Source organism: Capsicum annuum, chromosome 4 (assembly GCF_002878395.1).
Source record: "Capsicum annuum cultivar UCD-10X-F1 chromosome 4, UCD10Xv1.1, whole genome shotgun sequence".
Classification (NCBI taxonomy): domain Eukaryota; kingdom Viridiplantae; phylum Streptophyta; class Magnoliopsida; order Solanales; family Solanaceae; genus Capsicum; species Capsicum annuum.
In genome coordinates, this window is record NC_061114.1 from 226,667,891 (window position 1) to 226,739,979 (window position 72,089).

Here is a 72,089-nt window from a genome sequence, read left to right on the forward strand (position 1 = left end):
GCTGATCTAAAACCAACTCTTGATTTTGTAGTTGCACAACCGGCGAAAAAAAGTTGGTTTTATTACATGGCACAATCAAGTAATTGTTGGAATTATGAGGTATGCCTCAAAGCACAACCTGATTTTATAATAGTGATGGGTATCAAATGTATCACTGTGATACATATGCTGTCTAACTTAAATTTAATTTTAAAATTTAATAAGGAAGCATGGGTTAGTGTCATCATTTGAACAACTAGTTATTATATTTTTTGATGATTGAAGTAATTGAATGTTGATTATTTTTACTAGCCAACTATTTGAATCTACACTTATATGAATCAACAATTATATGAATCACCTGTTTTTACAAATCATAGTTTTTTATTACAGCATATCGATATGGTATTCTACTATCTTAGAAAGAAAGCAAAAATGGATACAACTAGTGAATATAAATATACCATTGTGAATTGCGTTTTCATTAACTATATCCATGATACATACACTCATTATCACCGAAGTAATTCTGAGATTGATCTTAGCTCGCATGTCGAAAACATTCGCTCAATGAAACTGGCTTCGGTGGAGAGATCAATTTGTGAGATTATGCAAGGACTATGCATATTAGCTGGTATTCCATGGCATTTGATTGACGAGGTTTATGCGCCAGTAAATTGTAAAGGTTCATTTCACTGGGTGTTGGCAGTCATAGTACTCAAGGAAAGATGCATTCGTGTTTACGACTCGATGAAAGATCATAGAGGTCATGCTGATGAGATAAAGGAGCTTGCTGAAATGTTGTCAACTTATTGACAATATCTAATTTTTTGAGAAAAAAAATCACACAGACTGGTCACTTCTAGACGCATACAAGGAAAAGACGGACCAGCATGCATTCGATGTTCACATTGTTGATGGAATTGTGCAACAATCAAGCGGCACGTTGTAAGTATTATTTATTCTTTTGAATATATTATTTTAAGTAAGAGCTCTCGGCAACACATAAAATACCTACTTTACTGTTTTTCAGGGATAGCTTGTTTGTTGAAGCATATGCTGAATTTTCAAGTGACCGACATCAAATACCATCTTCAGAGTTTGATTCGAAAAAGCATCGTACAAGATATGCATCCTTGTTATGGGACTATGGTGTGAACAAGGCGTGCCCTGGATATGTTAGTGACAACCAAGATCCGCCTAACGCACCTTCATTCGATCTGAGGATACAGAGATGATTGATGTTGAACCGTAGTTCTCTAGCATTTATTGTGTGACAAAAGAAAATTGGTTTCTTATGTTTGTGGAATTCTTGTTTTTCAGTTTTTTTTATGTTTGGGGATTTCTGGATATATCATGAACTATGGTTTTTTTGTATGAAATGTCATGACATTTTAACTTAGAAGCATATATGATATTAGTACTTCTGTGGGTAGTTTAACTTACATAATCTATCACAAATTTTTAGTTTTATCTATTGATATGTATCATCAATATTTTGTTAACAAACAGAAGTGATATAATATGTATCACTAAATACCATATGAATCACCATTTATATTACTGGCCAGTTTTTAAATGAATCACCAAATGCAACTTTATAGTTGTATTTTGTTATCACCATTTATAATATGTAATCATATGAATCTCCCCTTTCATGAATAATCAGTTAAATAAGTAACTGATTATGTGAATCACCATTTTTCAAATGGTTAAAATGAATCACCAGTTAGAAATTATTAGACCTGAATAAACTGTAACCAATTATATTATTAAAATGAATCACCAGTTAAAATGAATCTCCAGTTTCAGGAATAACCATTTATATTATTAAAATGAATCACCAGTTAAAAGTCATTAGAAATGAATAAAATTTAACTAATATGTTGAAAATTTATCACCAATTAACATGTCAATGTTAATTTCTAATATGAAACAACTAATTTTCCACGAATGGTTTATATGAATCACATAACAATATTAAGTTTTTTAATATATATCAATTGAAAACAATATGATTGACACTTAACAATAATTAACCTGTTGAGATTAAATTGTAGTATTTATCACTTTATAATTTCATTTACGAAATGCATCACTAGCTTTCCTCAGTACCTCTTAACATATCTACATAAGATAATAGTAATAATGAATTATAAATGATAATCTTACAAACACATATCTTTTTCAATTATAAACGAAATATATCAAGCAACGAATTTTTGAATAATTAACTTAAATTACTGAATTCAAAACTTTGAACTAAGTAAACATGTCTGATTAAACTTTAAAGACAAAATGTCACATCTCTTTTGAAAAATAGTTACAACTACGTCTGTTGTGGCCTTCATACCCACACTTGCCATAATGATTTGATGTTGATGAAAACTTTTCACTACTTTTCTTTTTTCTACCTTTCTTGGGTCTTCCTGGTGGGCATTTATATTTTGGAGGCAAAACCATATCTTCTAACACCTCCAGTGGTACATGTTAGTCTCGTTTATCGGACATTAGACAAAGCGGCATTTCATAAGTCTTCACCAATGCCTCCTTCTTGTAGTAATCTGAGCAGTATGACTTCATTTCCTTTACATGTTTGCTTTTCAAAACAGCAATAGCGTGCGTGCATGGTATCTCATCAAGCTGAAATCTACCATAGTTGCAAGTTCTAATATCCAACCGAACAATGTATTTTCTTCCTTCTTCATACACACCGTATATGTAGTTAGTTGATTCCCTAATCTGAAAATATAATTCCATAAAATTTTATGTAAGTCAACATAATATATGAACCATAAAAGATGCAGATTAATTAAATATAAAGAACAAAATTTCAAGTGGAAGCATATTTCATCATATGTATCAAAATGATACATATGACTCCCAGATGTATCACTTTGATACATCTGTTATCAGAATGTTAAAAAAAATATGCAAACTACCTTAGTTAAAGTATACAGATTGTTATTTTAACTTACCATCATACGTGATGACTTTGCCTCGTTCAATTGAAGAATTTGTTGAAACCGACCTCCCAATGAATTTTTAGAAAGAAAGCTAGATCGGTCTCTATTTTTTCGGTTTCATACACCAAATAAGATTCTGACCTGTTCAAAAAAATCTAAAATTGACAGTTCACGAGCCTCAACAAGACGAGAGTATATACAATCTGCAATGTTGGAAGTCATTATCCTCCCCCTATTTATTGGAGCATGAACTCGTGACCACTTTTCAAATCCTAACATTTTTCAAATATACCTTAAATCTATTGTCAATCTTTCCCACTTTACACATAAGCTCATAAAACACATCCAAGTTGTATGCTTTAGCCATGGCAAAAAACTCGTCGGTCAGTTTGTCCTTACTCTTTCTATAATTCGTGCAGACATTATTCCAAAGATGCCAAATACAAGCAAAATGTGGTATACATGGATAGACCACACTAACCGCCTTGATTATGCTTTCATGTCTATCATAGACTACGCACATATTACCACGCTCACCGCAAGCACACTTGAATTGCTGAAAAAACCACGTCTAGGATGAATCATTCTCAGAATCTACAACCTCATACGCAAGAGACAATATATGTCCTGATACATAAAATTACACAATGATTATGTCTAACTTATATAATAATTACCATCATTTGTAAGAAGAAAAAAATCACTACATGCAATACTTGCTCCATCAAGAGTGCTAGCTGAAACGAATGTTCCTTGATATGGTCCTTTCATGTGACTACCGTCTACTACCACAACAGGCCTACAATACCCAAATCCCCTAATGAAAGGTTGTAGTGCTACGAATAGATATATGAACTGATTATTAGGAGACTTATGCATCCTTATATGTGAATTGGGATAAATCGAATTCAACATGTATATGTAGGTAGGCATTTTCTTATATCCGTCAGTTGGTCGCCCTCTCAACAATTTTAAAGCACATTCTTTAGCACGCCACGCCTTCATGTAATTTATGTCCAAACCAAGTTTCCTCTTTATATCTTCAATAATATCGATTGGGGTGATTATTCTTTTGTAGTTCACTAACTTTTGAGCTGTTATTCTAGCTACAAAGGCAATGGTTGCATACTGTTTCTCAAACACTCTGTCCATTATTGAGCAGGTGTGTTCATCGTTGAAGGTACGTACTATAAATGTATAGTACCATGCTTACAGGACGCCTTGAATACCCAACTACATTCCGGCGATTTGCACAGCAAGACATAACTGAAATATACATCAAAAAAAATGTCGCAAATATGAAGTTACGTTAATTTGTTTATATATGAATCACCATATACCATATGAATCACTAATTCAATCAAAAAATGAGCCAATTAACCAATGAATAAACAGTTAACACATATCGCCAATATGAACTTAATCTGTTATTCTTTTGTATTAAATAATTCAACAGTTATATGAATCACCATTTATATGAATAACCTATTTTTCCAACCTGTTTATACGATTCACCAACAAAAATCACCAATTATATGAATATTCAATTATATTAATCACAAATATGAATCACTATATACATAACTATCCACTTACAATACAAATTAGGTATTTGTGTCACCTATATGAATCATTAATTATGTGAATCACTTGAATCACCAGAGTTATTCAAAACTTATATGAATCACCAGAGTTATTCAAAACATATATGAATCACCAGTTATATGAATCACTGGTTATTTGAAACTTATGTTACATTTATCACCAACATAAAAAACCACGTATATGAATCACCATTAGTTATGTTACATTTATATGAATCACCAGAGTTATTCAAAACTAATTAATTATATGAATCACTTGAATCACCAGAGTTATTCAAAACTTATATGAATCACTGGTTATTTGAAACTTACGTTACATTTAGCACCAACATAAAAAAACCAGGTATATGAATCACCATTTACATAAATCAACAAAATTAAAACTCAGTTACATGCATCATCAGTTATATGAATCACCAGTAATACGAATAACATGTATTTCTAATTAGTTTATATGAATCATCAAGATGAATCGCCATTCATATGAATATCCATTAATATGATTAAATAATCAATTATATTAATGACCAATAGGAATCACCATATGTATAAATATCAACTTACAATAACAATTAGTTATTTGTTTCACTTATATGAATAACTAGTTATATGAATCACTTGTTATTTGCAACAACATTTACATAAACTAATATACAAATGTATCACTACATCTTCCAGATATAATTGTCATTAAATTGCGAAATAAATCAATAATTGTCATTAAAAAATGGAAATGAATCAAATTTGTTTCACTTATATGAATAATTACAGCTTCCAGATATACAAATGTATCATTACAGCTTCCAGATATTCATTTGTTTCACTTATATGAATAACTAGTTATATGAATCAAATTGCAAAATAAATCAATAATTGTCATTAAAAAATAAAAAACGCACCTCTGCTTGTCAGATCTCGCAGCTCTGCAATTGAACCTATGCTTGATTGAATAGTTACGCATTACCGAGACAAGTGTATCTTTGTTTATATACTTTTGCTTCACCTTAACAACACTATTATACCAATCACTTATCAGTTCTTCACCACCCACATTAACAATTGCTAGAGATTCAACGTTACGAACTACACCAAGTGCAAGATCAAACGGCTCAACAAAATCATAACACTCACTCATCATATTATCTGCGTCAACACCATCACTGTCAATTACAATATCACTCGGTGTAATACACAGTGGATACTTCCCGAATATAGATTCAGCTTTCAAAATCTGAAGAAAAAGTTTCACAGCCATATCATTATGAATCTCCAACGCTAATGAATTACCTTGAACAACGTATTTGGCATTAATTCTTTTCAGAGATACGTCAATTTTCAATTGAGTTGATATGACGTCCATTAAATCGTGGTACGACGTTTTTTCATGAATTACAATCCCGTCAACCAGATAGTTATCGTATCTTATTTCAGAAATCCATTCCCCAGAATGACGCAATAACACAGTGACGAGATCCATTGAAGAAATTCAGAAAAAAAATTGAATATCGATTTTTTTGCTCCAAATTTTGAAAAACTTTGAGATTCTAATGTGGTTTGCTTCAATGTAGAACAGTTAACAAAAGGAATTGTGTTTTCACCGCTTGTAACAGTTTAGGTGAGATTTACGTTATTAAAATTTCAGAAAATTTGGTGCTTCCTAAAATAATTACCTGATCTATTACATATGTATCACTTTTAGATATGTATCACTGCTTAACATATGTATCACCAATTCAAAATTCTGGGATCAGATATAATTAGCAAAATAAACGGAATTTTATGTAATATTGCTGAAACTATCAGAGATTTATGTAAGTTACTCTAAAAATTATAGGTATTTGTGGTCCCTTACATTGACAGTGAGGGTAAATTTAGTATAAAAAAAATAAAAGTAAATGTGAGCTATTTTGAATACTTGGGATAGTTGGCCCTTTTCTATTATAACAATAATGTGAGCAAAATTGGAATTTTATAAATATGATTTGACATGTAGGAATATGATTCTTCTCTTTTTTCATCTATATAGGTCTTTTTTATATTTTTTAAGATGATCTTTTTGAAAATTATAATCTTATTTGCAATGTAACATTTATGATAATTGTTTTCTAGTGTTTGTGCAAACCTCGTGCAGGGGCGGAGCAAGGAATGGCCCAAGAGTTCATTTGAACGTTCTTTACTGGAAAATTATAATTTATATATATTAAAATTATTTTTATGTTTATATAATAGGTATTGAATCATGTGTAATTTTTTTGACATGAATAAATCTTCATATTTTAAACTTCCTTAATGGAAATTTCAAATTCATAGAACTAGAGTCAATATCTCTACCAAATCCGCCTTGGATTCTACTTTCTTCATCGAAAAACACATCTACATGAACATCGAAGGAAGCTGAGGAGAATACTTATTAAATGGAGAAAAAGGTAAAACACAACCTTTGTGAGCTAAAAATAACACCCTTATCATCAGATTCACCTTCAAAAAGATTAATGATCCGCATAACAAGCAACAGAACATCCGATTGAAGATTCCTCTCAATGTCGATATAGAAAGATGAAAAGAAAGAGAACTCAGATTAGGAAGCCCTATAGTTTATTTCGACCTGATCTGATTATGGATCGAGTCTTTGCTTTTTTCATCTCAATTATGGGCTCTGAGCCTATGTTGTATGGACTTTTCTTATTTTCTTAATAAAAAGGCCAAAAGCCCAAATTTTATTTTTTATTTTTTAAAAACGAAAAATAGAGGATTAGGAGGACGAGGTGCGGATAGAGACGACAACAACAATGATTAAATCGAAATAGAAGAAGGATGATGAAATGATAGTCCTTTCCCAAAAAGCAATCTACTCAATTAGGATAAGAGTAGATCTCTACTAAAAGAATGCTCGACTAAAACATACACTACTTTACATCGATCAGCGCATAAAGCCGATATAAAAAGAAAAAAGAAGAAGAAGGTGGTGGCGTTGACTGAATCTAATAAAGATGGGGGTTATGGCCGAATCTAAAGAAGAAGGAGGTAGTGATGGCGGTGGCAGCTACAAAAACAACTACTAAGGTTCAGTTAGAAGAGTAGAAAAAGGTGGTGGTCAATGATAATCGAATCTGAAAAAGAAGAAGGTTGTTTAATCTCAAGAAGAAGGAAGTGGTGGTGGCATCGATGATGAGGATGATTCAATTAGAAATGATGAAGGTAGAGGCAGCAGTGGTGGCGATACGAAAAAGGTAACGACTATTAGTGATGATCTGAAAAATGAGGAGGCGATCGGAGGAGGTGGAGTTGAGGTAGCTAGCGAACAAAAACAAAAAAAAAAAAAAAAAATATCAAAAATATAGGAGGTTGTACACCTAATTTTAAAATATATCGAGGTAATTATCCAGATACACAATATAAATTTTGGTTGTATCTAAGATACACAAATACACCCGAAATTTTTATTGTATATCTCTGGTTGATGGTACTCGTCGGAGCAGTGGCACCGTGAAATTGGAGGTTGATAAAGTTGTGGATCTCATCTGAGCTTGGAGCTCGTAGTAGTGGTGGTATGGATCGGAGAAGATAAAAGATTTCAACAGTTCATCATCGGTGCGTGAAGATCGAAGATAGATCTGACATATACGTGGAGATTGGGCGTGGTTGCTCGCTGAAGTAGAGTTGGTGCTTGGATGACGGAGAGGTAGATTCAGTCGATGCTTGGAGAAAAAAGGTGGAGAGTGGTGAAGTGGTTATCTAAATTCACCAAGAAAAAAAAATGGAAAAAGTATGGTTGCCGAAAAAAATAGGGAAAGTGGTGGTTGCCAAATAACACAAATTTGAACTCTCCAAAAAAGGAGGAATGATGGCTACTGTTGGTTTCATGTATCTTTATAATTTATGCATTGAAGATGAGGGGTAAAAATTAAAGGTATTTGTGGTCCCTTGCATTGACAGTGAGGGTAAATTTAGTATAAAAACAAATAATGGTAAATGTAAGCTATTTTGAATAGTTGGGATAGTTGGCCCTTTTCTATATAACAATAATGTGAGAAAAATTAGAATTTTATAAATATGATTCCACATATAGGAATATCATTCTTCTCTTTTTTTTCTTCTATATACGGTCTTTTTTAGATTTTTTAAGATGATCTTCTCGAAAATCATAATCTTTTTTGCAATGTAACATTTATGATAATTATTTTCTAGTGTTTGTGCTAGCCACGTGCGGGGGCGGGAATGTCCCAAGAGTTCATTTGAACGTTCTTCGCTGGAAAATTATAATTTATATATGATTAAAATTATTTTTATGTATATATAATAGGTATTGAATCATCTATGATTTTTTTCGATATGTGTAATTCTTCATATTTTGAACTTCCTTAATGGAACTTCCAGATTTAGTGAACAAGACTCAACATCTCTACCAAACCCCAGTGGAGGAGCCAGAATTTTCATTGAGGGAGTTCAGAAGTAAATATACGGAATAGTAGAAGGGGGTTCAACATCTACATATATACATAAAAATATTTTTAATCATGTTAAAATAATATAATTTTTCAACGAACGGGGTGAACCCTTTAATTCAATGTGATTCCGCGACTGCCAAACCCGCCTTGGATTTTACTTTCTCCAATGAAAAACACATCAACATGAACATTGAAGGAAGGTGAGGAGAATAGTTATTAATTGGAGAAAGAGGAAAAAGGTAAAGAAAAACCTTTGCGAGCTAAAAATAACACCCTTATCATCAAATTCACCTCCAGAAAGATTAATGATCCACATAACACGCAACAGAACACTCGATTGAAGATTGCACTCAACGGCGATATTAAAAGATGAACAGAAAGAGAACTTAGATTAGGAAGCCCTATAGTGTGCTTAGGTTTTTATTTCAGTCTGATCTGATTATGCTTTGAATCTTTGCTTTTTTCATTTCAATTATGGGCTCTGAGTCTATGTTGTACAGACTCTACTTATTTTCTTAATAAAAAGGCCAAAAGCCCAAATTTTATTTTATTTTTATAAAAACAAAAAATAGAGGATTAGGAGGACTAGGTGTTGATAGAGACGACAACAACGATGATTAAATCAAACTAGAAGAAGGATGATGAAGTAATAGACCTATCCAAAAAAGCAATCTACTTAATTAGGATAAGAGTAGATCTCCACTAATAAAATTCTCGATTAAAACCTACACTACTTTGCATCGATCGGTGCATAAAGCCGATCTAAAAGGAAAAAAGAAGAAGAAGGTGGTGTCTTTCACTGAATCTAATAAAGATGGGGGTTATGGCCAAATCTGTAGAAGGAGGAGGTAGTGATTGTGGTGGCAGCGACAACGACAACTACTATGGTTCAGTTAGAAGAGTAAAAGAAGGAGGTGGCCGATGATAATCGAATCTGAAAAAGAAGATGGTTGTTTAATCTCAAGAAAAAGAAAGTGGTGGTGGCACCGGTGGCGGCGTTGATTCAATTAGAAAAATGATGAAGGAAGAGGTAGTAGTGGTGGCGATATAAAAGAAGTAACGATTATTAGTGATGATTTGAAAAATGAGGAGGCAATTGGAGGAGGTGGAGCTGAGGCAGCTAGAGAACAAAACAAAAAAAAGGAAAAATGTCGAAAATATAGAAGGTTGTGCACCTAATTATGAAATATACCGAGGTAATTGCCCAGACACACAATACAAATTTTGACTGTATCTGAGAGACACAGATACACCCAAAATTTATATTGTGTATCTCTAGTTGATGGTACTTGACTACTCATCGGAGCAGTGGTGCCGTGAGATTGGAGGTTGATAAAATTGTGGATTTCGTCTGAGCTTGGAGCTCGTAATAGTGGTGGTATGGATTGGAAGAAGATAATAGATTTCAATAGTTCACCATCGGTGCATGAAGATTGAAGGTATATCTGACATATGTGTGGAGATTGGGCGTGATTGCTGGCCGAAGTAGAGAAGAGAAGAGAAGAGGAGAAGCAAATGTTTGGGTGTTGTTGATAGCAGTGGTGGATCTACCCTTAAAATTATTTTTTATGTAGATATATTAGATATTGAACCCCCTTCGGTTAGTTCGTACGCTCACTTGTGAATCCCCTTGGTGAAAATCCTGGCTCCGCCACTGGCTGATGGGGGTGTTCATGGATCGGTTATTGGTCAAAACCATAACCAAATCAACTTAGTCGGTTTTTAAATTTTTAAAATCAAACCAAACCAATACAAAAAAAATAACCGTCGGTTGGGTTCTTATCGGTTTAGTTCGGTTCAGTTTTTCGATTTATAACGTTAGTTAATGATAAAAGATGAATTTTTTCTTGAAAAAATCCAATCCAACATATGAGATGGCAACCAAGTGTTGTTCCTCAACCTTGAAACTAAGATGTCAATTTAGTGTTATACTTAACAAAATCAATGAACAACACCATACAAACGCTCCTACAAAAATATTTAGAAACTACATATAAGAGAATGATATGATAAATCCCCCAAAAGGTAAACACATAAATTTTTTGCTCAATAGGGACCAAAGAGAAAGTTCAAAACTAGTGATTAACTGTAGTCTTATAAAACTCACTTATAAAATCCCATAGATAACAAGATGATTTTCACAATTAGTATCATTTGTCATTCAAAGTGCAAAAATCATATAGAATCTCATAACGTACTATCAACTAGATAGAGACATATGACTAAAAGTGCTATGACTAAAGTTAAATTCATGATTAAAATTTAAAATATAAAAAATATTTATATTTTATTTAAATAATTTATATATGCATATGTATGTGTGTGTATACATATATATATATATATATATATAATTTTTATCGGTTCGGTTTGGTTATTTTGTTTGTTATTTTAGAGTAAAACCAAAACCAAACCACATAAGTATCGATTTTAAAAATTTAAAACCAAACCTAATCAAATATCGGTTTTTTTAATCGATTTGATTTGATTCGCGGTTCGGGTTGATTTTTAACCAAACCATGAACACCCCTAGTTGCTGAGGGAGGGAGAGTTTATAGATGCTGTTGAAGTAGGAATTTGGCTTATTAATTGTGGGAGTAGATGTCAAGTGCAATATTAGTGCAATATTTGTCAATATTTCAATCTTTTTTTCTTTTGTCTTTTTTAGATTTTCGTTTAGATGATATCTTTGAAAATCATATGAAAGATTCTCAACGTTACATTATAATAACTGATGTGTAATTTACTTGCAAGTTATGTGCTTAATGATGAATCATAATTCATTTCTGCGTGACTCGATTTTGAGAATAATATTTTTGACACCTCATTTTTGTGAAAAATATATTGAATATTACGTTGTGTAACAATTATAAACACAGTGGTTCTTTTTCTTTTCTCATATTGTGGCTTTTAAACACAAGTAGAGACGTGTGAAAGTACTTAATTTTTACTTCTTTTCATCTCGTAAAGAGTACAGAATTTATAAACGTACTTCAAATTTAAAACAATCAATCCAGCATGACATTCTTTCGCATGCAGAGTTTAAAGTGAATTTATTGAGCATTCTGACATTGCTTCAAAAATCAAAGGAAGAAAGCTTTTTTCAAGAAATGGTCAAAGAAAAATTTGAAATTAGGCTTCAATAAAGAAGAACAAAACATCAATTTAAAGGGAGAGAAGTTCTTTCATATTGGATTGCTTAGATGGACTGCCATGTAACTAGTTATTTAATCTAATTGGATTGTCAAATCAGCTCCAGAGACGGGTAAAAATTAAAGGCATTTGTGGTCCCTTGCATTGACAGTGAGGGTAAATTTAGTATAAAAACAAATAAAAGTAAATGCGGGCTATTTTGAATAGTTGGGATAGTTGACCCTTTTCTGTATGACAATAATGTGAGCAAAATTAGAATTTTATAAATATGATTCCACATAAAGGAATATCATTCTTCTCTTTTTTTTTTCTTTTATATAGGTCTTTTTTTAGATTTTTTAAGATGATCTTTTCGAAAATCATAATCTTTTTTGCAATGTTACATTTATGATAATTATTTTCTAGTGTTTGTGCAAGCCACGTGATTTGAACGTTCTTCACTGGATAATTATAATTTATATATGATTAAATTATTTTTATATATATATAATAGGTATTGAATCATGTGCAATTTTTTCGTTATGTGTAATCTTCATATTTTGAACTTTCTTAACGGAACTTTCAGATTTAGTGAACAAGACTCAACATATCTACCAAACTTGCCTTGAATTCTACTTTCTCCATTGGACAACACATCTACGTTAACATTGAAGGAAGGTGAGGAGAATAGTTATTAATAATAGAAAGACGAAAAAGGTAGAGCAAAACGTTTGCGAGCTAAAAATAATTAACACCCTTATCATCAAATTCACCTACAGAAAGATTAACGATCCGCATAACAAGCAACAGAACACTCGATTGAAGATTGCTCTCAATGACGATATTGAAAGATGAAAAGAAAGAGAACTCAGATTAGGAAACCCTATAGTGTGCTTAGGTTTTTATTTCGGCCTGATCTAATTATGGACTGAATCGTTTCTTTTTTCATCTCAATTATGGACTCTGAACCTATGTTGCACGGATTTTTCTTGTTTTCTTAATAAAAAGGTCAAAAGCTCAAATTTATATTTTTTTTTTTAAAGAAAAATAGAGGATTAGGAGGACGAGGTGCTCATAGCGACGACAACAACGACGATTAAATTGAAATAGAAAAAGGATGATGAAGTGATAAACCTATCCAAAAAAGCAATCTACTTGATTAAGATAAGAGTATATCTCCACTAAAAAAGTTTTCGATTAAAACATACACTACTTTGCATCGATTGACGCATAAAGCCGATCTAAAAAGGAAAAAGAAGAAGAAGGTGGTGGCTTTGACTGAATCTAATAAAGAAGAGGGTTATGGCCGAATCTCAAGTAGAAGGAAGTGGTGGTGGCAACGATGACGACGATGATTCAGTTAGAAAAGATGAAGGAAGAGGTGGTAGAGGTGGAAATACAAAAGAGGTAACGACTATTAGTGATGATCTGAAAAATAAGGAGGCGATTGGAGGAGAAGGAGCTGAGGTAGCTAGCGAACAAAAATTAAAAAAAAAAAAATGTCAAAAATATAGGAGCTTGTACAGTTGATTCTAAAATATACCGAGGTAATTGCCCACAATTAATAAGCCAAATTCTTAAGTGATGCAATATAGGAGGTCAAGTGCAATATTTGTCAATATTTCAATCTTTTTTAGTTTTGTCTTTTTAAGAATTTCTTTTAGAAGATATCTTTGAAAACCATAAGAAAGTTTTTCAATGTTATATTATAATAACTGTTGTGTAATTTACGTGCAAGTTATGTGCTTCATGATGAATCATAATTTATTTCTGTGTGACTCAATTTTGAGAATAATATTCTTGACACCTTATTTTTATGAAAAATATATTGAATATTACGTTGTGTAACAATTATAAATACAAGTAGTTCTTTTTTTTTTTTCCCTCACATTGTGATTTTTAAACACAAGTAGTGACGAGTGAAAGTACTTGATTTTTACTTTTTTTTCATCTCGTAAAGACTAAAGAATTTATAAATATACTTCAAATTAAATGCAATCAATCCAGCACAACATTCTTTCGCATGCAGAGGTTCAAGTGAATTTATTGAGCCTTTCGACATTGCTTCAAAAATTAGAGGAGGAAAGCTATTTTCAAAAAATGGTCAAAGAAGAATTTGAAATTAGGCTTTAATAAAGAAGAACAAAACATCTACGGGAGAGAAGTTCTTTGATATTGAATTGCTTAGATGGACTGCCATGTAACTGGTTATTTAATCTAATTGGATTGTCAAATCAGCATTAGAGGCAGGGGTAAAAATTAAAGGTATTTGTTGTCCCTTACACTGACAGTGAGGGTAAATTTAATATAAAAACAAATGAAGATAAATGTGAGCTATTTTGAATAGTTCGGATAGTTGACCCTTTTCTGTTATAACAATAACGTGAGCAAAATTAGAGGAATATAAAACAACTGTTATAAAGCAAGAAAGAATAAAGAATAAGAGTAGAGAAAATAGAGAGAGTGATTCTTATTTCTTCTCTTGATGGATGAGAGATCATATGATTGTGAATACAATGAACAAAACCCCTCTATTTATAGGGAAAATTTACTCCTAGTCTGAGTAAAAGACAGATGCTTCAAATCCTAATAGATATTAGAGTAAATCTTGATAGATCTTGATAGACATTCACTATAATGTAAATACATTTATAACACTATGTCTAATTGGTAGATAATGTGCCTCGTTAAAACCTTACTAGAAAAAAATCCAGTAGGAAAAAAATCTAGTGAAGAAAAAAGAGTACATATCTCTAATAATACGCATTTTGGCTGCCTCATTAAAAACCTTACAAGGAAAACCCAGTGGGACAAAACCTCGCAAGGAAAAAAGAGTACAACGCGTATTAACTCCCACTAATGAGAACATCCTTGAACTTTTGCATCCCGATCTTGTGCAGTATCTTCTTGAAAGTTACAATTGGAGAAGATTTGGTGAATAAATCAGTCACATTGTCAGTTGAACAGATCTGTTGCACATTAATATCATCATTCTTTTGTAGCTCATGTATGTAGAAAAGTTTTGGCAAAATGTGCTTCATTCTATCTCCATTTTTGAATCCTCCCTTAAGATGTGCTATGTATGATGAATTATCTCTTATAAAATTGTGGGTAGATTGTCATATTTCACACCACATTTTTCTCGAATGAGATGTATCATGGACCTCAACCATACACATTCTCGGCTTGCTTCATGAATAGCTATTATCTCAGCATGATTCGATGAAGTGGCTACGATAGACTACTTTGTATATCTCCAAGATATGGCAGTACCACCACATATGAACACATACCCTATTTGCGACCGAGCTTTATGCAGGTCAGATAAGTTCCCAACATCAACATGACCAATAAAATCGGGACTGCAATCTTTAGAATAAAACAAGCTCATGTATTTTATCTCATTTTGATGTCTCATAGTATGAGCAGAAATATACCTTTCTAACAAATTGACTGAAAAAAGCTATAGGCCTTGTAGTATTTACAAGGTACATGAGTGCATCAATTGCACTAAGATATGATACTTCATAACCAATCCAATTCGATATATTTCGAATTTCAGCAAATAATCTATTGCTTTGAAAACTCTCCAAGAGTTCCAATGATGTTCAAGCAATAAGTTTATACAATATAAGGATTATAAATAAATTTCCCAGAAACTTTTATATGCTTCAAGCATTTTGAATCCTTAGAAGTTTTTCACATAAGTTTTGTCAAGTGACAATATTCAACATTTCATGAGTGACATCTTCAAATATCTGGATTGCAAATCAAATAAGTTTAATACTTATCAAGATGCATCCTTTCATGCCACTTGATAAATGTTTCTACGTTAGCATGCTTAAATAAACGTAGAATTCAGATCCTCTTAATCTTTCATAATATTGCGCCAATATTGTGTCAAAGATATTGATGATATATCATTTTGTATCGATTCACAATGCGACATAACATTTTGAGATCTTATCACATCATTATTTCTAGGTACATGAACCTCTCATAAGGTTTCATGAAGTGGTATGTCGTAGGCTCTTCAAGAGCTTATTGCTTTCTTATTATGATTATTTGTTCCTTATTTTTCAAGGATTATTTCATTTGAAACGATCAATCTACCACGCTTGACGCATGCATAGACTTTGTCCTTTAGGAACACAAAATTAGAGCACTTGCGCTTAATATGAGATGCTTTCTGCATTTGACTTGAATTATCTTTTGGATGAGGATCTGGTGATAATTCCTAACATATTTCATAGCGCTTATAATCTCTCCCTTATGTAAGAAAAACTAACATGCATCCTCTACTTCTTTGAGAAATCCATCTTTGTGCATTATGGTATATTCATTTTGTCGTATACCACACATCAAAATTATTAGATGAAATAATTGGTTTCTGACCTTGAACCAATTGAGAGGGAAGAAATAATCATAATTTATTGGTCTAATGCATACAAATGCTATTGCAATATATCATATTTCAGACCAATACATTAAGTTTTGTTCTCATTAACAATGGTTTAGATATTTATCGAAGATCATCATCAAGATAAATTATCTTGATTACACAATCTGAAAATTATGCTCAATTTATATTGAACAAGTAACTTTATGAATGTCAAACGTAGGTTGACCATGAATGTACATGTGATCATCTTATTGATGCATCTTTTCAACGTATCACATGATAAGTGAACGGGCCCTTGTTCACCTTTTATTCTTTTTCAGATTTAAGGAATTCAATCCCAACATTAGTTGGTCCAACCAACTTATCATGAGAACAAACGACATAAACAATTCTCGAAGAATCTTCTAGTTCTTCAATACATGTCTAATATTCAATATGCACATCTTCGAGATGTCACAATTGTTCATATCAATTTATGAACTTTTATTCTAGTAAACACCAAGTTTACCATGACATGTACTTTTTTTTCTTTAGGAAATTTTAGATTTACTATTATATGAATAAATTTCAGATTTACTACTTTAGAAGTAGATTTTAAAATAACTCTTCTCAGTTATTCTGCCTTATTCAGAGGTGAGTTGTGATACCATCACAATCAAGTACATGTTTGCATTAATAAGCTTCTCATTCCCAAGGAATGGAATGGAATCGTGTCTTAAGCCTATCAAATTATGAAAGCTTATAACCTCTTTCAAGATTTTGCGACTTCAGAAGTAAATCGAGGCATACATATGATGTAGAGAATTTTTCTCTATCATATCTTATGATCATAATATACGTGTGAAAATATCATCACTTTTGATGATCATAATCATATTGTCCCTCCACGCGTATATTCGTGCATTTAATCACTTTTCTTCTTTCAGACATATTATGCACTGCTACACATATACCTCAAGAATGAAGTAAGTTGTCATATTTCAGACTTATCATATATTGCTATCACATTCACTTTATGGAATGAAGCATATTCAATGGGTCGAATTTCATGACTTTTCATTAAACACCCATTATTTTTCCTTAGTCATCATAATATCATCAGTATGGTATATTGAGATTCAAACTCAATATCTTATCCATATAAAAAGGCGTCTTGGGCATAAATCGATGGAACTTGAACCTAACATCTTATCATCATGGTGCATGAGACTTAAATCGATCATCATAACTTTTAACAATATTGTTTCAAGAACAAATTTAAGGCATAAATAATTTTGAACCAATTAGGTTTCCTCAGATCCAAAAAATTCAATAGAGTTATATTAATTTAATAATAAACTCGTGATGTCATATATATTTAAACTCTTCAAAATTGAACAAGAGAAAATCAAAGATGATTAGTTAGATTAAACCACAAGGACATAAAATATAATTTTTCACGTAGAATATAGGAGCACGTGTAATGAGAAAGTAATGCACTTTTTAAGATGCTTTAACAATTGTTTGCTGTTACTTTTTCATAATTGGTGTACATAGGAATTCTTAACCATTAATAGGTTAATATAAATTAACAGTGGTAAAGATTTTTCATATCAAGATAATAATTGAATTCTTGCAAAAAACTAATTTTAACTTTGACTTGATGGCTTTAATATACTTTGCTAATGGTAATGGAAGAAAACCAATGTTTTAAGACTAGATAAATATTTAGATTCCAAGTCACAAAGCAGATTAGTATTAAGTGAGATTTGTTATTAGACGAACAAATATTGCATACCTGAATCGACAGAAGATTAACTCCAATTCTTTTGCTACCTTAGCCTTACCCTTCAAATTTGAGACGGTAGAGTCTCGTGCTGATAACGTGTTATAAAGCAAGAAAGAATAAAAAACAAGAGTAGAGAGAATAGAGAGAGTGATTCTTATTTCTTCTCTTGATGGATAAGAGATCATATGATTGTGAATACAATGAACAAAACCCTTCTATTTATAGAAAAAATTTACTCCTAGTCTAAGTAAAAGACAGATGCTTCAAATCCTAATAGATATCAAAGTAAATCTTGATATATCTTGATAGACATTCACTATAATGTAAATACATTTATAACAACTATTCCCCCCCCCCTCCCCCCCAAAAAAAGGCTTCAAATTTAAGACCAGAATCGTTCCTCACCTTGAAATAATCCCCCTACCCTTTGTTTTGGACTAATTTTCATGAATAGTCATCCATGTTTTGAAAATTACCTATAAATATAACTTTTGTTTTTTTAGGACAAAAATATTACTCAACTATTTCTATTTTCCTCAAAATATACTTGACACTTCAAAAACATTTCTTCTCTCCTAGTTGGCATGTCATGTCATTTAAATTTCTTTTATATATATATATAATAAATAGATCTATTTAACTTATCAAACTTATTTAGCTAAATTTTGTCCTATTTTTTTTAAAAAATAAATTCACATGATATATTTATCATTGAGAAACAATTTAATTATGTACTTTAAATTTTATACTTATTTTTTATTTCTTAAAAAATAAAATATAAATTATATTTATTCTTTATTTGATATGAGAAAAATTATTATATCACATGACAAAAATATTAGATAATCACACAACTTAAAGAAAAGTAATTCCTCTAGTAATGCTATGCACACTACTTATTAATGAAGTAGTTGATGTGTCTAAGTGTACACATAAAGCTAAAGGTTTGAATTATTTTATTTGATACTTTTTAAAGTTTTTCTAATTTATTTATTTCACCACTTAATAATATTTTTAAAACTCAAGGTATTTATATGAATTGGTACTAATTTAATATCTTTTGATTGTTTATTACATATACTAAAGATTCTTAAAATGTAAAAGAAATATTAAGATGGCTTTCAGATTTTAAATAGTACGTACTAAATGTACTATTTTTGAAGGACAGAAATGTTATTTAGTCATGAAACAAATTCAATTTTTTAAAAAATATTAAAAAAATAATCTAATATTACAAATGAATCTTTAAAATAGTACCCAACCAATTATCGCTTGCTTTTTGTGGGTTTAGGATAAGAAAAAGATATAAATTGGCGTTTAATCATATAATAAGATAAAATATTGTATAATAGAAATAAAAAATAATATGAAAAAAATAAATTAAAAATAATAAATTTCTGTTTTCTAAAGTTTTTTGCCTATATTAATTTTGCAAATTTACTTGATTTGTTTATGAAATTTACTTAGGGAAAATTCGCAAGAATTCATTTTTTTACTATCTTTCTATCAAAAAGATCTTGCTTAAAATTTTGTAAATACATGAGAATTAAATTATTTAGATGATAATTACCTTAAGATTTTCTTAACAAATTTTGTTTGAGAAAAAAAAAACTTAGATTTTCTCCTTCAAATTGTGTTTGATAGAAAAATTTATAAGTTTTTCATCCAATTAGTTTGGTTGAAAAATTTGTAGAAAATTAGGTTACCGATAATTTTTTTTTTTTGCAAATTATAAAAAAAAAATACGTAATTTAGATTTTCTTGTAGTTTATTAGACGTGGATTTAAATAAATGAATTTGAAGAATTAAATAGGTTTATTATTAAGAAAAAAAGATTTTAATAACATGGCATGTCAAGTAGGAGAGAAGAAGGTTTTTAAAGTCTTAAGTATTTTTTGAGGAAAATAGGAATAGTTGGGTGATATTCTTATCCTAAAAGAAACAAAAATGATATTTGTAGACAATTACCAAAACATTTATTTTGTGAAATTTAATCACTACAAATAAAGAATAACGAGGCCATAAAAATTACTCACAAAGTGTTCAAAATAATATATTGATGAAAATTCATTTTTTCCATTTTATTTTTGAATGTATACACATGATAAAGACTATATAATTAGAAAACATAAATTTATCCCCTCGGGAAATACTTTGGATCGAAAATGTTTAATCAATTCCTAATTTTTGTTGAGTGTACACAAACGCCACTGTTAATTATTTGAATATTTCTTTGAAGTCAATTACATATAATGAATCACAAACACAAGAAATGAATAAAAATAATGTATCTTAAACTCTTAAATGGAAAGTCGTAATGACGAATATTAAAATAATAACATATCTTAAAAAAAGAAAAGAAAAGGGGATTAGGAGAACGAGGCGTGGTGACAGCGACGACAACAACGATGATTCACTCATAATGCAAGAAGGAAGATCATGAAGTGATAGGCACACCCAAAACAATAATCTACTTAATTAGGTTTAGGTGTGGATCTCCACTAAAAATATGTGAATTAAAACATACATTAATTTGCATCGATCGATGCATGAAGCTGATCTAAAAATTAAGGAAAAAGAAGGAGGAGGTGGTGGCTTTGACTCTATCTGAAAAAATGGTGGTGTGGTGGCCGAATCTAAAAAATGAAGGAGGGGGTGGTGGTGGTGGTGGTGGTGGTGGAAGCGACAACAACTACGATGGTGCAAATTCAATCAGAAGAAAAAGGTGGTGGTGATGACCGAATCTGAAAAAGAATGTGGTGGTGGTCGAATATGAAGAAGAAAGTGGCTGAACACGAAGTCAATTTCATTGCAATATTTATAATATATACTTTGACGTATACATGCAAGTCACATGCAGCGATAATAACAACGACGATTTAATCAGAAAAGATGTAGAAAGAGGTAGCAGTAATGCCAATACGAGGCTGATCAAAACAAGAAAACGTGTGGCAGTTGGTAGTGGTGATCTAATTTGAAAAATGAGGAGGACGATCAGAGGAGGTGGAGTTGAAATAGCTAGCAAACAAAAATAATATGTTAAAAATGGGCTAAAACTTGAGGAGTTAATTAGTAATACATATCTAGAGCCACATTTGATCATGTTTCTATCTCTTTTTCTTCTCCGTATTTTTTTCTTAAACTTCATTTTTGAGATGATCATGTTTAATTTGTACATCTAGTTCATTCAAGTGCTTATGTAATTACGTAAGGACATATAATTAATAAGGAGGGTTGGAGGAGGTGAAGGGTAGCTGGCTCAAAAAACAAGAAAATATGTTAAAAATATCTACTCTCCGTTTCGTTTTAGTTGCTCCTTATTGACTTGACACTTCCTTTGAGAAAATATTTAATAGAGACTTATTTTACTAAAGTAATCCTATTAATTATGCATTGAAAATATAAATTTAAATATTTACACGTTACATAATCATTTATTGATAAAGATAGTATTAACAAAATACAATAAAGTTTTCTTAATTTTAGAACTTAAACAACTAATATAAAACGGAGCAAGTAAAGGAAATAGTCTATTTGAAATTTTGTTTCACATAGAATTTCACATTTTTAGTGAATAACAAGATATGAGTTACTCTTTTCGTCTTATACTAGTTGAAAAGAAGTAAAATTATGTGTTTTTTCACACACCACATATCCAAGTTGTTTCCCACAAATATGAGGTGTCAACAAATATTATTATAAGATTAAGTTACACAAAAAATGAGTCATGATACATCATCAGACACACACATAACTTGCACATATTTTGCACGTACATTACAAAGCAACTATATGAATATTACATTCAAAAAATATAATTTCCGATTACGATTGTATTCTAAAAGTATTTTAGTATAAGAAAAATAAAAATAACGCGTATAATAAAAAGATAATGTTAGATAATTGAAATTCCGTGGAAATTAACTATAGTTTATCACGCGAACCAAAGATTGTATAAAGAATGCATCTCAGTCTTTTTAATTTAAAGATGAATATATTTCATGATACATCAACACCTTTATAGATGCAACTAGCATTTTCAGACCCACCTTTATCTCTCATGCAACCTTTAGCAAAGTAGCTTGGATTAGTTTCTTGGACTTACTTTGATCATCCACAGAAACAGTAAAATTTGAGGACATTTTGGATTGGAGGTTGAGAAGAGTGTTGGGTTGGGTTTTTGTTAGAACTTAGAAGAGAAGAGAAAGATGCAAATGTGTTGAAAGAATTGGGCTGATGAGGGGAAGTATTTATAGATGGCTACTGAAGTAGGAAATTTTGTTGTTTGTTTTTAGGTTTTTGTTTGTTATATTGTTATTTGTCCTAATTCGCGGGTCTATCAGAAACAACATCTCTACTTTATCTGAGGTAGTGGTATGGACTGCGTACACTTTACCCTCCCCAGACCTTACTTTATGGGAATATATTGAGTATGTTGTTGTTGTTATTGTAGTAGTGAAGTAGTAATTGGGCTTTAAAAGGGGAATTGGTTTAGCCATGTGGCTGCTTACATGGTTAACTTTTTGATACATGTTAAGTGCAACATTCGTGCAACATTAGTGCAATAGTTGATCATCTTCTGTCTTTAATTGCTCTTCTCTATTTTTCTTTTTTTAATTTTATTATAGATGATCTTTTTGAAAATCTATTTTTGATGTTCAAATTAAACAAGAAAAAAAAAGAGATAATGGTTGGTACTTGGTAGTGATAATCTAATCTGAAGAACGAGGACGATTGGAGGAGGTGGCTATCGAACAAAGATAGTACCTTAAAAATGAGCTAAAATGAATAGTCATTGAATTTTCTTTTGAAGGGAACTTCACTTTTTCCTCCTTCTTCTTCCTCCTACTCCTCCACCATTAAACCACATTTTCAATTCTTCATTTTTTCCACCAAAACAACAACCAACAATAAGAAAAAGAGTATCAATTCAACACACACTCATATACAACAAGCAACAATAACGATTTATTTTTGAAAAAAAAAATTATTTTTTTGTCTTCTTCATATATTATTTTTGCAGTGTTCGTATATTATTTTTCACTGAAATAGACTACACATCACAGCAACAAATTGACATGCTCACACGCACATCTGATACTTCACCTTCACGAGAACACACACGCACACTAACCTCACCAGATTCACACGCGCACAGTGAACAGAGATAGAGAAAAGGTGAGAAAGCAAGAGAGAAAAGGGGAGAATCGGAGGGAGAAAGAGAGAGAAGCATAAACTGAAATTACATTGAATGCTTTTTTTATTTTATTTTTTAATTTTGTTTTTCCAACACTGCAACAATATGATTTTCCGGCGGTTAATTGTGTTGAGCAGAAACGATCAGATTTGGACGAATTCGGGCGACCAACAACGTTCCCCAGCGTTAAATCACCGGAAAACAATAACAACAACAACCGGATGTTTTTCCGGTGTTAATCCGGGGAACTTCCGGTGGAAACAGTCACACTTCGTCTCTTTTTGTCTTCTTTTCTCGATCTCTCTCTCCTATTTCTGAAATGGAAATTACAATGTAATTTTAATGAAGATTAAAAAAGGTGTTCAATATAATATTTTTAACTTTGAAATTGAATGTAATTTTTAAAATTTTTTAATTTTGAAATGAAAAAATTACAATGTAATTTTAATGGAAATTAAAAAAGGCATTCAATGTAATGGAAAATCATATTGTTGCTGATATGGAAAAAAATTTAAAAAAAAAAAAGAAATTACAATAAATTATGGCTTCTCACTCTCCTAATGGAGAGTGTATTACACATGCCACGCGCACGTCAGCACCACGTCAGCGATTGTGCTCAAATATTGCCACGTTTTGTGAAGGAGTAAAGTGTTCAATAGGTATCTGTCTTAATTGAGGTGCCTATACGAAAAAAGCGAAATAGTTAAGGGTCCTGTATATGCATTTAGCCTAGAGTTTACCACCAGAAGTTTCAATTGATTGATGGATCATCAATTTTGCATTTGCCATGCAATATCTCTTTCCCTTGCTGTCAAAGATCAAGAAAAACGCATAAATTTTAACCATATTTATGGTATGATTATTTTTTTTATATGTAATAACTTTTTATGTTTTTGAAATCAAATCTTTATAAAATCATTAATTACATTATTATTACGTATTTAAAACTTGTTACTGGAGGGAATCTCAAACCGAATTTCATACATGCCAACTATATGAAATACACACATTTGAGAATTGAAATGAATAGATTCATAGTTGCATATATAAAATTCATATATGTAATTGTGGGGAATGATGATCATGAACAGTAGTACATTTTAATTCTTCCATAAATTGAGGCTTCAATGTGCAATTGGAAGACAAGAATTTATCTTGGTTCCCTTATTAAAATAAAATAGCTAATAAAACTTGATATATTTATAATATTATCTCACTTTTAATATATATTTCGTTTAAAATGCTTTATTTATATACTACATCTCCATATTGTGATAGAACAATAGTTTTACTTCAATTAGTATATATTATAGTCACACCTATGTATTTTCTCTCTTAAATTATTTTAAACTTATTTCATAATTCTCACAAAGTAAAATTAATACATAATAAATACTGAGTAAAATAATAGAGAAAACTAAATCTCAGTTAAAGAAAAGTTGGGTAGAGTTTGTTTATCAATGTCAGGTGGTGGCCTCAATTTGATCAACATACAATTGTGGATAACAGAGCTGCAATAGCAAGAAATATTTTAATTGTTTTTAAGTTGAAATAGCTGTTTTAAATATTTTTATAATATTTGAGTAAAATAAAAAAAAATACTTATAAACACTAAATTTTAAGCTAAAATAATAAAAATAAATTATGAATTAGAAATTTTAATTTATAACTTTTGACTTAGGTCAAAAGTCAATTTGTTAATATATTGGACTTTTATAAAAGTTAGTCGTGGTAACTGCCTCGACAACTCCATAAAGGTTCTGGTGACTAATACAACCAATTAGTTATCAAAAAGAAAAGAGAGTAAAGTTTGGTTATTTATTATTTCAAATCGTAAATCTTGTTTAATTCAGTCCGAATTTTCATTATTAAGAAATTGACTCAAGTAAGTTTATTAATTTAAATAATTTATAATTTATTTATTTTTTAATTTTAATTCTCATAAAGGAATTGACTCAAATAAGTTTATTTATTTGATGAGTCTTTATTTTATTTCTTTTAGTTCTAATTCTAAACGGCAAAAGAATTGACTTAAATAAGTTTATTGATTTAAAAATTAATCCCAAGAGGTCTTTACACACAATTTCAAAAAGAAAATATTTTGATTCAATCGAGGCTAGTTTTAACTTAATTATTTATCATAACTTCATAGATATGTTGATTATTTATTTATTTATTTATTTATTTCTATTGAGCAAAATGTAATTATATAAAAATTAAAAAATAATTATTCTTTAGAGAAATATATGCAAAGACTGACAATTAATGTAATAACATATCAAGGAAAATCGATGGTTACTAACTGTTTTAAATACAAAAACTAATTTGTTTTACTCTAAATAATATATAGTTCCAAACTGATCTTTTATTAATTTTATGCTCTCAAATAATAATTAAAATGATACAATATTTAATCTAGGTGATTTCAGTTTTTGTGAAATCGATATTTAAAATTATACTAAAATTTGACAAAGCACAAACTTGAAATAAATGTGTACCTTAGCCTCGTCAAGAAAAAGTAAGTGGATAAAGTCGGATCTAAAAAAGAAATATTAAACAAAGGTGACAGTGGTCATGATAGTAATAGTTAGATCAGAAAAGAATAAGAAGAAGTTAGTGGTGATATCGCCTAAATACGGTAAAAATGTGATTATAATGTTGCTTGGATCTGAAGAAAAATTGAGATATTTATAATATTTCCCAAATTATAATGTTATCCAATTTGAAAAAAAATAAAGAGGTTATTCTAATGAGGTCAATAAAGAAAAGGTGATATCAGCGAGAGTATCTAAAAAAAAAATTTATGGTTGAATATATTTCAAGAACAAAGAGGTGATGATAATGACCAAATTTGAAAAGAAGAGATGGTGATAATCAAATTTGCAAAAAAAAAAAAAAAGGAGTGGTGGTGAAAACACCAAAAATGATGGTGATGCTCCAGATAGAAAAGAAGGATGAGGAGGTGGTGGAAACAACAACAACAATGATGATGATCTAGATAAAAAAAAAAGACTAAGACAGATGGGGTGGCGGTGATGACCAGATCTAAAAGAGAAGATGAATGAAATGATGGTGATGGCCACTATTTCAGCTGAGAAAAAGGTCAAAGCATGAGAAAATAAAGCAAATAAGGAGTCAAGAGAGCTCAGGTACTTACAGGTTTTTTCAGATTCAGTGAACAAGACTCAACATCTCTATCAATCCAACCTTGGATTCTACTTTCTCCATCGGACAACACATTAACATGAACATCGGAGGAAGGTGAGGAGAATAGTTATTAAATGAAGAAAGAATAAAAAGGTAAAGCACAACTTTGCTAGCTAAAAATAACATCCTTATCATCAGATTCACCTCCAAAAAGACTAATGATCCGCATAACAAGTAACAGAACACTCGATTAAAGATTGCTCTCAGCGGCGATATTGAAAAATGAAAAGAAAAAGAGCTCAAATTAGGAATTCTTATAGTGTCCTTAAGTTTTTATTTCAGCCTGATATGATTATGGACTGAGTCTTTTTTTCTTTCTTCTCAATTATGGGCTCACTTGAGCCTATGTTGTACAGACTTATCTCATTTTCTTAATAAAAAGTCCAAATTTTATTTTATTTAAAAAAAATAGAGGATTAAGAGGACGAGGTGTTGATAGCGACGACAACAACGATGAATAAATCAAAATAGAAGAAGGATGATGAAGTGATAGACCTATCCAAAAAAGCAATCTACTTAATTAGGATAAGAGTAGATCTCCACTAAAAATATTCTTGATTAAAACATACACTACTTTGCATCGATCGACGCATAAAGCCAATCTAAAAGAAAAAAGGAGAAGAAGGCGGTGGCTTTGACTGAATCTAATGAAGATGGGGGTTATGGCCGAATTTGAAGAGCAAGGAGGTAGTGATGGTGGTGGCAGCGACAACAACAACTACTATGGTTCAGTTAGAAGAGTAGAAAAAGGTGGTGGTCAATGATAATTGAATCTGAAAAAAAAAAGATAGTTGTTTAATCTCAAGAAGAAGGAAGTGGTGGTGACATCGATGGCAATCTCAAGAAGAAGGAAGTGGTGGTGACATCGATGGCGAGGACGATTCAATTAGAAAAGATGAAGGTAGAGGCAGTAGTGATGGTGATACGAAAGAGGTAACGACTGCTAGTGACGATCTAAAAAATGAGGAGGCGATCGGAGAAGGTGGAGTTGAGGTAGCTAGCGAAAAAAACAAAAAAAAAAAAGAAAAATATCAAAAATATAGGAGGTTGTATACCTAATTATAAAATATACCGAGTAATTGCTCAAATACACAATACAAATTTTGATTATATCTGAGATACACAAATACACCCAAAATTTTTATTGTGTATCTCTGGTTGATGGTACTCGTCGGAGCAGTGGCACCGTAAGATTGGGGCTGAGATAAAGTTGTGGATATCATCTGAGCTTGGAACTCGTAGTAGTGGTGGTATGGATCGGAGAAGATAACAGATTTCAATAGTTCACCATCAATGCGTGAAGATTGAAGATAGATCTGACATATACGTGGAGATTGGGTGTGGTTGCTCGCCGAAGTAGAGTTGGTGCTTGGACGAGGGAGAGGTAGATCTGGCAGATGCTTGGAGAAAAAAGGTGGAGAGTGGTGAAGTGGTTGTCTAAATTCACCGAAAAAAATAAAGAAAGTATGGTTGCCAAAAAAAATAGGGAAAGTGGTGGTAGCCAAATAACACAGATCTGAACTAGCCGAAAAAGGAAGGATGGTGGTTGTTGTTGGTTTCATGTATCTTTATGATTTATGCACAGATACATGTAGATATGTGCTACATACACAATCTTAGATGTACAATGCTAGATACATAGTATCAGATACATGCGAGCTCAGGTACATAGATACATGTGACTTCAGTATATTTTATAATTTAATGTAAAGTTAAGGAAACTTTTATAAATAGCCCCTTGTGTTTGATTGTTTTGTTAATTATCTAAAAAAAATATGGGCTAAAAATGGCTAGGCGTTTAATTTTTTGTTTTGCATGAAACTTCACTTTTTTCAGTAAGTACAAAATATAAATTTTACGTTTATGAATTAGAAAAAAAGTAAGCATCACAAGTTTTTATACGTTATAAAACTGTATGTGGTATATGTATGCAACGTTACTTTTTATATATATAAGTAAAATGCTACATATGTCTCACACTTTTTTAAGGGTAACTGCACGTGCCTCGCACGTGTAGTGTTTGATTATTAAAAATTAAATAATTTTTTATATTGCAGAGATTTTTAGTGAAGTATAAAAAAATTAAATTACTTTTCAAAAATCTTTCACACTTTAATATAATAATGTAAACATAAGCATATATTTTAGTGTAATCACATATATAGTTTAGATGGAATACATATACATGCCCATAAACTATTTCACTTTTTCTGTATAGGTACCTCAATTAAGTCAGGTACCTATTGAACCCTTTACTCCTTCACAAATGATTTCAATTGAGCCCAATTTGTTGATGTGGCAAAAAATGTAAGATACGTGTAATACACAAGCTGATGATGTGGCAAAGTAATAATTAAATAACGACATGTGGCATTTTAACTTAAAACATTTTAAAAATTATTTTCTAATATAATTAAATCTAATTTTAAAAAAAAAAATCATTAATACACCCCCCACCCAACTGCACCTACCCAATTCTCCCTCTCCCCCCCCCCTCCCCCTCCCCCCCCACCCCCTTCTTCCGTTCCAAACATTATTTTCTCCATTCTTGAGCAGACAAAGTAAAAAAAAAAAAAAAAATGGTTCTCCATTCTTGAGCACACAAGTAAAAAAAAAATAGTGTCTTCTTCTTACCTTTCAAACACTTTTTTTCTCCATAAAGAAAAATAATTTTATTTCTTTACCTCCTTCTTCTTTCTCCTACTATTCCACCATTAAATCACACTTTCAATTCTTCATTTTTCCACCAAAACAACACCCAATAATAAGAAAAAGAGTATCAATTCAACACACACTCATATACAACAAGCAACAATAACGATTTATTTTTGAAAAGAAAATTTCATTTTTTTGTCTTCTTCATATGTTATTTTTGCAGTGTTCGTATATTATTTTTCACTGAAATAGACTACACATCACAGCAACAAATTGACATGCTCACACAACACATCTGATACTCTCACCTTCACGAGAACACACACGCACACTCACCTCACCAGATTCACACACGCGCACAGTGAACAGAGATAGAGAAAAGGTGAGAAAGCAAGAGAGGAAAGGGGAGAACCGGAGGGAGAGGGAGAGAAACATAAACTGAAATTACATTGACCACCTTGTTTATTTATTTTTTCAATTTTCTTTTTCCAACACTGCAACAATATGATTTTTCGGCGGTTAATTGTGTTGAGCAGAAACGATCAAATTTGTACGAATTCGGACGACCAACAACGTTCCCTGGCATTAAATTACTGGAAAACAATAACAACAACGACCGGATGTTTTTCCGATGTTAATCCAAGGAACTTCCGGCGGAAACAGTCGTACTTCGTCTCTTTTTCTCTTCTTTTCTCGATCTCTCTCTCCCCCCTGTTTCTGAAATGGAAATTACAATGTAATTTTAATGGAAATTATAAAAGGCGTTCAATATAATTTTTTTAATTTTGAAATTGAATGTAATTTTTTAATTTTTTTAATTTTGAAATGAAAAAATTACAATGTAATTTTAATGGAAATTAAAAAAGTCATTCAATGTAATGGAAAATCATATTGTTGCTGATATGGAAAAAAATTTAAAAGGCTTCTCACTCTCCGAGAGTGTATTACACATGTCACGCCACATCAACGTCACATCAGCAATTGTGCTCAATTGACACGTTTTGTGAAGGAGTAAAGTATTCAATAGGTACCTGTCTTAATTGAGGTGCCTATACGGAAAAGCGAAATAGTTATAGTTTACCACCAGAAGCTTCAATTGGTTGATGGATCATCACTTTTGCCTTTGTCATGCAATACCTCTTTCCCTTACTGTCAGAGGCCAAGAAAAACGCATAAATTTTAACCATATTTATGATATGATTATTTTTTTATATTTAATAATTTTTCATATTTTTAAAGTCAAATCTTTATAAAATTATTAATTACATTCTTATTACGTACTTAAAACTTGTTAAAATTTGGTACCTCTTAAATTTTTCTTATTCTATTATTGCCAAAATGGAGCGCCCCATCTATTTAATTAACTAGCTTTGTAAAGAAAGGATGACAGATGATTTTTATCCTTTTTTTTAATGGTGATAACTATCACGTGATATATTTTATTTTAGAAGATTTTATATTAATTGCCTTATATCAGGAAAAAAGGAGTAAGAGTATGATCTATATTCAACAAATAAATACTGACATGAAGTTGATAGCGCATGCATGTCGATTCTAGATACTTAAACTCAACCAAAATTTTTAAAAAGAAACAAACTCCAAGAAACATATAATTACTGCAAACATCTAGTATATTATATACATACATCTATATTATATTATATATATTTTTTATTAACTATACTTTATACAAGTTGAACATTTTTCCAGTCCATATACATACTGCTTCTCAACACATGATGGTACACGTCACATTATTTACTACACACTTTCAGTGGCTTCTCTTCTTCCCGTACATAAACTTAAACATGCCTTATCCACATGCATGCTCTAATACCTTTACAAGTATATATATGCATGCATCTATTTTCTTTATACTTTTTTTTTTTACCATATACATAAAAAGCTAGTTAATTAAAGACATAAAATAATGACTAAATATTTACTTAACACCATGGAGGAAAATTAATTCCACCATCCAAGTTGCATCCATTAACTCCTGGATCATTGATCACAGCTTCTTGAAATGAAGTTGTTGCTTCAGCTTCTTCCCATATGGAGGAGTCGTCAATCTCGGGCAACATGTTTAAATCCGTCCACATTTCTCCACCGAGTCCTTGGCTGATCTGATTATTAACTTTTTCATCCGTCCACATTTCTCCACCGAGTCCTTGGCTGATCTGATTGTTATTTTTCTCAGCAAACTCTTCATGATCGGTTGTGTCCATGAGGCCCATGAAATCGATGGAGATTGGATCATCGCTAGTAGCGAAACTGTTGATATCATAATCATTGTCGAAATAAAGTGAAGGATCATTTCCTACACTCCAAGTTGATGGTGAGGCCACATTGTAAACCACTGGAGCTGGAGCTGGAGCTGGAGTCGGATTGATTGTTATTGGCCCGGAGTTGGAGTTGATCTCTTCTTGTGCTTGGGCAGGATTGTTGTAGAGATGAGGCAGATTGAGCTTGGCTTCGGCCCCATAAAGCTTAAGGGCCGCAGCATCATAGGCCACGGCTGCATCATATGAGTTGTCAAATGTGCCGAGCCAAAGGCGTGCGCCTCGATTGGGCTCACGGATTTCAGCGACCCATTTGCCCCAAGTGCGCTGGCGCACGCCTTTGTACTTGCAGCTCGCGTTCTCCGGCCCGCCCTTGCCTCTCATGCAGCCTTTTCGTGAAGTTGCTTGTGTTAGTTTTGCTTGTGTTTGTTTTTTGGGCCTACCTTGATCATCAACAGATTCAGTAAAATTTGAGGACATTTTGGATTGAAGGTTGAGAAGAGTGTTGTTGTTTTGGGTTGTTGTTAGAAGAGAATAGAAAGATGGAAATGTGTTGTTGAAAGAATTGGGCTTAGGGGGGTGAGTATTTATAGATGGAGTGAAGTAGGATTTTTGGGGCTTTAGAATGGGAAATGGTTTGGATACGTGGCTGCTTACATGGTTAACTTTTTGATACATGTCAAATGCCACATTTGATCATATACATTTCTATCTCTTTTTTCTTCTTCTTCTTTTTTTTTTTTTTTTTTAGGATTTTCTTTATAGAGATGATGATCTCTAAGTTGTGTCTCTAGTTCATACACTGCTTATGTGTTCATTTTGTTCGGAAGCTAAGGTGTCCAAGAGGAAATGTAACAGCTAAGAATACATTTTCTAGTTTGCTTCTTCTTTTCCTTTTTACTTTTGTAGAAAAGGTCCAAAGAGAGTCCATAGTTTACTAAATATTAGGGATGTTATGGCCCAAAAATTCATGGCCCAATCCAAAATTTTATTTGGTTGATTTTAGCCCAACCCAACATAATCCATTTTTAAAGTGATTTTCAATTTAGTCCAATACTAACTCAATTCTAGTTTCTTATACTTTGGCTATCATATTATTTGTGGTAAATTATTGTCGTGTTACTATCTTCCGTTCGTTTTCTGAATTGCTTTAGACGTTTTTTCTAAAGTTGAGGATCTATTGAAAACAATACCTCTACCTTTGAGGTAGGGACAAGGTTTGATTGAACTCTACTGGCATCTCCAAATTCCACTTTCTGAGACTATACGGATATGTTGTTGATGTATACAAACTAAATTCTAGCTAGGTAAGGGTCGGGATTAGATTTTGGGTAGGAGTGTCTAGTTAGGGTTAAATCTCGCGTTATGGTTAGAGATAGAGAAGTAAAATTGAGTCAAATGGGTGAGTCATAGTCAACTCATTTTTAGCTCATTTTAGTCCAATTCAAATCTAAGTAGTCTTTGGGCCAGTTCTAACCCAACCTTTTTATTATCTCAACTCATTTTAACTTACTCAAATTCAATTCAACTTGTCCATTTAATACTCTTTCGCAATTTCAATTCAACTTGTCCATTTGATACTCTTTCGCATTATTGTAGCCATTTGATACTCTTTTGCAATATTGTAACCACTACTTAAGAATGTGAATTTCAACTTGTCCATTTGATACTCTTTCGCAATATTGTAGCCATTTGATACTCTTTCGCAATATTGTAATCGCTACTTATTGTAATCGCTACTTCAGATTGAACCGTTTCGGCAGAAATCTTTGTCAAAAGAATTACGTTATTCAAAGTGAAGTTTATTTTCTATTATACTTCCATCATTAATATTCTTTATCGCTAGCAATATCATCGCGTATTTGTTCTTGTATGTTTATAACAGAACTCTGCCATAAACTGTAGAAGGGTAGTTTTTAACTATACTTCTCGAAGTATACTCTTCTAAATAAGTATAACTACAAGATAATTTACTACAATGATAACTAAGAGCGTGTCAATAAAATTAGTGTTACAAAGCCAAATTTTAATAAGAGACCTTAAATATATACACATACAAAAATAATATTGCAATAATGTAAAGTTGTCTCTTTTTGTTCTTGCAAGTTCTTTTTGGTGTTGTATTTTTAAAACACAAAAACTTTAACTTTACATATTAATATGATTATTAATAAAAGTAAGGATTAATTCTAGTTAAAAAGATATTAGCTATTTGTTTACAATATATTAACTTGAATGTGGTTGTTAAAACTTTATTTATTAATACGAAATTTGAGTACTTTAATTCAAAATTCTAAAGTATTTCTAAATTAAATAACTTTTTCTTTATTTATTTCTTTTTTTTTTAGATAATTTTTTAAAACTTAATTCACACAATCCTCATTATTAAGTGAAGTTGAAATCATAAAATTTACTATTAAAATTTTTTGAGGACTTAAAGCGAACGTTTTACTCGCCTTACCCTTGTGTTGCCCCTGGTGATAGATAAAAAAGAAAAACATAAAATTGAAATATTTCATATATAAATAATTTACTAACTACACACTGATAACTAAAAATAAAAAGAACATAAGACTGAAAATTTTCGTATATCACACGAGTAAATCTGAATTAAAATTTCATTTTCACCTCCTCATTAGCGAGGGCAAAGTTAAAAGCTGACATACGAATTCGGTCAAATTAATAACTTTAATTCAAACTCTTTAATTTATATTAAACATTCACTATTTATATTACAACATTCACTATCCTAAAATTTAACTTGTGACTCTATCCTCATCAAGAATCATTACCCATTTTTTCTTGCTTTTCATCCATGAAAACTGGCATGTAGAACATAATAACAAAAAGAAGGAAAAGGATGAGAAAAAGCTTACGTTATTTTTTCCATAAATAAATGGAAAGTGATAAGAACTAAGTGACTCCAAAAACTTAGTAAGACAAATTAGTGGAAGCTGGCTATTTTATACGTGTCTGTCGAAAGTATTGAAGGTTACAGTTGTAATGTTTGGAATTTAGTCCCAATTCATTTATAGCAAATTGCCAATACTAGTACCAAATAACCAGAAAAAAACACTCATCCATAACTAATTAATGTTGAAGTTACTCTCTGTTTATTTTTACTTTATCGTTTATTTTTTAATTAAATTTTAATTTTTAGTAGTCGTTTTTATATATAAAAAATAGTTTTTATTTTTTTATTTTTATCTTTGACATTAACTATTTTTTTAAGATATATGATAAAATAGTTATTTCATTAATTATTTTTCAGAACAGTATTATAAAAGAAAACAGAGGGAGAAGTTCAATTCTGTGGGTAAGTTAATACATGTTCCCGAGGTATTTTCCGTTTTTAATGTTCACACGAGTCTTATGAGTACGAGGGAACTATGTTTTTCTGTCGGAGTCTTGTGTCTCTGCTAACTCCAAAATTGATTGTGGGGGCCTGGGTTGGCTCCTTTTCCCAATAAAAAGGAGCTAAATGATAAAAGAGTAAAGAGTTCTCAATTTTTAGAATACTTAGCAAAGCATGTAGCCAGGTAGCAAAAGTATGGATGTATTCTATTAGTATTAGAAAAAGTAAAGGATGAATTCCATCAGCTATTTGTGCAAAGATATATACATCCCGTGTTTACAACAAATCAATGCTCATGTAGAAGCAAATATGTATGTCTCAACTACAAGAAAAACAAGGAATTAGCTACAGGTTAATGATAGATTATAAGAAATTCTATCAGTTATGAGCTATTTAGCGACAAACTAGCTAGAAATTACTAATACATTTCGTACCTAATTCCATATTTTCTAATAGTATATATAAGGCTACATTGCATAATTTTGCACTCCCTTTATCCATTTTCGCTTGCTCACTTCACTAAAAATCGATATTTATTTTTGCTTATATAGTTTTGAAATTACCTTTACTATTAATTATAGTCACTTTTCGAAAAACTAGAACTGAATTTACTACTATATTTAAAGATTAATATAGAAAAATATGAAATGTGAAACACAGTCAAATCCACAAGACTGAGAAGTCGAGCTATTAATATAAATAATTTGACTTAAAAAAAAAAATAGTTAGCCTGTCATGACATCAACAAAATCATATTTTATAAGAAATTGTAGTAGATGCTGATTATATCAAACTTCAATTGTATACGCCTCAATCTCAAAACAAGTTATAATTAAATCAAATGATTCCAACTTTACGTTAAGTTAGTATTAATTTTACTAAGTTAAGTATTAATTTTACCACGATAATAGAGTATTGTGTTTATTGAAAACAACTCCTCTATCTTTACGAGGTAGTGGTGAGGTCTGCTTTTAGTGTACCAATATCCTATTAATGGAATTACACGAGATAGTGGTGAGGTCTGCTTTCAGTTTACCAATATCCTATTAAGCAGTCTACCAATATCCTATTAATGGAATTACACAGGAATGTTGTTGGAATAGAGTATAGATATCCTATTAATGAAATTATACAGGAATGCTGTTGGAACAGAGTATTGTGTTATTGCGTATAAATAATTGACATTTTAATATTACAAATATACATATACCAAAACAAAGCATTTTTTTATTATGAGACAGAGAAACGAGGCAATGAGGCAAAGAGGTTGGGTTGGGTGTCAAAGAATATTCACACAGAGCGGCTATATTATTTCCAGCATGGAGATGGGCAGCTGTTCAGACGTAAAAATCATAAAATCTTTGAAGAATAGGCTGACAAATTTTTATACACTATCACAAAGCGTCCAAAAACAAATGCTTATATTATATATTTGAAGAATAGGCTGACAAATTTTTGCTTCTGTAATATACACTATCACAAAGCATCCAAAAACAGATGCTTATATTATATATAGAGGATAACTATATATAAAAATATATATAAGCACACTAACAGTTTTGGACATGTAAAGGCAGCCAATCATTTGAATGGTTTAAAAAACTTCTATCTCGTTGACAAATAAAAAAGAGAACTCTGACAGTAACGAGGTTGTTGACAAATAAAAAAAGAGAACTCTGACATTAACAAAAAAGAGAACTGAGGTTGTTGACAAATAAAAAAGAGAACTCTGACATTAACAAAAAACAGAACTCTAACAGTAACGAGGTTGTTGACAAATAAAAAAGAAAACTCTAACATTACCAAGGTTGTATTATAGGGATTCACGTAGCGCCGCCCTGATCGCCTTCAACATCTCATTGACTTTAATCCCTTTACTGCGAGCAACAACAAACATACAACAAACATAACAAAAATTGTTGGCCGCTTGTTTAAAGTAGCATATACTCACTAAAATTTGTAATTTAAAGCGAAACTTTAACAAAGGATCTCAAATATATAGATATAAATACAAACATAATATAACAATGATTTAGAATTGTTTTTTTGTTCTTGTATATTAGTTATTTTTGGTGTAATATTTTTAAAAGATAGCCTTTAACTTCACATATTAATAGAATTATTAATAAAAATTAAAATTAATTCTAATTAATAAAATATTTGCCATTTGTTTGAAATATATAAACTTGGATATTATTGTTAAAACTTTATTTATGAATATACAGTTTGAGTTATTTAATTCAAAGCTCTAAAATATTTTTCTTTCTTTATTTTTTTAAGATAATTTTTTTAAACATATTTTACAATTTTCCTTATTATTTCAAGTGAAGTTGAAATTATAAAATTTACTATTAAAATTTTTGAGTCTCAAAATTTTTTTGGGCTTAAAGGAAACGTTTTAGTAGTTTTGCTCTTCAGACACCCGTGATGTGTGTATATATTGGGCTACGTCTTTTTGTTTTAGAATAACATATTGTATTTGTCAAATATAGAATCCATAAAATATAATGTGATTAGCACAAAATAAATAAATCATAAAAATGGAGTTGTCTTCTTTTTTCCAAATTAATTCAAATGTCTCTTTGACGGCTTATCAAGTGACCTTCACTTCACTCCTGTAATTTGGATGGATGATGATCACATAACTAACTAATATGACAGCATCAATCACATAAACGGAAATTATGACCTGACATATTTTTTGAACAATCAACATTTGTCTAACACACAAATGTATACAGTAATATCTAGAATTCCAAATTGGAGGATGCTGTTAGTTTCTCTCTAAATACTTCTCAGTGAGAGCAACATCACATACAACAACGACATATCCCAGTAATCCCACAAAGCAGGGTTTGGGGAGGGTAGAGTGTACGCAGACGTTACGTCTACACCAGAGGTGAAGTAGGAACAACATCACATGTATTTTGAAATTAAGAACTTGACAAATAATTTGGAGGAAGAAACTTATTTTGCAGGCGAAAAGTCAGACATGCATGTCTAACTTCCCTTGGTGCCTACCTACTGGAATGCCTCTCCCCCGAGACCAAACAGCACGGACACTTCCTAGTTACGCCTTATTCAGGGATTTTTTGTAGTAAGGCAATATAAGATTCATGTTTACATATCATGCAAGAAGCTTATAAAGAATTAGGAGAGAAGCGAAAGCTTCCCGTTACTCCGCGATTTATTTTTGTGTAACTAGCTTTGACAACGAAGCTTTTCAGAAGAATCAGTTAAATTTTCATTTTTTTCCTTTAGGAAATGTGAAAAGAATATCTTCCACCTAAGAAAATCTTAGTAGCTCAGTTGGTTAGCTACCTAAAGTTCAATTCCCTATTTGTAATCCCCTTACCCCACCCCTAATTTTCTTTTTAAAAAAAAAACAGAATATCTTAGTAGCTCAACTGGTTAGCTACCTAAACTTCAATTCCCCATTTGTAATCTCCTTACCCCACCCCCAATTTTCTTTTTTTAAAACTTTCACCTAGCAACCTAAAGACCATTTACTCACATCTCAACCATGGTTGAGAAAAGTCACAGCGCATATCAAAAACACGTTTCTCCATGTTGAGAAGGAACAACAGAAATAAGCAGCACAAATCAGCATTTCTAGATGTAAGATTCCTAATGTGTGTTATGTTATAAAATTTGCAAGGAAAAACATGAGGGAGTTTGAGAATAGCTTTAATAGTTTTCGAACGGGTTGATAACTAGATTGCAATCCTAGTTAAAAAAACTACTGCTTGTTAAAAATAAACAGGAATAGTAAGGGCCCTTCTACCATGAAAATTATGAAATTTTAAAAAAATAGTTTTTGCTATTTGAAAATAGAAGTTGTGTTTGATCATGAATACAAATTGGAATTGTTTTTGTGAGTGATTTGGAGTGAAAAAAGGTTAAAAGCTCTTTGATATTTTGCAAAATCCAGAATTTTATCGCCAAACATACTTGAATTCAATTCCAGGAAAACGTACAAAATATTCATGGTCTAATGGCCATTAAATTTATCATACTGGCTATTTACAAAGATCTTTATCAACACAAAAAAATGAAAAAAACAAATAACTTCCAAGAATATGATTATTGTGTGTAGAAACTACCTCATGAATATAAACAGGTAAACACTCAAAACAACCTAAAAAATCACAGTGTGTGTATGATCCTTGAGACTTGAATGTCTGTAAACCCGGAAGAGGAGAGATGACAGAGAACTTACAGTACACTAACACCCACAACAGCAAGAGGGCGTGGATACTCTTCAAGTTCTTTAACCTTCTGATCCTTAAAAGATAATGTGTTGGAAAGCTCACTGTTTCGGCCCTCGTCAACAGAAATGGACTCAGCCACAGCTCCGGAACCTGTGACAGGCTCGGAAGATATTCTCTCACACCCAATTCTCCATATTTCTTCAGTTAAGGTGGGAAGCCTGTCTATTGCCTGTCAAAGCCAGAACAATATCTTTCATAAATAACAAACTTTAATGACCCTTGACCGAGATGCATATTAAGATACAACATTTTTGCAGTTGAAAGAAAGTTGTTCAGAAGGAAGCTGACAACACAACAGAGATGATAAGAACCAGATACCTCAGGTTTATCAATCTTGTTTAACACTACAAGGTACGGCCTGACAAGGTACTCAGGATTGTACATCCGCAGTTCCTGCATATAAATGGTCATTGCTCTTAGCAGAACGGCAAAGAAAGAAGATACCAGAATAAGCCAGACGACTAATTCAGAAAGGTGAAGCCCCCACCCAAAACCTCCTGCAGTTGGGCAGTTAACCATAAAGCAGGGAGACAATGACGTGATACAAGTCTTTTAAGGCGTTGTAAGCAGACCAAGGTAAAAAATAATCAAGTGCTGAGTTGTTCAGCCCAAAGCATTAGGCAAGACAAATGAAATGGCATGAACTAATATATATAAATTGGATCTCTCTATTATGCGGCAATGATAGAGTAAAACAAACACACACATGGATCAAGTTTCTTGTTTGTAAGTCAGGCAGTTTCTCAAAAAAAAAAAAAAAAAGTTCTTGTATGTAAGACTATTATATAAAGGTTATTAAACCTGCAAAGTAAAATGTTTCTTAGTTGAAAAACCAGATAAAGATAGCAGCTAACCTATAACCAAGATGGACATAAGAATTCATGTAATCCACACTCTTTATTCCTTGTCCGCCTTAGCGCTTGCTTTAATCCAAGAAGATTAAACAACAAAAATCATGCCGCAACCCAAAAATGAAGATGAAGGAACTTACATGGTGAAGTAATTCTATGGAAATATTTACGAAAAAATTGTGCATTACAGAAGTTTATCTTTCAATTTGTACAGCCTCTGATTTTTGAAGCTATAATGCTATAATAGTAATCAAGAGTTGATTTAGTGCTATAATAGTAATCAAGAGTTGATTTAGACTTTAGATGCCTGTGCAGCAAATTGGGCAAATTAAGAGAACTTTAAAAGTTGTCATTTTCTTGACCAACCATGGTCAAGAAAAACCTCATAACTGTGTATTCAAAACTTATTTTCTTCCGTTAAAAGCAATTAAGGTGTAATAACTATTTAATTATAACAAAATCATGTTCGATAAGTGGATTGGACTTACTTCTTTTACAGTTCTGTAATCACTGACTGGGTCCTCAGCAGCTGCATCAACGACATGGACCAACAATCTTGTTCTCCTCAAGTGCCTCAAGAAATTACGCCCTAGACCCTGATAATATAATTAGGGACACATGCACAGCTAAATTTCATTTTTATGAGCAAAATAAGTAACATAGAGAACCTCACGGTTTTAGGAATCAAATTAGTAAAGTGATATGCTTTAATATAACACAAATACCTTTCCCAAATGTGCACCTTCTATGAGACCAGGCAGATCTGCTAGAGTTGCTTCAGACGAATATTTGTCTGCCCCTAAACTTGGGTCGCCATCAAGACGTCCAAGGTTTGGCATCAGCGTTGTAAATGGATAATCAGCAATGTCAGGCTTTGCATGTGTAATGGCAGCCAGTAGGGTTGATTTTCCAGCATTTGGAAGTCCCTGAGGAAAATTGGTAGAGCAAAGTCAAAGAGTTGAAGATAGCTGAAGAATAATAGATAAAATTGCATCTGTATATGATCATTTAATGCGATAAACTGATCAGGTTATATAGCATCTTGATGTATCACTACAAACAAATTCTACTATCAGCCATTACAATACACATATTAAATGTTATTACTTATTTATAATCGGCCCAATGGCACTATATTATGTCCTTCAGGATCCAAAAGTTAACAAGTTATTTTAAAACTAACATCATGTCGTCCTTGAACTTAAAACAAAACAAACATGCATAATTCAGAAAGAAAGAAGGTCAAACGGGTAAGAGCCTAAAAGCAAAGTGCTTTTTCTATGGCCTCGGGTTCAGAGATCATGTCAATTCTTAAAGTAGCAAAGATGCATAGAAATCTTAGCATGCATAGCATCCAAAACGATAGGCCCACAAAATTAGCAATTACGAATGCTTAAATTAATTAAGGGGCTAAAGGTTCTAGAACTAATCTTTCTTTTTTCTCAACATTTTTCTATAATGATGGTTTTCCGAGCCAACTAGCGGCCACCTCAACTATTCTGCTTGGAACCTGCAACCTCCCACCAGAATGGGTATCGGATATCTCTGCCCACCGAGGCTTAAAAAGATGGAAGAAATCATTTAGCATTTCTACCTCAATAGGGACTTGAACAATGGCTTTTCATGGTATACATCTCACATCATTGAAAGCTAGGTGCCCTTGGGTGCTCTCAACTAAATCATATAAGTTTCTAAAAGATATGCCACAAACATTGATAAACACCTTCCTTAAAACAAAGAAGGGACCAATTTGACTAGCATCAGTTCAAAATTCTTCCATACAACATGCAGAAGGTGCATAATTTCATTTAACAGTGTGAAGAACCAAGTACTAAGAGATTTCACATACTAATTGAGTAAACCACCTAGATGAATGTACAAATGGATGAAACGAAATATGAACTGAGAAATGCATCAGCATATACTGGCATATATTAGTACTTGTCAAAGTGAATTGTGGATATCAGAATGATAATAAAGTTTCTGTACATATCTGCAAATCAGAAAAGTTTGTCTAATATAGATACTCACAACAAGACCCACATCTGCAACAACTCTCAGTATCAACTGCAGGCTAACTTCCTCTCCAGGCTGACCAAAAGATAAAACCTGCGAGAAGGTGAAACAAATCAATACGAGTCCACAGCGAGCATGCAGGAAAGCTGTCATTTGCTTAACAAAGGTACAGACTATCAAGTCTAAAATTACTACCAATATTCATACTGGGCTGGAGCAAGTCTGATTAGATTATCAACACATTTGTGGGTTTAGTGCTCAGCACAGTTTTTATTGTTCACCCAAGTCAGATTAGTGCTAATTATGATATCATTATTTAACAATTAGCATGATAGCCTGTCAATCACTTGGAGAAAGACCTTTTTCCAGCAGAACTGAGATTAAATTTAGTGCAAGTAGCAACAGCCAGCATGACAAAATACAGGACTACCCTAGCTGGATCAGATTACACTAACACTAGAAAGCTAGAATTAGCGAAGTACATAAAATTTATTTTTTTTCGAAGCTGCATAAGGTTCATTGGCATCGTAGCAGAGGCAGCGAAAGGACTATACAAAAGTCAGATCTCTCTTAAAGATTAGGCTTATACAAACCTTATCAGTGTCATCTCTCATTATATTTGCTGTTAAAGTCGTCATTTGTTTCCTTTTGTGCTCCGGAACTTCCAACAAGCTAATCTGCCACAACCATGTTAGTGCAGAATTAAAGACCAGGAATGCAGTTCCAAATAAGCGATACAGTATCTATTACTCATAATGAAATACTTCAAACACCAAAGAACACATCCTAAAAAAGCAAAATAATTTGCTCCTTTTCTCTTGTTCTTTGTTTTCCTTATATTTGGCAGGGGATGGTATAGAAGAGTGATCCTGACTAATTTTTTACAAAAAAAAAAAAAAAAAAACAGAAGAAAGAACCACAAAATGCCAAACAAGGTAATTATATATGAGACCCAAAGATTTCTCACCCCTCCTTGTCCTCCCCTTGCAACAAGAACTTCATCACTTGGATTAGCTAGATCTGCCAAAAACTTTCCCTTTTTAAGTTTGACAACAGTACCTGGAGAATATGGAAAAGCATGAGATGAAAAAGTATCGACAACTTGGCATCAAATGACGCTTATACCTTTCAAAATACAAAAATCACCCTTCACAAACAGCTTAAAATGTTGTGTCTAGTAGAGAAAACAGAAGATTCCCAGTACACATTTTAGCAACAAGAACATAAACGAATGTAATAATCTCAAAGTAACAATCCATAAGTCTGAATTTTTGTTGGACTTTCCCATACATGATCGAGCTATTGCACTAGAGAGCCAAAAGGAGAACAAACCTAGTGGAACAGGAATTCGCAATGTTGGTGCAGCAACTCCATTTTGCAAGTAAGATGTTAACACACCCACGGAATCAACATTACCCCCACGCTTTGCCTTGTGCTTGCTCTTGTTGTGAAACTCCAACAGTGAATCTTTGCTCTCATCTGCATAAATGACCACATCGCCACCATGTCCCCCCATTGGAAGGACTATCGAGCCATTAGAGTCCCTTTTATAAGAGGCTTTCTTCTTTGTCTTATTTCTGCCAAATTTTCCTTGTGACTTAGATGGAGCTTTATGGTTGGGCATACTAAGAATGGCACCATGCCCTCCATCTCCAGCACGAACCATGATAACCACCTCATCAAAATATTTGTGGGGCTCTCTAATGTATGCATCAGAAGCAGGCGAAGGAGGCATTCTAGTTTTTGCAAGTGCACACTTTACAGTATAGCTTCTATAATTGTCGTTGTTGTTCTTTTTTTGAGAAGCGCTGAAAAGGAAAGACCAATATATACTATAGCAACAGGAACGTAAAAGAAGTAAACAGAACGCAAGTTTACCAAACCAAATCAGAGGAACAGCCAAATCCATGAAAAAATAAATTAGTATCGCTAATGATCGAACAGAATACCCCAGAGGAAGTTTACAATATACCTAACTGATAACATAGTTAAAGCATAATTTCTATTTTCTGATAAGTAGTTTTTAATTAGTTTGCACCGAAGAAAGTGTGCTAATATGTACAAGAAAAAAAAGGACTAAAGATTCTTCTTTTATAACTGTGGTATATCTGGGCAGCTTCTGCACACCTTGACTAATTATTCCACATGGTATTTGTTACCTCCCAAGCTCCCACCAGCACAGGATGACTCTGCAAAGGACTAAAGGTTCCTCTAAATATGGAGGGTATTCAAAAAATATCAAAGGCATTTACGTGATGATTCTACATGAAGTTACACCAAGAGTACAAAAGCTGCAAATCCTTAAATTTTACAAAAAATAAAAGCTCTACGTTCTCAAAATATCTATTGTTTCTTTCTTCTGAAGTACTCTCATATGTTAACACAATTGACGCATAAATTGCTAACTATCCCAAAAGGAAAAAAAAAAAAAAACTGTTAGGATCAAGCGCTTACATTCATGCCAAAAGATATACCTGATAGCAAGGGCGCCATTTTATTCCTTTACTTAGTCCACCAAGCAAGTGCCATGTTTGTTTATGACTCTGACCCCGGCCCACCCCAGCCGCCCGTGGGCTTTGCTATGCACAGGATGTTGGTGTTACCCAACAAAAACATTGTGCAAATTGTAATCTTTTTAATTAGCCTCATTTCAAGTTCACAACTTTTTCTCAAATTTACATGTATAAGCATTGTATACACCTTCCTGATCTCCACCCCACCCATGTTATGAGAAATCCTTTACTTGAATCTTGCTCTTTTTAATAAGTGAAATCCTTTAACAGAACTTAAACTACCCAAAATATCTAGGAGAAAACAACTTTTAACTGTTAGAAGAAACTCGTCCCTATCTCTGTAAGGGCTTAACACACAACACACTTTCATGCTTTATCGGAGTCTATAAGACTAAATGTTAGAATTTTATCTGTAAGGGAAGCCAAGTGCACTAAAGCTCCCGCTATGTGCAGGATTCGGGGAAAGGCCCGACCACAAGGATCTATGGTGCACAGTCTTACCTTGCATTTCGGCAAGAGGCTATTTCCAAGACTTAAATCCGTGACCAGGTGGTCACGTGGCATCAACTTTACCAGTTACTCCAACGCTCCCCTTCTGGAATTTTATCAATACTAATTATATTCCTTTAACCATGGTGTTCGAGCCAACTTTTGCGCACTTCAACTAATTCCACATATACCTACCACCTCCCACCATCATTCGGCACCACGTAACTTTATCCATCAAAGCTAGGACAAATAGGAAGAAATCAGCAAGTGCTTTTTGTATCTACTAGAATTTGAACATAAGACTATCGTTCTCAATTCACTTCATTGACCACTGGGCCAGCTGCACTTATGATTAGGAGTACTGTCTTTTAACAATTGTACTTCATAAGTTTAAAAATAAACTAAATCAAAGTTCATATAAGCTCAACGAATTACATATACATGACATTACTCATATGTGTGAACAAACAAAACCATAATTAATTTCGTGAACAAACAAAACCATATGTGAAAAACGTACCTATTAAGGAATTGTGAGCGAGAAAAGGATAATAAGTTAGCAGAGAAGGAAAGTGAGGTATCATTAGTATAATTAAGGTTGAGTAAGGAAGACGAAGAAGAGCAGTGAGAGAGTATAGAAGCCATTGTAGTAGTAGTAGTTAGTAGTAATGTGTTACAAGGATAGAAGAAGAGGATTTTATTCATTTTCTTTTCTTTGTAATATGAACAAAATGGTCCTTAAATGTATGTGAATTCGAACATTTTGGTCCCAATATATCATCTTGACGTGCGGTTGTTTGATACGTGTACTAAATTATTCTTGAATTATACTCTTCAAATTATAATTTCTGGATTAATTTAAATCATATGAAAAATGGTATAAAATAATCTCATGTTGAATGAGATATTTCAAGACTAAGCTTGGAATTAGATTTACCTTATGTTTGGTTAATGGTATAAATTAATCCCAAATAAATTCATTTTATCACCAAACATGATATAAATTTAATACCAAACTTAATTATTCAATATCTCATCTTATTCCTCGTACCAAACGATGCCGTACTCCTGGATTTATGTCTTAGAAGTGATAAATTTGGTTTAAAATCCTTAAAGTAATACTTTCACTCAACAAAATAAGTTAATATATGCTAATTTATACGTAAATAGCACCTGGCCTCTAAAAAATAAACAGGGAGATTTTATCTAGGGGCAAAGTCAGGTGGGAGTAAGGAGTTCATCTGAATTTCCTTTCGTGAAAAATTATGCATGTATATTCAAAATGAAACTTAATTTATATGTATATTTAATAGATGTTGAATCTTCTTTGTGTGTTTATTTTTTCATATTTTAAACCTCCTTAATAAAAATAGAACCATGCCATTAATTTGATCGTCCTGAATTCTGAAATGCCATTTTCAGATAGACCAAAGTGATACAATTCCGAAATTTGTTTGGGGAAATAGATGTAGGGGTTTGTATGTAGGGAATTTGTGTCCAACAATAAGAACATTTATTTTCTGAAACATGTTTATACAAGAAAATCAACGCAATTGGGAGTTATCCTCAAACTGAGGGCCTATTGAAAACGGACATCCACCCTCTCCTGTCGGAACGGCCTTTGTACCTCCAAGTTTTGCATACACCTACCCTCCACAGACCCCACTTAAGTAAAATCTACCCCCACATATCCCACTTAATGGTTGGGCAAGAAGTTGCAAATGGGACAATTTTCATCAAGTTCTTGCCTTCCATCTACTCTCATACAATAAAAAATTAAAAACATTTCTCAAAGAAAACTTTCCTACTTTAGACTAGCTCCTCTCTTTCTTGAGGGCTCAATGATGGAGTGGGCAAATTTTGATACTGTCCAAGGGAAAACTTCACACTCTCCTCCCCTTAAAAGAAAAAGGAACCAAGACAATCTACTCATCGACCATTCATAAGAATTTTCATTTAAACAAAGTATTTGACCAACATATTCACTTATGACATTTAAGTATAAACAATCGCCACAAGCGGTATTCCGGTATTCAGTAAAACTTAATATTCTCACAGTTGCCCTGAAGGCTGATTTGTGAGGCCTTAAAAACGTCGTAGAATCCATGATCACCCATTCCATTTTTTGCATTCGAAAACTAGGCAATGCGAATCAAGCTGCCAAAGGACTTCAAGGTGCAGAATTGCTACTCCCAAGTGCTGGAAACATGTTCAGAAATTGGCTCACCTAGCTCTTCAGAAAGTCTTTCAAGGAAAACGGTGGGTGCCCTTCCTGCAACATGACAGTCATCAAAAGTTAGTATTTAAGTGGGAACTAAAGGGTAGTCGGGCAGGCCCATTATCCACGGAAATTCAAACCATGTTGGCCCTCGGAGATTTCTTGATAATTAGAAAAGAATGTTAGTATTGCAACTCTTTCCGGTCATCAAGAATCTTTAACTACCAAAGTTTCAAGAGCTCTGGGTCCAACAGCAGGTTGGTAACACCTTCATGGATGAGGGAGGTAACTATTGGGAAGAAGTTGGACACTTTATACTACGCAAATAGGAAAAAAACAATTTTTTGTTGATATCTATGTAAATTATTGAATCTCCTTAACGGAAGAGCAGCTTCTACTGTACTTGTAAATGCAGTCAAAAAGATATTTTAGGTCAAGTGTGGTATTCTTGTATGTGTTTGAATCCCCATGTTAGAATTCTAGCTATGCCACTGTTTGCATGAATGTCTAGGGTAGAGGTCGCTAATAGATATGCAAAATTGTGTGGCTACTGGGATGAACTACAAGTGATTCCTATCTCACGAGTTTCTCGTTTAACACTTCTTTCACCTCCTATGTTCCCTGTCCACAGAATGCTAAGCTATAACAATCCACTGAAAAAGCTCTAAGATCAAACCTTACTGGATTCTTGACTTAAGCATTGCCTTACAACAGTTGTCTGCTGCATCAACCTTTCAACCGCAGAATAGCTGGGGTGGTTTGAATTTGCTGCATGACATCAAAAATGAGTGAGAAGAGGAGAACCAAAGTCAATTAGAAATAACGACATCAGAAAGACCGTGAAGACACACCAAGTATCGCTCTATTCAAACTATCGGCAACTTGCTGTCTGTACTCCAAGCTTAATAGATGAAACATGGGTGACTTATCTGGCTCATTATAAGCTAATAAAGCCATGAAATCCTACCACAAAGCTCCAATATTTAGACAAGTACAAGCGATTTGGAAGATAAAATTCTAAGACATTCACTAGGGAAGAAGCGCACCTCAAGCTTTTTAACATATTTTTGCACCTTCCCAAAAGGAGCCAACTTCGCCTGCGCAAATTCCAAAGCTTCTGTGCTGCCACAGAAAGATAGAAATAGTCAGAAAACGTAATGTCGTCTCTGAAAAATAAGCCACTGACCTACTGTGCTCACCATTTTCTTGAGCAAACAAGTCCAACAAAATGAAGGCTCAACAGATCAAAATGCAGATCCTTATTTTTCTCCAATAAGTCAGGAGCAAACTGCTCTGTAAGTTCAATGGCCTTCAAAACAGTCCCCTCTAACGCCAAATGATAAATCCCTGGAGATAACTTTGTAGTTAGGACCATCAATCAAACACTTCAAAAAAACAAACTAATGATTGGAACACCAGAATACAGATGACTCCACCTTACATCATGTCAATGCTCACTGTGGAGCGGGATAAACTGCATGAAGAGGAAAGGAGGAGAAAACAAAGTATCATGTTAACTTTACCAAATTTGTACTTTCTATATTGAAATAGGTAAAACCATCTACTATTCCTATGCATTGGAGGTGAATAGAACAACACTATGTTCCAATCCCAAGATAATTGGGTTGGTTCTCTAAATTCTATATAGTCAATTTGTTCCATTAGGGCTCATTTCATTTACATACTCAATAATTTGACACTTGAGACAAACTAGAGCTTCTCTAAGAATAAATATCCTCTAAATTGCATGTTTATCCTATCATTGCCACGTCATTCTTTAACCAAGGTGAAGATGTTCTTGGTACATACTAGACTTAATATACATGTACCAACAATGATCAAACCGTATTCCCGACTAGCTAATATTGCCTACATGAGTCCTGGTTGAAAAAAAAATTATTGCCTACATGTGTACTTTGCTTCTATTATGTTTTTCTTATGCCAAGCCAAATGGGTTTTAGAGGTTGTAGCTCTCTGAGATAACCTCCTTCCACGTTATTCTGGTATCTCGTCTCCTTTTAACACCTTCCGTCACTGTGTTACCCAGCCAATCGTCAAGCTTATAGTAGGCTATTGACATATCAAAATGAATATGATGATATGCACAATAGACAGTAGGGATGCAAGATATGTATGCTGGAAAACCAACAGAAAACCAGCATGATCTTAAAATGAAACAAACTATTACAAACAAGGCTATATCTCAAACAAAAGTACTCAGCAGCACAAAAAAAAAAGGGGGTGGGGTGGGGCTGGCTATGGCCAGATTGAACACAATGAAAAGAAAGAGCAATAACAAGCTTCAAGAAGCAATTTGAAACTGATGGAAATTGTCACTTAAGAATAGGTTAATGTGATAGACGTTAATAGAACGAAAAGAATGAGCAATAGACAAGCTTCAACCAGCAATGCTCCTCTCATCATAAAAATAAAAAATACATCAACCCCAGATGAAAATAAAGTAAAGGGGTGCCTGAAGAAAACTATCACTTACTTTTTCTCTTCTCTATATCCTCGGGATGATTAGCAGTCTGTTTCATGCCAGTGGAGGCAGTAAATGATTCCAACGTGTCTGTGAAGCAATTATGCGCGAGATATGACATGACAATGTTGTGAACATCATTGTCATTGACAGCCTATTGAAGCAACACACAATTAGCAAATCAAAAGTTAGACAAACTGACACTACAAGATTCATTTAAATCATAGATCTTTTATTTTTTGAAATTTTCAAAGACAACACAATGATAGAGAGTCCGCACACAAACAAAAAACTTCCCAGATAATGGTCATTTTCAGTATTTTCTTATTATCAATCTTAAACTCAACTTTTAAACCTATATCAATCAATTAACTACTCCACAATCCCAAATCAGTTGGAGATGGCCATATCTCAAACCAGTCGGGATCAGCTACATGAATCCTCTACACTCATTCAGATTGAGCCCATTTCATTGTAAATACTAAATATTTTTTCTTTCAGTATAAATTAGAGGATCTCTTAGACAAGTTCTCTAAATTTCCCTCTTATCCCTATACTAACATACAAACAAGCAAGCCTTCTAGCAAACATCAGACCTAATGAAAGTATACAGATAATTAATAACTAGTAAGTCTTAATCCTATTCCGAAAATCAGTTCGGTTTCATGCCAGGTTGCTTGACTACTGAAGTCATTCACCTCGTGAGGAAATTAGTGGAGCAGTTTAGGGAGAGGAAGAAGGAATTGCACATGTTGTTCATTGATCTTGAGAGAAGGCGTATGACAAAGTCCCCAAGGAGATTCTGGGGAGGTGCTTGGAGGCTAGAGGGGTGCCCGTGGCGTACACTAGGTTGATTCAGGACATGTACAAATGCGCGAAGACTCGTGTGAGGACGATAGGAGGAGATTCGGAGCACTTTCCGGTTTTGTCAGGGTTGCGCCAGGGATCGACTTTTAGCCCGTTTTTATTTGCCTTGGTGATGGATGTTTTGACGCGGCGTATTCAAGGGAGGTGCCTTGGCGTATGTTATTTGTTGATGATGTTGTACTGATTGACGAGACTCGAGAGGAGTGAATGATACGTTGAAGGTTTGGAGACAGGCCCTTTGATTCTAAAGGATTTAGGTTTGAGCAGGACCAGGACCAAGACAGGGTACTTGAAATGTAAGTTTAGCGATTTGTCGCATGAGGCTGACATAGTAATGAATCTGGATTCTCAGACCAATTAGAAGAGGGAGAGTTTCAAGTATATTGGGACTATGAATTAGGGAAATGGTGAGATTGACGAGGATGTCACGCACCGTTTTGGTGCAAGGTGTTAGAAACCGAGACTCGCTTCGAGAGTTTTGTGTGATAAGAAGGTGCCTCCTAAGCTTAAAGGTAAGTTCTACAGAGTGACAGTCCGACCGGCTATGTTGTATGGAGCGGAGTGTTGGTCAGTTAAGAACTCCCACATCCAAAAGTTGAAGGTGGTGGAGATAAGGATGTTACGATGGATGTCTGGATTTACCAAGAGAGACTACCAGGAGAGACAGGGTTACAAATGAGATTATTCACGAGAAGGTGGGAGTGGCTTTGGTGGAGGACAATATGCGGGAAATGAGGTTGTAATGGTTCGGCATGTGATGAGGAGGTGCACGAATGCTCTAGTACGGAGGTGTGAGAGGCTGGCTATGGAAGGTTTTAGGCAGGGTAGAGGTAGGTCGAAGAAGGTAATAGGCATGATATAGAGCAATTACAACTTACGGAAGAGATGACCCTTGATAGGAAGGTATGGAGGACGCGAATTAGGGTAGAGGGTTAGTGGGTAGGAGTTCGCCCTTAATAGTAGGGAAGAGTGTTTTGTTTGTATCTGCACCTGAAGCTTCTTCTTCGTGGTGTTTCGGTGATGTCTATGATTTCGAATAAATAGTTTATAATATTACCTTGTGGGTGTCTTGTTTCCTTTATTATCTAGAATTGTGTTATCCCATTTTGTTGTGTGCTTATGTTTTTCATTTACTGCTATCTGTCCTGAGCCGGAGGTCTATCGGAAATAGCATCTCTACTTCATCTGAGGTAGTGGTATGGACTGCATACACTTTAAAGTCCCCAGACCCAACTTTGTGGGAATACACAGGATATGTTGTTGTTGTAGTAGTAGTATCGTCTATATATCATTTTCTTGCATCGTATTTTGCTCTTGAACCTACATCAATTACAAAAAGACTATAGGTATCGTGAGCCAACATCTTATGTTTTAGGTCTATCTTGTCCTTTTTTAGTACCTTCGATAATCATATTATCCCACCTGTTGCCCATGCATAATATACTCCGCCTTTTCCAGCATCATTCTCACTTCTCATTTCGAAGGTTCATATAAAATAATAAGGATACACTTTTTTTTACTAACTGTCAAGGCATATGCTTACAGCTATAAGGGTCGCGAATTAGGGTAGAAGATTAGTAGGCAGTTGAATGTTGTCTCTCTTTCCTGCGGGATAAGCTTAGTGGTAATTTGGTGCACAGAACCTATTCTCCATTCATACCAGTAATAGCAACATTATTCCCGAAATTTCTTATCTTTAGGTCATTGTTATTATTTGTTGTCTCTTGTGCTTCGTTCATCTCATTATTTGGTTATTGTTACTGTTTCTTGTCTTCTGAAAGTTAAGTAATGTTTTTCCTGTTACTCCCTCCATCCCAATGTATGTGGCACCATTTGACCGTGCACAGAGTTTAAGAAATAAAGAAAGACCATTGAATTTATCAAAATGCACTTATTAAAGTCAGTGTAATGCTAAGTTTTACTTAACTTTTCTTCATAATAAAGTGTTATGTAGAACCCAATAAGGACAAAATGGGGTTGGTCTCATAAATAGTTGTCAAATAAAAAACGATAAAATTCTTTCCAGAATAAACTAAAAAGGAAAGGGTGTCACATAAATTGAGACAAAGGGAGTATTTGTTGCGTCTTCTTTACTTCTATATTTTTGTTTTTTCAAACTGCTTTGATATGTGTTCCTAGAACTAACTACCTTCCGGAAAGAGCCACTTTATACCTCCACAAGGTAGAGGTAAAATCTGCATACACACTACCTTTCTTAGACTCCACCTATGAAATTACCCTAGGTATGTTGTTATCGTCTTTGAGTAAAAGACATTAAGGTTTCCCCAATTTCTCCTCTATCCCTTTATTCCTCCACCTTTCATTCTAATTCTTCCAAATCCCTTGACACTCATCCTACTTTACAATCTCCTTTTGCTCAATCAAAAATTAAACAAATAAAACAAACTAAGCAACCCTATATACATAAAACCACAATGCCACAGATACAAGTAATCATCAACAACAACATACCTCGTGTATTCCCACAAAGTGGGGTTTGGGGAGCGTAAAGTGTATGCAATTCGTACCTCTAACTCAAAGGTGAGATAGAGAGGATATTTTCGATAGACAACAGATACAAGTAATCAACAACAACAACAAACCCCGAGTATTCCCACAAAGTGGGGTCTAGGGAGGGTAGAGTGTAAACAGTCCGTACCTCTAACTCAGAGGTGAGATAGAGAGGATATTTCCGATACACAACAGTTACAAGTAATCACCAACAACAACAACATACTCTATATATCCCTATAAAGTGGGGTTTGGAGAGCGTAAAGTGTACACAATCAATACCTCTACCTCGTACTCAAAGTAGAGTGATTGTTTCCGACAGACAACATATACAAGTAATCAATTATCAAAAACAACCATCCAAGCCAATTATCACCAATTACATATTCCAAAGATTTAACCAAAAGAGTCATCATCATAAATGGTATTAAGCAAAACTAAAAAAAAAAAAAAATACCCACATAGATAAAAGGAACAAACTTTATTCATAAATTATCGGAATAATAAAAAAAAATTAAAAAGAAAAAGAGAAAAACTTACAATGTTTTCGTATTGCCGAGGATCAATATCCATTTTGTCCGCGGACAACCTTAAAGATGTTTGAATTATAACTGTATGCTTTGTTCCAATTTTATGGTGATTGGGTTTTTGAGTTTCTGTGTTTGATAAGAAATTGAAACACACAAAAGACTGCGGAATTTTCCTTTTGGACACCGTACAATTGGTATATATATATATATATATCGAATTGAAACGTATGGTAACTTGTTGGAGTTGCTAATTTTTTGGGGAAAAAAATAGTGACTAATGACTATCTCCTCCTTGTCATTCCATGTGACACAATTTTATTTAACATTATATTTAAAAAAAATAAAAAATTGAAACTTGTGCTTTAAAATAATGTTAAATATTTGTTTTATTGTAAATTATTTTAATAGAAAATTATAAAGTTGAATTGATTTTAATTATGATAAGGTAATTCTTTTAATGGTACAATGAGATGTAGGCAGGGGCGGATCTACGTTGAAGTGGTCTCTGCTCAGCCATACACTCTCCAGGATGCGTCCTACCACACTTAGCACACGGGGGATAGTTAGGTCTATTACTCACACTGTCCTGAGACCTAGTCACAGTAGGTCTATTACCCTGGTCCTGCTTGACTCTGGATGCAGGAGTACTAGCTGATGACGGTGCTGACATAAAAGAACGGCTCTGAAACTGAGGGCGGATCCCTCAAAAAAATCTACTCTGACTATACAGCTGCTGCTCTGATCTAACTCTCTTATTTCGTCTTACTCTCTCTCTCTCTTTCACCTTGTACGCTTCAATCTACTGGGCATGTATCATCAATCTAGAAAGATCTATGTCCCTATTGAGCATTGCGGACCTATACTCTTTCACAACATAACTCGATACGCCAGTCAAAAACTTACTCATACTAGTCCTGGAATCAGCTATCATACCGGGAACATACTTAGACAACTGGCTAAATTTAAGACAATATTCCTTAACTGTCATGGAGTCGTGTCTCAAGTTCATAAATTTTTCTAGTTTTGCTTCCCTCAACTCTGGAGGAAAGAATCAATCTAAGAACGCATCCTGGAACAACTGCCAAGTCATGGGAACGACATTCTCCCCTCTACTCTTCCTCCACAACTCCACCCTATCATAAGCAACATCTTTCAATCGATAAGAAACTAGCTCCACACTTTTTTCCTCTGTTACATACATAATTTGGGTGATCTTTTTCACCTCATCAAGATACATCTGTGGGTCCTCACCTACCCTTGACCCATAAAACTCTGGCGGATTCATCCGCATAAAATCCCAAAATCAAGCTACTGCAGAATTGCCTTCTTACAGAGATGGAACAGTGGCCTGAGCATTGGCGGTAACTGCCTGGGCTAGTGCCTGAAAAGCTGATCGAAATTCAGCATGAGTCACCGTCTCATTTAAAGGATCAATGGGTTGAGGTCGTTCATTGTTTCTGCGAGCTCTATGAGGAGGCATTTTTTGTCATAAGAGAGCACGAATTAATAGTAGAGAGAAAGAGTCGTAGGCCCGAAAGACTTCTAAAAGAAAGAAATGACTTTTCCTAAAACGTCTCGTAGCCTCTTGCTCATAGATGTGGCGCGCTACACACCGACGATCAAGACTTTACGTAACGCGGCTTGTCAGACTCTCTGGGACTCCTTTAAACCTTAGGCTCTGATACCAAACTTATAATGCCCCAAGATCCCATCCTAAGACGTCACACAGTGCTTAAGGCCACACACGACCTCAAGCTAACCCTCTGAGCCTGTCATCACCTCTATAACTCACTATGACAATAATCAAGCTGTAATACAGAAGAATAATCATGTCATGAACATACTGGAATACAAAGAAATACTATCCTGTACAATCAAAATACTGAAGTTCTGTACATACTGGTACTCTAGTCTGACAAAGCCTCTACTACATAAGACTGAGGAGCCATTGGGACATATCCCAAACTGACCCGTACTGAACTGGAAATAAACAACCATCTACTATCAAGACAAAAATTGGGGACATAGGTCCTCGAACCATGAGGACTCACCAACTGTACGAATGTAGATGGAGGTACTCGAAGATCACTGTCGCTGCTGAGACTGAGCACCTGAACCTACATCACGAGAAAATATAGAACATAAAAGAGTATGGGAATCAGTACTTGGGAATGTACTGAGTATGCGGGGGTGCAGGCAACATTTAAATAATATCATAAATGTATAAGAAAATCATGCATGTTGATAATAATGACTCTCTTCGCTTGAGTCACCTGAAACATATTTTCCATAAATCATCAATAATAACACATGCTTCATAAATCTCGCAAATCGTTGGACTCAACTCAAACTCTTTGACTCATGACTTAGAGTGACTCGGTAACTCATGAAACTTGGACTATTATGGACTTAGGAGTTTCTTATAACCGACATAAGCTATGTGAGCTTACATAGAGTCCAACGTGTTGCTCACGTTGGGGAGAGCTATTCTATCCTTTCCATCAGAGTAGAACCTTAACTTTAGTGATAACTGTCTTGGCCTTTGGCCCTTAATCTTAATCCTACGGTGGCACGTAGTTCTGGGGAATTAGGATGCGCTGAACCCATACTTCCCCCTCGGTGCTAAATACGACTCCCAGACTTAAGCTCAGAACGCGTTAGAAAATCCACCTTAATCAACTCAAGGGTCTATCGTGAAGACCAAAATATAAATATATATCTCACTTGTAAATCATAATCAACTTGTGGATTCCTAACTCGACTAAATCTCAAAATAATCTTTCTCAGTATCAAGTACACTTGTTTATCAAATTATATCAAGTATCAAATCTTCCAGAAAACATCATAGAAATCATTCTTGACTCTCAAGCTCAATACCAATATATATTCAATAGACAAACTTCTCATGGAAAAACATAAATCATGACACTTGTCATAGATCACTTAGAAATTATCATTTCATGATAACAATATACAACTCATGACATAAATTCTTAATTTAAGAAATAAGACAATGAAGTAGTCATATGTGTCAATCTTGTATAACTCAAATCTCATAAATCCTTGATAAAGTAATTTGGGTGTAAACCCACTTTGCAAAATTCATGAAATTCAATAGAAATTAAATCTTTGGGCACAAGAACGAAAGAAGTGTTCTTGTTCAAAATCCCACATACCTTAATCATTGAAATTGGATGAACTTTAGTGCTTGAGACTTTATCCACACTTGAAATAAATAATTCTTGAAGCCCACACTATGAGGAACTTGGTTCTTGAAGAAATTTTGAAGATTTATGGATGATTCTTGGAAGATTTATGTTCTTGATATAACCCTAGATATATTATCTCAAGAGAATTGGAAGAGAAAATGATGGAATTAGGGTTTGAATGGGATTCTCATATTTATAGAGGCATCCAAAAGATGGGAAAACACCAAAATACCCTTGCAAAAATGTCTCTAAATTGCTGGAAAAAAAATAGCTGACGACATCCGTGACAGGCCGTCAGACCCATGATAGGTCGTCACGAAATGTCGTCACAAAAGGGTTGAATTCTATGATTTTCTGCCTAAGGCTGACAACGACGTCAGAAACGTGACAGGCCGTTAGAAACGTCGTCACCCTTTTTCAGATTGACATGCTAGAGTAAAATGGGTATAACTCCTTGCTCCGGAATTGGATTTTAGCGAAATTGGTATCGTTGGAAAGCTAATTCAATTATCTATCTATTGATAGGTCATGAGCTCAAAAATTCCAAGTATAATGAGAGATATTCTCATTTGAAATTGACTATACCAATATCCTTCCCAAGAACTCAATCGGTAAGGAATGTTTTGATTCACCTAATCGTTAGGACATCTTTAAGGCCTTAATACACACCATCCTTGATCAGAAAACAACCCAAAACATTATAATTTATTTCTCATGAGCTTGATTCATGGTTGCACTATTGGTTAGAGTCTCGGGGTATTACAATCTCACACCTAGCTTGGGCCTTTTTCACCCTAATTGGCAATTGAGCCTGATTAACACAAATTAGTTAGCCCATTTAATTCATTGGGAAAATTTCAGAAATAGTAACTGTAGAGTCTTAATTATAACTTTTGTACCAACACTTTTAAAATTACGAAAAATAGCAATATGTATTTTGTATTTCAGTAAAAGGTTGCTATAAAAATACACATACAAATAGGGTATTCGTTCCTTATTTAACTCTAATTAGTTAGAGTTAAATAAGGAATGAAACTGTTCCTTATTTGTAGCCACCTTTTATGACTCTTTTAATTTTACCTTAACCATTAAAATACATCAACTTAATTCAAAATAACTTTTTCATAAATAGCAACTCAAAATCAAATTCAAAAAAATAATAATAATTGGGTGATTCCAATATCATTGGGCAACATTTCTGAAATTAAAGAAATACAATTGAAAAAAAAATCACGTCATTTACAGGTATGGATAAGCAAATATTGAGATTGCTTTTTTTTTTTTTGTAATTGCGAAAATTTGTAAAAATGTAATAACAAGTATGCTCAACATTCATAAAGTTCAATTTTTAGTAGCGTATTTTGAATTTTTTGGTTTAAAATTTTGTCAGCGATATTTTTTTTGATAAAATTCACAATTTTATTTGTCGTTATGTATTTATAGCGACATAAGTTACAATTCTTATATTTTAAATTTTAAATTTTAAAAGCTTATTCAAAAAAAAAATTGAGTGATTGGAATATTGTTGATGAACGTCTGTATTTTACGAAGAACAATTGAATAAACAATGCGACAATTACAAGTATGAATAAACAAACTTTAAGTTCATATTTATTCAATTGCGAAAATTTTTGGAAATGATAAACAAACTAGATTTGATTTGTTATTTTCAAAAAATATAATTGCGAAAAATTTTAAAAATTGTATAATAAAATTGCGTAGCAGTCATAGAGTTCAAAAATTGAGATCGTATTTTGAATTTTATCAATTTTCGAAGAAAATATTCTGAGCGATTTTTTTTCAAATTCAAAGTTATTATTGTTTATGTCATTTGAAAATTGAGATATAATTATTATACGTTAATTTTGAATTTTAGTCGAGGATAACTACTATTTGAACTTATATTTGTTTCCAGATGTATGTATTTATAATATACATATGCACTTTGTTTATATGTTCACTGTCAGTTACATATGTTTTCAACATTGTGTATTTAAAACATACATATCTAGTATGTTCATGTGTTCAGTGGCAGTTACAAATGTTGTCAGCTGCATGTATTTATAATATACATATGCAACATGTTTATGTGTTCACTGGAAGTTACATATGTTTCCAGCAGTATGTATTTATAATATACATATGCAGTATGGTTATGCGTTCACTAGCAGTTATGTATGTTTTCAGTAATATGTATTTATAATATACATATACAGTATTTTGTGTCTATAAACCATGTACTCTTATATGTATTTTTTTTCATATGCAGGCCATATAGTTCTATTGGCATATGGTGTACATGATTCTGAGAATGATGCATCTTGGACTTGGTTCTTTGAGATTCTAAAAGAAGAATGCGGTGAAAGAAACTGTCTTGAGAACGTATGATCTTCTAATTTATCCTCTACCACATAAAGATGACTGTGTAAAATCACAGAAAATATTGGAGGAGGTAGTTTTGCCCCCAAAACACAAGCGGCCCTCTGGAAGACCTCCAAAGAAGGATCATGAAAAATCCAAAAGAGATATGTTCGGAAAAAAAAAAACAAAAATTGTTGTAGTTCATGTGGGCTTAAAGGTCACAATAGACATTCATATAGGAAATACAACAAATGAAAAGTCTGTTGATGTATTTAGTCAAAAAATAATTGTTGAATTTTTTCATTGAGAATTATGTTTTTCTAAATTTTGAACTTATTATCGAACTTGTTATATTTTTAATGTTGCATTTATTTTACCAAGCTTGATTAACTTAATTTATTTTGAATATATTTTGTAAGACATATATATATATATATATATATATATATATATACACACACATATGCATATCATGAAAAATATATATTCATACTAGTAAAATAAATATGTGTTAGTAAAACACGTCTGCATATAATAACAAGGATCAATACGTATTTCTGAAAAAATGTATTTGCATTAGACATAAATACATATGCAAATTGGAATGAACATATGAATTATTCATAAATATGTATTTAGTCATAATTGGGATGAATAATTGTATTTTTCATAACTGAAAAATACATATGCATTAGTCATAAATGCATATATATATGGTAAGATCTATGTGTATTTAACTGGACAATTATATAGACATGCATTGCAGAAAAATACATATTCGGACAATTATATATACATATGCATATCAGAAAAAAAAATACCTACAGGCTTGTAAATTATCTATGCGTTAGTAAAAATACATATGTACACTGGAATGAACATATATATTATTAATAAATACATATAACTCATAAATCTATATGGACTTGTGCATAACAATACAATAACTAAGTATTGTTCAAAAATATATATACAAATTTGTAAAAAAAAACATATGTATATATAAGCATAAATGGAAAATACATATGCATTAGGCATAGATACATATGCAAAAACTAGATACAACAGAAGTTAATAAAGACATATTGCTAACATTTACATAAATAAACCACCAAAACATTCTATTTGAAAAGTTTAAATATCAAAAATCTAAATATATATCTAATCTGTACCATGTATAACATTTAAATGTCAAAACGATTTAGTAAAATACATATGCGTTAGTAAAACATGTCTGCATATAAATAACAAGAATCCATACATATTTCTGAAAAATGTATTTGGATTAGACATAATACATATGCAAACTGGAATAAACATATGTATTATTCATAAAGACAAAAATACATATATGAACATATTGTCCATAAAATGTAAGATTACAACTAAAAAAATACATATCTATATTGTAATAAATACAAATTTTACAATACCAAATACAAATACATATCTACATTGTAGCAAATACAAATCTTATCAGTATCAAATCTAATACATATATAAATACAATGTTATCATTACAAAATACAAATACATATCTATACAGTAAAAATTACATATCATAGAAATCTCATCGGAATATACTGATCCATCGCTATCACATTATCGAAAAATCCATAAAAACTGGCTAAGACCGGATCTGCAAAATCAGCGAATCATCGAATAAAATTCAACCCCTGTGATTGATTTCGGCTAATACTCGTTGGTAAAACGCTATTACTGTCGCTGTTGATCATCGTCACGGTGCAATTCGCTGGATAGACGTTTCCTCCGTTGAAAATTCACCCAAAAACGCCTTGTAAGAAACAAGCATATACCATGTTCCTAGTCTCCGAACATGACAACAAAGAGGAATGGGAAAGTTACTATTGTGAAAACATTAGGATTTACTTCCCGATATTTTGCAATTCTATAATGAACCACGGATTAGAGAATCTCTAAGGAAATGTAGATACAAGTTACAACAGTATTCCCGTCAAAATAGTAAAAAAACAAAATATTTTTCAGCAAGAGACCACTTGAAAACGACTTCCGCTGAAATAAAGATGAGGAAATCATGTTAATAGAACAAGAAATGTTGAAAACGGGATGTCATAACCTATGAGACTGTCTCATGGATAAGCAATCAAAGGAAACCAGTTAAACTCACTATAATCTATGTGTTTATCAAAAATATGTTAAACCGGCGAGTCGAATTGAAGCCACCAGCCCATCCATCGTTGGGAGAGGCATTCCTTGGCTGGAAAAACAACAAAAAAATCACAAAACACCAAAAAAAAAGAAAAAAAAAAGCAGTACGAAAAAAATAAAAAAATAAAAATTATGTGAAAAGATGAGATGCAAATACTATGGAGCACACTGTTTATCAAAAGATTGAGAGATAAAAGCAGAAATTGAAAAGAAAAAAAGATGCGGTTAATTGGAGAGAGAGAAGTGAATATTGCGTGAAAAAAGCGAGAAGGCAAACTGATGGAGAAATGCAAGCTTCTCTCTAAAAAGAGGGTAAAGTATGGCTACTTTAGCTATAAGTTGTAATTTTGGAATAATATTGCTATTTATTGTAATTATAGTCTTAGGTATACTAGTTTCTATTATTTTTTCTAATTCATTTGTGTGTATGTAATTTTTACTTTAAACTTATTTATTTTATTTTTTTCTTAAAGAATAAATATTGGGTCTAAAATATTTTGTATAAAAATTATTTTTACATAGCTGAAACGAAAAGTATTTTAATATAATATTTTTTTATGCTCTCAGTACTAGTTTAAAGTTATAGCTAGATTTATATAATTTTCAATTCCCCCTCCAAAAATAAAAAATATACTATGCATATCTCTTTTTATACGTTTTATGCCACATTTGTTCAAAATAATTTCATATATTTGACTAGTTTTATATAGTATACAAAAAAAAATGAATTTCTCAACTTTTTCAGATTATTTTATCGAATTACATAGTTCATTCTTTTGAATTATAATTTACATTCAACATATTAATATTGAAGTTGTTCAATAATTTTTATTTTTATTTTGAAGTACTAAATATATATTATAAGATAATAATTCAATGCTTACACATTTTTAAGAGCCTTGTTTTTTTTTTTGTAGAGGTTTAATTTGAAAAAGAAAAATTAAAAATAAAATAAAACTGCAAAATGAAAGTAAGAAAAAGGTATAATATTTTGTAAGAAGGGCTCGCAAAGTAAAATGGAGAAGAAATGTTAAAAGGGCATATGATAAAGCAGGTTAAAATTTAGCAGATATCTACTTTATTTTTATAATGTAATTTGTTGTACGCTTACTTCTTTATATATGACCTTCCTGAACAAAAATTCTAGATCCGCCACTGGATTTAGGGAGTATAATTTTTCTACAAATATATAGCTCAAGTGCTCAACATAATATATGCATTTATGCACCAATGTGATTGTGTTTTTCTTACAAAAAAAATTATGGTCGTAGTTGTTTACTCTAAAAAAATTATGATTATTTGTAATATAATTTAAGAGATATCTAGATTGAATTGTTGAATACACTGATAAAAATAAATTGAAGTAAATAATGGAGTTATAAACTAAATGATGATGATAAAAATAGCTTGTTAGGTTGATTTCGGATGAAATTTATTAAATATCGCATCAGAATCCTCATTTCTTACTAATTCACATTGATTGAGTAACTAATGATATTTAATTATAAAGGGGTAATATCGGGTGATATCTCCAAATATCAGTAACAATTGACGTTATCCGTTGTTTCTTTCTTCTAGTGCTTTCGCTTTAGTCCAGATTCACTCCTTTGGGATGAATTATACTTGTTTTCTTTGGCGTTTGACTATTATGTGTTTGTTCTTCTTTCTTTTTTTTTTACATTTGAATTGATAAATATTACTACTAGTTCAAAAGATTTACTCACCAGCCATCAAAAGGAATTCTTAGAAAGCGGATGGGCGGATGATATATATAGATTGTTTTTGGTAAATTCTAGTCGTCGTATTAATATTTTTTGTAACACTAACAATATTTTTGTAATAATATTTTTACACTCTTATATATCTTATATGATATTAATTTATTTTGTAATTAGTTTATCAATCTAATACAAAAATTTATAAACATCATTAGCTAGAGTGACGAAGTTCTTCTATTCCCTCCGTACCAAATTGAGATGACACATTGATTAAGAAAAATAATTAATGATATGGTTAATTTATCATAGTACCCCTATTAAATGATGTTTACATTTTAATTTGAAGAAAAAATAATTAGTGCAAAGGGTAAAACATGAAAAAAAAATTGTCTCTTCTTGATTAATGAAAAAAGACAAGTAAAATAAGAAATCAAATTAAAAAATTTGGAACGGAAAGAGTATTATTTTTTATTTTAGTGCATTTTTACCCAAGACTAGTTCAAATCTTCAACAACCTCTAATTTTTTAAATGGTTAATCTTCTTAAACAATTTTCCGCAAGTTTAAATAATATTTACTTCAAATTTCTCACAAAAATCATATTCTAATCATTTTTTTTTTAGAGATAATACATAAATATGACCCTGACACCAAATTATAATTTTGACCTTGAACTTTGATAGTGCACAAATAGGACCTTTAACTATTCAAAACCTAAATAAATATGACCTCCGATTTTGCAACCCCATGCATGAGTTTCACTCCCGCCTACGTGGAAAGGTAATCCAATCACACGGTGCCACGTCGTTAAAAGGGCTGACTTGGAGGGAGGTCATATTTGTGCAGTTTTGATAGTTAAAGGCATATTTGTGCACTGTCAAAGTTTTGCTTTTTGTGTGAAAACGACATCGTTGTTATTATTATTTTATTTATTTCTATAGCAGCAGCACAAAAAAAGCAGGGATCGAACCTACACAGTAGGCTGAAGGAAGCGCCCAAGAGGAGCAAATAACACCACTGGGCTATCTAAGTGCCTTGCTTCATGTGGCTCAACATTAATAAACGTACATAAATATAGATTTTCTACCTTATATATACAACGGAATTTTTTTACCGAGGGGCTTCGGGTGAACCCCATGGCAACCACGTAGGTCCGCCCCTGCATTAATTTAATAACGTAATTTAATAACATTTTAATAACGTTAATTTAATATACTACTACTACTATCCTTAATAACGTTTTTTTAAAACTATATTTTTTTATTATTATTAGTATAGTTTCATCTTTAATTTAATATTTAAATAAATTATATTTAGATATATTATATAACTTAAATTTGCCCTCTGCTTTATAATATATTGTCACGATCCGAACCAGGGCCCTAACCATGACGGACATCCCGAACCATGAAGGCCCGAGAGCCCTTCTAACTTGTAATCATATACACTATTCATATATAAATAGAAAATGTGGAAATAAAATTTGCTATGGAAACATGGTCATAATCTAAATTTAGTTTAACAATGAGGAATAAAATCCAATATCAACTAAACACCGTCTAAAAATCGTCTGCGAAATCTCTACTACATGATCAAATAACAACTGTCTGAAAACTAGGACAAGGCCCCAGTAGACCAAAATCATAATAAATAATAACTGTCTGAATGAAACTAGGCCTTCTGAAATATAGAAGGCTCACCAACTGGTACTTTTCACCCCTGTCTGATGAAATCTACTACTTATCAGGACTCCTAGACTGTGCCTCAGAACCTGGAGGGAGGGGGGGTCAATACAGATGTACTGGTACGCAGATCAATCCAAAATAAAGCCTTTATATAAATAAAATAGTTGAGAGCTAGTCATAAATATCATGAAAGATATAATTTTCAAAACACATAGGCATTCTTGATAAAAACATAAACATTCTTGTAATGCAGTTCTGATCTTTGTATTACTTCTGAGTTAGGTGGCACTCCCCTACAATTCTGATATTCCACGGACTGTATAGAATTCGCCATTGACTCAGCGGGAAATCCCCCAACCTGAGTGTGCCGCAAGGGTTGGAGTTTCTGATTCTGATACGCCACATGGTACTAGGCCAGCGTAATATAATATACCCGGATCGGCAAATCACGGTTTCGAACAACGAGTTGTCTGAACTCGTGCCTTCTTCGGGGAACCACCTAAGCTCAAATCACCCAAACATGCAATTTAACAAAGAAAATTCATGTTCTAAAAATATAAGTCAAAACTATGCAAAATTCCCATCCTTTCAATAAATAAGTGGTGGTCATGTAATCTTTAACAAACCATGCAACCCTTCTCATTATATGATTATGTTCAACATTCATCAACATAAACAACCCTCTCTCTTTTGAAATCAAAATCATAATCCAAATATAACATTATTCAAGACATTTCATAACATACTTTTCAAGATGCATTCAAACGATTTCATAGTATATCATAAGTAAATGAAAATCATCACAAGAGAGGGATTTTTCATGAATCATGCTCTCAATTTAATCATCAACCTTAAAACACATGCTTACAATATATATATAATTTCAAATCAATTTGGAGGAAGGCCTAAAGGCCAAAACAATATCATCAATGCTTCTAAAACATGAATATATTCATAAATTTGAAAACCCCTTTCTTAAAAATCAAGATTTTCATACCCATGAGATTTTAGAAAAACCCCGCGTACCTTAGATTATGAACTTTGGATGAACACTTGCTTTTGAGACTCTATTTGGTTTTGATGGATGATTCTTGAAGATCTTAGTTTGGAGATTCTAATTCTTGAATCAATTTTTAGAATTTAATAGTGAAATTTTAAGGAATCTTGAATCTTAGGTTAAGGCCCTAGGGTTTGGTTCCTGAGAGTATTTGAGAGAAAGGAGTATGTTTTGGCAAATTTAGGGCTTAATCTTATATTTATGGAGCTATGGGGTGAAGGGAAAATACCAAAATACCCCTCCAAAACCATTTGGAAAATACTGAATTTATCAGCTGACGACATTGGGCTGATGTCGTCACATATGTGACAAGCCGTCAGCTTATGTCGTCACAAAATATTAGAATTTATGACTTTCTGCCTAAGTCTGATTACATTTTCTGATAAGTCGTCAGAAATGTCGTCAGACAGTTGCCAGGCTGATATGCTAGAGTAAAATGGGCATAACTTTTTGCTACGATATTAGATTTTGGAAAAATTGGTGGCGTTGGAAAGAGTCAAAGACCTTTCATTTGATATATAGTAGGCCACCCAGTTAGTCATATATAAGGATTTATGATCGATTGAAGTTGACCTAAGTTTTGACGCTCACTAAAACTTGAACGATAGGAAAGCTTTCAACTAGTCCTTGAGTTAGGGGGCCTCTATGATCTCGACTCATGCTCAAATAGATTTCCACACTACATTATTGATTTATACACAAAATTTTAATAGGATTTATGCTCTTGGATCATTTATGCATAGAAATGACGGTTTTTCATTCTAGCCCGAATTGCGGGATGTTACATTATCTCCCCCTTGGGATCATTCGTCCCCAAATGATGGGTAGGGATGTTGAAGGTTAATGTCATGGAATAACGCGGACATGATGTGCCTTCTAAGATAGGACATAACTGATCTGAACTATTTAAACTTCTATCATGAAACTGAATTCTGAGTTCACTTGACATTACTTGCTTCAAGGGGTTGATTCATGCTATGAGTTTAGGATTTCCTTGGAGCGTTCATGATCTAATCATACATATTGAATTGAGAATTGATAACTTATGCAAGTACGAGTCATGAGGCAATATGACTTAGATCGTACTAGGATACTGTACTGCCTGACCCAAAATACTTGGAAGTATTTGAAATTATGTTCTGAACTCTTATGAACTGAGTCATGACTAAGTAGCTGAATCTGAAACATGCTTGGATTGAACTGAATTCGCAATTTACATAAATATAATAGATTATCCCTTGGGATGGTCATACACATGAGACTTCAGATAGTAGGACTGGGTGAAAAGGTAGAACACCACAGTAACTTGCCTGCCCGACTGTTAAACTGAATTACTGGTTATACGGGCAGAATTATACTGGAAACTTATACTTAACTGGAGTATCTCTTCAACACTCTTTCTAAAGAAATTCTAGTAACATTGGGGAGCAAAAAATCTTGGGCATGAGTTACACAAGACATCCAACTAAAGAATCACAAAAAATAACACTACTCCATAGCATGAAATATAGACATATAACTCATAAACTAGGATAGAATTTTCAGGCCTTAGGCAACGCCACTTCTTACTTTCAAGCTCAGCACACTCCTCGAATATCCCTTAATTATACTATTCTCCTTAATTACCATACTCATTGATTCAAATTATAATCCACATATGGGCATTGGTAAATCTTTCTACTAATGTCTAAAGTAGCTTAAATCCTTTCACTGTGATCAAGCCTAATTCTAAATCACAAAATACAATATGCTACACCACGATACTAATATAAACCATATGATTCGACCTTCTATATCTTTTTAAAGATCACGCCCTAAGCATAACGTGCCTTACCACTTCAATGACTAACTCTGAACTCTTACTATGGATTTATTAGCGCATAATGTGTTCCTTCTCATAAATCTCAACATGTCATTCAAGCCAATCTTTATAACCACATATGAACTTCAAGGCAAACACCCGTAAGTACATATTTCACATAGTCTCTAAACCATTGCTAATATAACTCCCACGTGCTACCCCAAGAACATACACACACAAATTTTCACTAACCATCACATGTATCAAAGACTTGGCCCCAAATCTTTCTTCGCACTTATGGCCCCATCCAAAACAAGCATACAATGATCTTTCATCAACAAGAACCATTTAATCATCACCACTATCATCACATAAGGAGGAGTCACTAAAGGTTAGAACATAAAACCTTGAAGCATGGAAGAATATTATACGATACTTGACACTTAACTGAGGCCGGAGGAATAGCAAATCAGCATTAAGGATTCATCAAAGTGGTCTAAATCGAGAGTATACCTGTCTATAAGCAGAATCTCGCTAATCATTTGGCATGTAGCATAAGTTATGGGAACTAAGCACACTATAAAGCATGAGTACATAGGTCATGAGGTGTATGACCTTAATCTGGAGTTCATAACTTATGAAATATGATTCCGACTAATGAATGAACTGGAATTCCTCATTTAGGAACTGGAAGAGCACATAATCCTCTATCATATGCATGAATATGAACTATGATCATTGAACTGAAACGTGCATGAGTAGGTATTTGGATAACTGAAAAATACTGAGATAAGAATGGGTTGAGTCTCACCCTCACTTTCTGATGTTCTATATCATTCTGACATCACTACTAGAATCTGAGAGCCTGACTTAGTTATTCGTTCTATCATCTCCCTTAGCTTCAAGCCATCATCTTAAGTTCGAGAGGTCTCTTTCTAGACTCTAAACTGAACTACACTCTTCATACTCTAGGGTCTGGAATACGACAATACACGTAATTAATAGAACTTAACCCGAATGACTACACCTGAAAGGGGAAAACCCAATGCTAATGCTACCTTCTGAGATACACTCTATCTTTCTATAGCCCCCAATAGTCATCATATAATATTTGCACACTTACTAACTTCGGGTCTTTGTGAGTATCCCTATAGTCAGAGTGTACACCCTCTAGCGCTTCAACTCTTATTTCTATTAGCTCAATCTTCAAAAACTCTAACTTAGATTCTAACACTTGACATGGATATCACCAAGCCTTTGATGAACCATACTTCTCCCATCATAGGCTACCAATATTGCGACTCCAACTTATATCTCTTTACAATGAGAATCAATATCACAACAAAAATCTCAACACTATCAATCAAAACTCCTTAACTTGGCTATTTAGAACACCATATACCATCTAGCAACTCAACGGTACCACTAGCCATACACAATATGTAATAGCCTTAGAAAAATACCGCAACCTCATATCACCTTGTGAATACTTCTACCTCATACATACAACATCATACTTTATTGCAAATCAAATAAACTTAAGCGTTTGTATACACCGTTCAAGCCTGTTAGATCACTTCCATATAACTAGTATCATTAACCAAGAAATCATCACATCCACCTTTATGGCCATCAACTGTTCAAACTTAATGTCTAGTTCTAAACATGATTTACAACCCAACCTTACACACAATTCTCATAAACATTCATCATTAATCTTAAGTCACTATTCTTACAAACACATTCTACATTTAAACTGAAGTCTATAGTCTAGCATCAATCATCTACCACCAATGAAGAATTCGACATAATATACTAGTCCATCAAATTGGGAAATTCTATCCAAATACCTCAAAAAATCTACTACATACCTTCTCATAAGTAGTACTAGTTTACAACTACCATCATAAAGAAGGTCAAAGGGGGTTAAAGTCACATAATAGACATGATCAACCTTAATTTTATATTATAATCCCATACAATCTTATATACTCATACGACTTTCTCACATCACACTTACTTACCCAAGCGTACATTTAAACTACCTTCAAATTCCACAAACAACCATGAGTCTATAATCATAACTTACTGGCTAATTTAGCCATTTTCATACTTCAAGCAAACAACAATTCTCCTTGACTAAGAACTCCTTCTCTACCTTCTACTAAACTAACACACAAAGATGTATCACTTCATTATTAACTCAATCTCATGCAAAAAGATTCGACTATACAAATATTCAACTAACACTAGAATAATAAGTTGCTAGTGAATCGAAATAGGCCTCACACGGCTTCACTAGACTTTGATTTTTGTGTTTTGAACAAGAAAATGAAATGAATAACAAAGCAACTATGCTAGTGAATCGAAAGAGCCTCACACGGCTTCATTTTGATTTTTTTTTCAAAAACACTATGATAACAAGATTACATATTACACGAGATAGGAAATTGACACACAATATTCAATGATCTAAGGATACACATCTTACTCTGTATAAATAAAAATCTGAGTCAAACACTTCCCCCACAGACTACCATACAATCCACACATGCTACTAGCTACCACATTGGTCTATCACTATAAAGTGGTAAATCATCCTCAAACATTGGTTTTTCAACTAAAATATTTATTTACACACAAGTCACCCGGACTCTAACTTCTAACTTTGTGACTTTACATCACCAATTTCTTGGTCCAACATCACTGCCAATAGGTCATGACACCGACACTTAACTTATACTGTTACTTGGGTGAAAATACAGTTCCAACATTCTGCTACACATCATTCCCTCTTAAGCATGACATTTGCAATATAAATTCTGAAAAGAGACAGAATACTCTTAATACCGTAGGACGTAAAGCGCGATTTCATCAGAATCAAAGTTCACACTAAAATCAATACACTCCAAAGCACTAACGGTCTCTTCTCAAGTCCTTGCACAAATTTTGAACTCTTATGTGGCTCAACCAAAAAAGACCATACCATTTAGACTCTAAACTTTTGCACTTGAATCACCTCAATAATGAGACATATCTAGAAACATCAAAGTAAGGAAAGAATTGAGATAACCTTACTTTCGTATGGCAACACCATAGCATGAATTAGAGTATGAAAGAGGAACATTTTGGCCCTATTGCACAAACTAGAACATGAAGAAAGAGGGACATTCCTAAACGCCTAGTAGCCTCCTGCTTATGAGTGTGGCGCGCTACACACCCATAAATAAGACTCTACCCGTTGCGATTTCACAGACACCCTGGGACCATGAACTGTGCTCTGATACCAAGTTTGTCATGACCCGAACCAGGGCCCTGGCCGTGACAGACATCCCGAACCATGAAGGCCCGAGAGCCCTTCTAACTTGTAATCATATACACCATTCATATATAAATAGAAAATGCAGAAATAAAATTTGCTACGGATATATAGTCATAATCTAAATTTAGTTTAACAATGAGGAATAAAATTCAATCTCAACTAAACACTGTCTAAAAACCGTCTGCGAAATCTCTACTACATGATCAAATAACAACTGTCTGAAAACTGGGACAAGGCCCCTAGTAGACCCAAACCATAATAAATAATAACTGTCTGAAAGAAACTAGGCCTTCTAAAATATAGAAGGCTCACCAACTGGTACTTTTCACCCCTATCTGATGAAATCTACTGCTTATCAGGACCCCTAGACTATGCCTCAGAACCTGGAGGGAGGGGGTTCAATACAGATGTACTGGTACGTAGAGCAATCCAAAATAAAGCCTTTATATAAATAAAATAGTTGAGAGCTAGTCATAAACATCATGAAAAATATAATTTTCAAAACACATGGGCATTCTTGATAAAAACATAAAATATTCTTGTAATGCAGTTCTAATTTTTGTATTACTTCTGAGTTGGGTGGCACTCTCCTACAGTTCTGATTTTCCACGGGCTGTATGGAATCCGTCATTGACTCGGCGGGGAAGCCCCCAACCCGAGAGTGCCGCAAGGGTTGGTGTTTCTTATTCTGATATGTCACACGTCACTAGGTCAGCGTAATATAATATACCCAGATCGGCAAATCACGATTTCGGGCAACGAGTTGTCTGAACTTATGCCTTCTTCGGGGAACCACCTAAGCTCTCTTTATGCCCAATTTTATCCTATTCTGAATCATGCATTATTCTAGTTTCAACATCTGAAAAATTTGACTTCAAACATACATTCTATTCTGTTCTGAATTACCATGGAATTATCTGGATTGGTGTCGTCATACCAAGACTTGCAAGTCCTATTTCTGAGCCATAATGCATCATACATGATTCTTTTATTAAAACATAGTT

The 72,089-nt window shown here is 32.9% G+C and overlaps 4 protein-coding genes and 1 long non-coding RNA gene across 9 annotated transcripts; all 5 read right to left on the minus strand.

Annotated features, from left to right (window-relative positions):
- Positions 1 to 2,469: 2,469 nt before the first annotated feature.
- Positions 2,470 to 3,167, minus strand: LOC124898105. Its single transcript, XM_047411731.1, has 2 exons — positions 3,087 to 3,167; positions 2,470 to 2,721 (listed from the first exon to the last, which is right to left on the minus strand). Exons 1-2 carry the CDS (start codon positions 3,165 to 3,167, stop codon positions 2,470 to 2,472), a joined length of 333 nt encoding a protein of 110 aa, XP_047267687.1.
- A 20,103-nt stretch (positions 3,168 to 23,270) lies between these two features.
- LOC107866943 lies at positions 23,271 to 28,494 on the minus strand. Its single transcript, XR_007054759.1, has 2 exons — positions 24,030 to 28,494; positions 23,271 to 23,810 (listed from the first exon to the last, which is right to left on the minus strand). It is a non-coding gene; the product is annotated as an uncharacterized LOC107866943 (long non-coding RNA).
- Positions 28,495 to 31,055: 2,561 nt separating this feature from the next.
- Positions 31,056 to 32,393, minus strand: LOC107866944 (ethylene-responsive transcription factor 5). The gene has a single exon (XM_016712991.2). It carries the CDS (start codon positions 32,316 to 32,318, stop codon positions 31,305 to 31,307), a length of 1,014 nt encoding a protein of 337 aa, XP_016568477.1. The 5' UTR covers positions 32,319 to 32,393; the 3' UTR covers positions 31,056 to 31,304.
- A 1,849-nt stretch (positions 32,394 to 34,242) lies between these two features.
- On the minus strand, positions 34,243 to 45,878 carry LOC107866945 (probable GTP-binding protein OBGC2). Of its 4 annotated transcripts, none has more exons than XM_016712993.2 (11): positions 45,656 to 45,860; positions 43,466 to 43,941; positions 43,101 to 43,192; positions 42,727 to 42,810; positions 42,149 to 42,226; positions 40,843 to 41,043; positions 40,606 to 40,713; positions 39,585 to 39,659; positions 39,215 to 39,435; positions 36,799 to 36,872; positions 34,243 to 34,462 (listed from the first exon to the last, which is right to left on the minus strand). In XM_016712993.2, the coding sequence occupies exons 1-10, from the start codon at positions 45,838 to 45,840 to the stop codon at positions 36,809 to 36,811; spliced, it is 1,584 nt and encodes a 527-aa protein (XP_016568479.1). In that variant the 5' UTR covers positions 45,841 to 45,860; the 3' UTR covers positions 34,243 to 34,462; positions 36,799 to 36,808. The 4 variants fall into 4 exon arrangements, with proteins under 4 accessions (XP_016568479.1, XP_016568480.1, XP_016568478.1 ...); XM_016712994.2 differs by lacking the exon at positions 34,243 to 34,462 and adding an exon at positions 35,532 to 36,328; XM_016712992.2 differs by lacking the exon at positions 34,243 to 34,462 and having other exon boundaries at positions 36,586 to 36,872; positions 45,656 to 45,878.
- A 1,186-nt stretch (positions 45,879 to 47,064) lies between these two features.
- On the minus strand, positions 47,065 to 54,027 carry LOC107866946 (glucose-induced degradation protein 8 homolog). 2 transcript variants are annotated; one of them, XM_016712995.2, is made up of 7 exons: positions 53,754 to 54,027; positions 49,848 to 49,989; positions 48,553 to 48,700; positions 48,400 to 48,475; positions 48,205 to 48,316; positions 48,035 to 48,121; positions 47,065 to 47,407 (listed from the first exon to the last, which is right to left on the minus strand). In XM_016712995.2, the coding sequence occupies exons 1-7, from the start codon at positions 53,784 to 53,786 to the stop codon at positions 47,322 to 47,324; spliced, it is 684 nt and encodes a 227-aa protein (XP_016568481.1). In that variant the 5' UTR covers positions 53,787 to 54,027; the 3' UTR covers positions 47,065 to 47,321. The 2 variants fall into 2 exon arrangements, with proteins under 2 accessions (XP_016568481.1, XP_016568482.1); XM_016712996.2 differs by having other exon boundaries at positions 48,030 to 48,121.
- Between the last annotated feature and the right edge of the window lie 18,062 nt (positions 54,028 to 72,089).

What these genes read in the sequence shown, in the direction of transcription:
- LOC107866945 (XM_016712993.2), bottom strand. Translation starts at nt 45,840, where the DNA reads ATGAATAAAATCCTCTTCTTCTATCCTTGTAACACATTACTACTAACT. An exon ending in TGAGAGATGACACTGATAAG is followed by an intron (nt 42,227 to 42,726) that starts GTTTGTATAAGC and finishes ACCTTCTCGCAG; the next exon opens with GTTTTATCTTTTGGTCAGCC. An exon ending in GTTGTGGGTGTTAGTGTACT is followed by an intron (nt 36,873 to 39,214) that starts GTAAGTTCTCTG and finishes TGTTGCTCGCAG; the next exon opens with TAAAGGGATTAAAGTCAATG.
- LOC107866946 (XM_016712995.2), bottom strand. Translation starts at nt 53,786, where the DNA reads ATGGATATTGATCCTCGGCAATACGAAAACATT. An exon ending in CTCGGCAATACGAAAACATT is followed by an intron (nt 49,990 to 53,753) that starts GTAAGTTTTTCT and finishes TTGCTTCAATAG; the next exon opens with GCTGTCAATGACAATGATGT. An exon ending in ATGCTTAAGTCAAGAATCCA is followed by an intron (nt 47,408 to 48,034) that starts GTAAGGTTTGAT and finishes GTCATGTTGCAG; the next exon opens with GAAGGGCACCCACCGTTTTC.
- LOC107866944 (XM_016712991.2), bottom strand. Translation starts at nt 32,318, where the DNA reads ATGTATCAAAAAGTTAACCATGTAAGCAGCCACGTATCCAAACCATTT.
- LOC124898105 (XM_047411731.1), bottom strand. Translation starts at nt 3,167, where the DNA reads ATGACTTCCAACATTGCAGATTGTATATACTCTCGTCTTGTTGAGGCT. An exon ending in TTTTAGATTTTTTTGAACAG is followed by an intron (nt 2,722 to 3,086) that starts GTCAGAATCTTA and finishes TTATATTTTCAG; the next exon opens with ATTAGGGAATCAACTAACTA.